At 38.1% G+C, this 72,089-nt stretch overlaps 1 pseudogene; it reads left to right on the forward strand.

Annotated features, from left to right (window-relative positions):
• Positions 1-13,140: 13,140 nt before the first annotated feature.
• On the forward strand, positions 13,141-37,687 carry LOC127674449 (DNA topoisomerase 1-like; annotated as a pseudogene).
• Positions 37,688-72,089: the final 34,402 nt, after the last annotated feature.

The raw sequence follows: 72,089 nt of genomic DNA on the forward strand, positions 1-72,089 counted from the left end.
ATTCCATGGGCATTCTTTTGTGATTGGTTTACCTCATTTAGGACGATATTTTTCAGTTCCAACCATGCCTAAGAAGTTCATGAATTCATTGTTTTTAATTGCTGGGTAGTATTCCATTGTGTAAATATACCACATTTTCTGCATCCATTCCTCCACTGAGGGACAACTGGGTTCTTTCCAACTTCTGGCTATTATAAATAAGGCTGCTATGAACATAGTGGAGCATGTGTCCTTATTGCATTCCAGGAATCTGCTGGGTATATGCCCAGGAGAGGAATAGCAGGGTCTTCAGGAATTGTCATGTCCAGTTTTCTGAGGAACCACCAGACTGATTTCTAGAGTGGTTGTACCATCTTACAACCCCACCAGCAGTGGAGGACTGTTCCTCTTTCTTGACATCCTCACCAACACCTGATGTCTCCTGAGTTTTTAACCTTAGCCATTCTGACTGGTGTGAGGTGAAATCTCAAGGTTGTTTTGATTTGCATTTCCCTAATGATTAATGATGTTGAACATTTCTTAAGGTGCTTCTCAGCCATCCGAAGTTCTTCAGGTGAAAATTCTTTGTTTAGCTCTGTACCCCATTTTTAATAGGGTTATTTGGTTCCCTGGGATCTAACTTCTTGAGTTCTTTGTATATATTGGATCTTAGCCCTCTGTCTGATTTAGGGTTGGTAAAGATCATTTCCCAATCTGTTGGTTGCTGTTTTGTCCTTTTGACAGTGTCCTTTGACTTACAGAAACTTTGTAATTTTATGAGGTCCCATTTGTCAATTCTTGATCTTAGAGCATAAACTATTGGTGTTCTGTTCAGGAAAATTTCCCCTGTGCCCATGTCCTCAAGAGTCTTCCCCAGTTTCTTTTCTATTAGAGTCAGTGTGTCTCGTTTTATGTGGAGGTCCTTGATCCTCTTGGAGTTGAGCTTAGTACAAGGAGATAAGAATGGATCAATTCACATTCTTCTGCATGTTGACCTCCAATTGAACCAGTACCATTTGTTGAAAAGGCTATCTTTTTTTTCCACTGGGTGTTTTCAGCTCCTTTGTCAAAGATCAAGGTGAGACTACACCCTTGTTCATCTCCCTGCCATGGGATCCCTGCTCTTAGGTGCTGGGCAAAGGGAAAAAGGTCGTCATGGGAAGGAAGTATAGATGGATGGTGAGGGACGGATGGTGAGCCTCTCCAGGATGAGGCATAGACATGGGATAGGGGAGGTACACATGAATCAATGATGGTAGCCTTAGATGTGACTCACAACACTAAGAATATGGAACCTGAAGAGTTTACCTCCTGCAGTCAGGGTGGATCCTGATCTTTCAGTCTTTCCTTTCCTCTGGACCACAAAGGTAATGCTCTCTAAGAGACCTCAGCTTCTACATAAGTACCTTGTGGATAATGCCAAGAACACAGCATTCAGTTTCCGCCTGTGTATCCTGTGCAGAGGAGAGGGCTGTTGACTGCCGGAGGCACCCCTTTCCAAAACATTAAAGACTTACCTGCACGTATGGAAAAGACAGGGCTGTGAGCTTATGGGTGCTGGTTCAGTGGATCATTTTTACTGGAATTATGGGGAGCAAGGGAAGAGAGATAACCCACACTTGTGACTTTCGGAGTTGTCTGTTCTGTTGACAAAGCCTTCAGCCACTCAGCATACACTAGTCTTAAAAGCTTGCCTTCATCCATGTGACCCTTTTAAATAACTGAACAAGGCCTGGGAATGTAGTTCACTGGTGTGCGTGTGCATGTGCGTGTTTGTGTGTATATGTGTGTGTGTGTGTGTGTGTGTGTGTGTGTGTGTGTATGTGAGTGTGTGTGTGTGTGTGCCTGTTACTATGAATCCCTGGGTTAAGTCCTCTACCATGAAAAGATTGGGAAAAAGCTAAAATTTCTTAGGTTAAGTGTTCCAAAGATTGTCCTTCTCACCCTCAAATTCTGGTACTGGGATTGCCTGACAACACTATAATGTATTTTTCAATGAGGTGTCTTTCATACCTGACCAAATGCTGGTATGTTTGACCCCTGAGTCAATAAAATATGTTGAAAATTTGAAAAATAGAATATAGAATTTCACAACTATACAAAATATAAGGATATAATATGCATTATAGGAGAGGCTTCACAGACCTGAAAGAACAAAGGCAGCTGCAATATGAGTCAGCTTACCAGAAAGCTACTTTTATTTATTTACTACTTTATTGTTTATTTTTTATTATATATTTTATTTTTTATTATTTTTTTATTTTCTATATTCTTTGTTTACATTCCAAATGATTTCCCCTTTCCCAGTTCCCCCCTCCCAATATGTCCCATAAAACTTCTCTCCATCCATGCTCCAATCACATCTCTCCTTTTTCTCTGCCCTGGTACTCCCCTGCAATGCTAGATCAAGCCTTTCTAGGAACAGGATCCTCTTCTTATTTCTTCATAGAAGTCATTTGTTATGCTAATTGTGCCTTGGGTATTCAGAGCTTCTGGGCTAATTAATATCTACTTATCAGAAATTGCATTCCATGTGTATTCTTTTGTGATTGGGTTACCTCACTTAGTATGATATTTTCCAGATCCAACCATTTGCCTACAAATTTCATGAATTCATTGTTTTTAATTGCTGAGTAGTATTCCAGTGTGTAAATATACCACAATTTCTGTGTCCATTCCTCCATTGAGGGACATCAAGGTTCTTTTCAGCTTCTGGATATTATAAATAAGGGTGCTATGAACATAATGGAGCATGTGTCTTTATTACATGCTGGAGAATCCTCTGGATATATGCCCAGGAGAGGTATAGCAGGGTCCTCAGGAAGTGTCATGTCCAGTTTTCTGAGGAACCACCAGAGTGATTTCCAAAGGGGTTGTACCATCTTACAACCCCACCAGCAGTGGAGGAATGTTCGTCTTTCTCCACATCCTCACCAATACCTGCTGTCTCCTGAGTTTTTAACCTTAGCCATTCTGACTGGTTTGAGGTGATATCTCAGGGTTGTTTTGATTTGCATTTCCCTAATGACTAATGATGTTGAGCATTTCTTAAGGTGCTTCTCGGCCATCCAAAGTTCTTCAGGTGAAAATTCTTTGTTGAGATCTGTACCCCATTTTTTAATAGGGTTATTTGATTCCCTGGGTCTAACTTATTGAGTTCTGTGGATATATTATTCCTGCCAATCCATAAACATAGAAGATTTTTCCATTTTCTGAGGTCTTCTTCGATTTCCTTCTTCAGAGCCCTGAAGTTCTTGTCATATATATCTTTCATTTGTTTGGTTAGAGTCACACCAAGATACCTTATATTTTTTGTGGCTATTGTGAAGGGTGTCATTTCCCTAACTTCTTTCTCAGCCCACTTATCCTTTGAGTATCGGAAGGCAACTGATTTGCTTGAGTTGATTTTATAACCAGCCAATTTGCTGAAGTTGTTTATCAGCTGTAGGAGTTCTCTGGTGGAGGTTTTTGGGTCACTTAAGTAGACTATCATGTCATCTGCAAATAGTGATAATTTGAATTCTTCCTTTCCAATTTGTATCCCCTTGACCTCCTTATGTTGTCTAATTGCTCTAGCTAGAACTTCAAGTACTATATTGAAAAGATATGGAGAGGGAGGACAGCCTTGTCTAGTCCCTGATTTTAGTGAGATTGGTTCAATTTCTCTCCATTTAGTTGATGTTGGCTACCAGTTTGCTATATATTGCTTTAACTATGTTTAGGTATGGGCCCTGAATTTCTGTTCTTTCCAAGACTTTTAGCATGAAAGGATGCTGAATTTTGTCAAATGCTTTTTCAGCATCTAATGAAATGATCATATGTTTTTTTTCTTCTTTGAGTTTGTTTATGTAGTGGATAGCATTGTTGGATTTCCGTATATTGAACCATCCCTGCATCCCTGGGATGAAGCCTACTTGATCAGGGTGGATGATTGTTTTGGTGTGTTCTTGGATTCTGTTGGCAAGAATTTTACTAAGTATTTTTGCATCAATATTCATAAGGGAAATTGGCCTGAAGTTCTCTTTCTTTGTTGGATCTTTGAGTGGTTTTGGTATCAGCGTAATTGTGGCTTCATAGTACGATTTGGGTAGAGTTCCTTCTGTTTCTATTTTGTGGAATAGTTTGAAGAGTATTGGTGTTAGGTCTTCTATGATAGTCTGATAGAATTCTGCACCGAAACCATCTGGTCCCGTGCTTTTTTTGTTTGGGAGACTTTCTATTACCCCTTTTATTTCTTTAGAGGTTATGGGACTGTTTGGATGATCTATTTGATCCTGATTTAATTTTGGTGTTTTATATCTGTCTAGGAAACTGTCCATTTCCTCCAGGTTCTCAGGTTGTGTTGAGTATAGGCTTTTATAGTAGGATCCAATGATTTTTTTGAAAATCCTCCATTTCTGTTGCTATATCTCCCTTTTCCTTTCTAATTTTGTTAATTTGGATACTGTCTCTGTGCTCTTTGGTTAGTCTGGCTAAGGGTTTTACTGTTTATTTTTTACGTATTCACTTTATATCCTGCTCATTGCCTCCCTCACAGTCACCTTCTCCTGCAAGTCTTTCCCCATGCTCCTTCCCCTTCTCCTCTGTACAGTTGAACTGCCCACCCCTGTATCCTCCCACCCTCTATACAGTTTTTATGAGGCTAGGTACTTTGTCTCACACTGAGACCAGTTAAGGCAGCCCATCTGGAAGAACGTATACCACAGAAAGGTCACACATTTGAGATAGCTCCCCCCACATACATACCAGTTGTTCTAGAAACAAATGATGACCAAGCAGCACTTCTGCTGTATATGTGCAGGGAGGGCTAGGTCCAGCCTGTGTAGATTCTTTGGCAAGTGGCTCAGTCTCTGAGAGCCCCAATTATCCAGGTAAGTTAACACTTTTTTTTTGTGGAGTTCCTTTTCCCTTAGATGCTATAATCCTTCCTGCTCTTCAGTCTGAAGCTCCATCTCCTGGGTGTCTGCATCTGTCTGAATTAGCTGCTACATGTAACCTCTCAGAGCACAGCCATGCTCAACCCATATCTGCAAGCATAACAGAGAATCATTGATGGTGACAGGTATTAGTGATTGCCCATGGGATGGATCTCACATTAGGCCAATTATTGGTTGTACATTTTCTCAGGTTCTACTCCATCCTCCATCCCTGCATTTATTGTAGAAAGGAAAAATTTTGGGTCAAGCATTTTGTAAATGGGTGGGTGTCTCTATTTCTCCACCAGTGTTCCACCCTGACTGCAGGAAGTAGACTCTTCAGGTTCCATACTCTTAGTGTTGTGGGTCACATCTAAGGATACTGTCATTGATTCATGGTTACCTCCCTTATTCCATGTCTATCCCTCATTCTGGAGAGGTCTGCTACCTTCTTATACCTGTCAGTTGCAGGTTTTCATTCATTCTCATGGCCATCTTGCCAAACCTGCTCTTTCCCCTCATACTTTATCTTTAGCAAACCAAATTCCCCTCCCCATATTCTCTTCTACCCACTTCCCTCCTTCCATCTGCCTCTTATGATTATTTTATATCTTCTCTTAAGTTGTAGTCAAGCATTATTGCTTGTGCTTTCTATCTGTCTGTCTGTTAAACTTCTTTCAGTTAATTGATTGTAGCATTTATATCCTGTATTTTATGGCTAATATCCATTTATAAGTGAGTACATACCATGTAGGGCCTTTTGAGATTGGGTTAATTCAATAAGAATGATATTCTCCAGATTCTCTATTTACTTGCAAAATTCATGAAGTCATTATCATTGTTTTTAGTAGCTGTATAGTATTCTATTGTATAGATATAACACATTTTCTTTATTCCTTCTTCAGTTCAGGGACATATAGATTGTTTCCAGCTTCTGGTTATTATGAATAAAGTGTCTTTGTGGGATGATTCAATATCTTTCGGCTATATCCTCAGTAGTGGCATAGCTTGGTCTTGAGACAGAAACATTCCAAGTTTTCTGAGATATCACAAAATTGATTATCAAAGTGATAGTACAAGTTTACAACCACACCAGCAATGGTGGAGTGCTACACTTGCTCCACATCCTCACTGCATACTCTAGGTCTTGAGTTTTTGATCTTAGCTATTTTGATGGGTGTAAGATGGAACCTCAGATTTGTTTTGATTTGTATTTCACTGGTGACAAAGGACTTTGAAGATTTTTTAAGTGCTTCTTATTCATTCAAGATTTATCTGTTGAGAATTATTTTTATTTAATTATGTACCAAATTTTTACTGGTTATTATATTTGTTTACATTTCAAATCTTATCCCCCTTCCTGGTTACCCCTAAGCAATACCCCTATCCCATGTCTGCTCTCCCCTGCTTCTATGAGGGAGCTCCCCCACCAATCTACCCACTTCTGCCTCACACTCTAACATTCCCCTAAGCTGGGCTGTTGAGCCTCCACAAGACCAAGGGCCTCTCCTCCCATTGATGCCTGATAAGCCCATCCTCTGCTACATAAGCAGCTGAAGCCATGGCACTCTCAATGTGCACTCTTTGGTTGGTGGTTTAGTTCCTGGGAGCAATGGTGTGTAGAGATGTTTGATAATGCTGTTCTTTCTATGGAGTTGTGAAACCCTTCTACTTCTTTCATCCTTCCCATAACTCCTCCATTGTGGTCTCCAAGATCAGTCCAATTATTGGCTGTGATTATCCACATATTTAATTCATCAAACACTGGAAGAGCCTCTCAGGGGACAGCTACACCAGGCTCCTGCCAGCAAGCACTTCTTGGCATCAACAATAATGTCTGGGTTTGGTGGTTGCATATGGGGTGGGTAGGTGGGTCCATCCCTTAACAGGGGACCATACCTAACCTCTGGATATGGTCTGTACAAGTTCTCTCCCCTTTATTGGGTATTTCAGCTAATGCTATCCCTGTTGGGTCCTGGGAGCCTCTTGCTTTCCTGACATCTGGGGTTTTCTACTGACTACCTCCAGTTCTCTATCTCCCACAGCTACACACCTCCTGACCCTCTGTACTTCTACCCTATCTCTTTTCACAACTGATCCTGTCCCCCTTTAACCCTGCTCCTCCCTTTTCCTTCTAAGTCCCTCTCTTCCTCTACCTCCTGTGATTATTTTCTTCCCCCTTCTAAGTAGGACGGAAACATCCACACTTTGGCCTTTCTTCTTCAAGAGCTTCATATGTACTATGAGTTGCATCACGGGTATTCCGAGCTTTTTGCCTAATATCCACTAATCAGTGATCTGTACCCCATTTTAATGGGGTTATTTTGTTGATTTCTAACTTATTGAGTTCATTATACACATTAGATCTTAGCGCTCTGTCAGATATTTGGTTGGTAATGATCCTTCTCAATCTGTAGGCTGCTGTTTTGTCCTATAGACCATGCTCTTTGCCTTACAGAAAATTTATGAAAAGTTTCATGAGGTCCTACTTATTAATTATTTGTTTTAGAGCCTGAGCCTTTGGTATTCTGCTGAGGAAATTGGCTACTGTACTAATATCTTTAAAGGTCTTTCCCACTTTCTGTTACATGAGATGTGGTATATCTATTTTTATGTTTAGGTTCTTGATCCACTTGGATTTTGGATCTATTTGCATTCTTTGCCATGGAGACATCAAGTTAATTAAGCACCACTTGTTGAGGATGCTTTCATATTTCTATTATATTATTTTGGCTTCTTTATCAAAAATTAGTTGTCCATATTTGAGTTTAAATTCTGACTCTTTGATTTGATTCCATTGATCAACCTGTCTGTTTCTGTACCAGTTACAGGATGTTGTTTTCTCTATTGCTCTGTAGTGCAGTTTGAGTTCAGGGATAATGATCTTTTGAGGTCTATAAACATTGTGTTGTAATTTTGATGGAGATAGGATTGAGTCCATAAATGGTTTTTGGTCAGATGGCCATTTTTACTATTTAGGTACTACCTACCCATGTGCATGAGAGACCTTTTTTTGATATCATCTTCAAGTTCTCTCCTCAAGGACTCAAAGTTCTTGCCATACAGATCTTTCACTTGCTTGGATAGAGTTACACCAAGATATTTTATATCATTTGTGACTATTAGAAAGGGTGTTATTTCCATATTTTTTCTCAGTCCATTTAGCATTTTATAAACTAGGATTACTGATTACTTTGTGTTAATTTTGTATCTAGCTATTTTACTGAAGGTATTTAATGGCCATAGGAATTCTCTGGTAGAATTTTGGGGGTTATCTTATAAATCCTATACCAATCATATTGTCTGCAAATAGTGATACTTTGAATTCCTCTTTTCTGATTTTTATCTTCTTCTTCTCCTTTAATTTTCTTTTTGCTCTGGCTAGAACCTCAAGTACTATACTGACTAGACTGTGAGAAAGTAGGTAGCCTGTCTTTATTCTGATTTTGAAGAAATTGCTTTAAATTTCTTGTTAGGTTTCTAGCTTGATATTTGTGGCAGATTTTCTCTACAATGCTTTTATTATGTTCAGGTATATGATTTGTGTCTTAATTAGTGTTTTACTACTGTGAACAGACACCACGGTCATGCGAACTCTTATAAGGAAAATATTTAATCAGGGCTGGCATACATATACGAGTTTCAGTCCATTATCATCAAGGCAGGAGTATGGAAGTATTCAGGCAGACAAGGTGAAGGAGGAGCTCAGAATTCTACATCTTCATCTTAAGTCCTTTAGGAGAAGACTGGCTCTCATGTGTTTAGGAGAAGGGTCTCATTGCATACCACACTTCATTCAACATGGGAACACCTGCTCCAATAAGACCATTCCTCCTAATAGTGCCAATGCTTGAGCCAACCATTTTCAAATGGCCATGTCTTGTATCCTAAATCTTTCTGAGACTTTTAACATTACAGATATTTGGATTTTGTCAAAGGGTATTCTTCAGAATCTAATGAGATGATCTTGTGATTTTTTTTCTTTCAGTTTATTTTTTATGGTGTATAAGGTTGATGGATAATCATATATTAAACCAACTCTGTATCCCTAGGATGAAGCCTATTTGATAATGAGGGATGATGTTTTTGATGTGTTCCTGAATTCAGTTTACTAGCATTTTATTCAGTATTTTTGCATCAATGTTCATCGGGAAAATTGTTCTGAAGTTCTCTTTCTTTGTTGAGTCTTTGTGTAGTTTAGGTATCATGGTGACTGCAGCCTCAAAGAATGAGCTTGGTCATGTTCCCTCCCTTTCTATTTTGTGAAATAGTTTGAGAAGTATTAACTCTTCTTTGAAGTTCTTGTAGAATTGTCTCTTTAGGGTTGTTTTGATATGCATTTCCCTATGACTAATGATGCTGAACATTTCTTAAGGTGCTTCTCAGTCATCCAAAGTTCTTCAGGTAAAAATTCTTTCTATAGCTCTGTACCCCATTTTGTAATAGGGTTACTTGGCTCTCTAGAGTCTATCTTCTTGAGTTCTTTATATATATTGAATATTAGCCCTCTGTCAGATCTGGGGTTGGTGAAGATCTTTTCCAAATTTGTTGGTTGTCATTTTGTCCTTTTGACAGTGTCCTTTGCCTTACAGAAACTTTGTAATTTTATGAGGTCCCATTTGTCAATTCTTGATCTCAGAGCATAAGCTATAGGTTTTCTGTTCAGAAACTTTTCCCCTGTGCCCATGCACCTCACACCTGTCAGAATGGCTAAGATTAAAAACTCAGGAGACAGCAGGTTCTGGCAAGGATGTGGAGAAAGAGGAACACTCCTCTACTGCTGGTGGGAATGCAAGTTGGTACAACGACTCTGGAAATCAGTCTAGTGGTTCCTCAGAAAACTGGGCATGACACTTCCAGAGGACCCTGCTCTACCACTCCTGGGCATATACCCAGAAGATTCCCTGGCATACAATAAGGACACATGCTCCACTATGTTCATAGCAGACTTATTTATAGTAGCCAGAAGCTGAAAAGAACCCAGATGTCCCTCAATGGAGGAAAGGGTACAGAAAATGTGGTGGATTTACACAATAGAATACTTCTCAGCAATTAAAAACAATGAATTAATGAAATTTTTAGGCATGGTTGGAACTGGAAAATATCATCTTAAGTGAGGTAACCCAATCACAAAAGAACACACATGGAATGCAGTCACTGATAAGTGGATATTAGGCCAGAAGCTCTGAATACTCAAGACACAATTCACATATCAAATCATTCCCAAGAAGGAGGAGAGGGCCCTGGTCCTAGAAAGTCTTGATGCAGCATTGTAGGTGATTACCAGGACAGAGAAGTAGGAGGGGTTTGATTGGAGAACTGGGCAGAGGGAAGCGGACTTATGGGACTTATGTGGAGGGGGGAACCAGGAAAGGGAAAAATCATTTGAAATGTAAACAAAGACTATATAAAAAGAAAAAAAAATCTCTGTATAGAATGTCTGACCCTGTGCTTTTATTGGTCAGGAGAATTTTAGCTACTGTGTTATTTCCTTAGAAGTTATAGTGCTGTGAAAATAATTACCTGATCTTGATTTAATATTGGTAAATGAGATTTGTCTAGAAAATTATCCACTTAAGATTTTCTAGTTTTGGGGAATTTGGGCTTCTGAAGTAAGACCTAATGATTCATTGAATTTTGTCAGTATATGTTGTTATGTCTCCCTTTCAATTTCTGAATTTGTTAATTTAGTTATTGTCTTTCTGATTATTAGTATGGCTATGTGTTTGTCAATCTTGATTTTCTCAGAGGATCAGCTAATAGTTTTCTTTTGGTCTCTATTTGATAGTTTTCTGCCCTCATTTTCATAACTTCCTTCCCTCTACTCCTCTTCAGTGTTTTTCCTTTTTTATTTTTTCTAGAGTTTTCTGATGTACTTTCAAAATACTGATATATGAATTTTATAATTTCCTTGAGATATTTAGCTCAATGAACTTTCATTTCAGAAGTGTTTCAATTGCATGCCATAAATTTGAGTATATTGTACATTTACTGTTATTGGATTCTAGAAACTCTTTAATTTCTTTCCTTATTTCCTCCCTGACCTAGTGATCATTTAGTAGATAGGTCCTTAGTTACCATGAGTGTGCAGGCTTTCTTTTGTTTCTCTTGTGGAATTCCAGATTATTCCTCGGTGGTTTGAGATGATGGTACATGGCATTATTTGAATTTTCTTGTACCTGTTGATGTTTGCTTTGTGAATGACTATACGGTTAATATCAGAGAAAGATCCAGGAGTTTCTGTGACGGTATATTCTTTTATTTTGGCATGAAATAGTCTATAGATATCTAATATATCTATTTTATTCATAATGTCTGTTAGTTTCATTATTTCTGTTTAGATTTTTTTTCCCTATATGACCTGTCAATTAAGGAGAGTCGGATGTTGATTCTTCCACTATTAGTGTGTGGGGATTGATGTGTAATCTAAGCTTTAGCAATGTTTCCTTTACAAATATCAGTGCCTTTGTGTGGGGGGTGGGCATAGCTATTTAAAATTTGAATGTCTTCTTGGAAGATTTTTCTTTAGAGGCGTATAAAGTATCATTCGCTGTCTCTTTTGATTTATTTTGGTAGAAAGCATATCTTATTAAGCATCAGAATGGCTACCATAGCTTGCTTCTTGGATCTGTTTGCTTGGAAAACATTTATTCCAGCTCTGTACTCTGAGGTAATATATATATTTGTTGCTGAAGTATATTTTGTATATTGAGCAGATTTTTTTATTTCAATTTTTTTCTTATTTTCAATCTTATTCTGTTATCCTTTGCCTTTTTATTAGGAAAATTTGTCTAATGATATTGAGAGATATTAATGATCAGTGATTTTTTTCCTCTTATGTTGATGCTAGTAATGTTAATGTGTGTGTGTGTGTGTGTGTGTGTGTGTGTGTGTGTGTTTCCCTTGTTTTTTGTAGTATGTAAATTATTTCCTGTGTTTTCTTGGATGTAGTTCTTTTCCTTGGATTGGGCTTTTCCTTCATTTTCTTCATGGCTGTGTTTGAATTTATATTTGTCTTGAAATATTTTGTTGTTTCCATCTATGGTCATTGAAAATTTTGCTATGTATAGCCTAGGTTTGCATATGTGGTTTTTTAAGGGTTGCAAGATTCAAGTCATTGTAACTTTTAGAGTCTTTGTTGGAAACACTGGGTGTAATTCTGATAGGTTTGCCTTTGTATATTAGCTGACCATTTTTCTTTTCTACTTTTAATATTCTTTCTTTGTTTTGTAGATTTTGTGTTTTTATTATTATGTGGCAGGAGGATTTTCCTTTCTGGTCTAGTACAATTGGTGCTCTATAAACTTTTTATATGTTTATAAGTATCACTTTCTTTAGGTAAGGAATTTTTTCTATGATTTCATTGAAAATATTTTCTGGGACTTGGAGTTGGGACTCCTTATCTTCTATTTCTATTATTCTTTGGTTAGTTCTTTTCATGTTATCTCAAATTTCCTAAATGGTTAGTGTCTGTCAGAAACATTCTAGACTTAATATTTTTTGACTTATTTCTCAATTTCTTCCCTGGTATTTTGTATAATTGAGATTATCTCTTCCATCTACTGTATTCTGTTAGTGAATGCTTACTTACATCTGTTGTTCTTGTCCTGGCCCTTAGATTTTCCATCTCTATGACTCTTTATTGATTTATTGTTTTCTTTATTGCTTCTATTTCTACTTACAGGTTTTGCATAGCTTTATTAATTTCCTACACCTATTTAGTGGTATTTTCCTGGAAGTCTTTAAGGAATTTATTTGATTCATCTTTAAATACTTCTAACTGTTTGATTGTATTTTACTGTATTTCTTTAAAGGATTTATACATTTCCCCTTTAAAGGCCTCTATCGTCTATATAAGATTGGTCTTAAGGTCATTTTCTTGTGCTTTAGATGTCTTAAGATATCCAGGCCTTACTCTAGTAGGGAGTTCTACTAGCTCTGCTCTGGAGTTAACATATTATCCTGACTGTGTTCTCTTGAGGACTTTTAACTGTCTGAATGGCTTTTATCCTTTGCTGTTTCTATTGTAGTAGGTATTGGGAGGGAAGCTAGCCTCAATTGTCCTGGTATGGAAGGCCTCTGATAGTTATACTTGGGTTGCATTGTTCTGTTTCTGTAGGTCTTTACTGTTCAGGATCCTCATGTTTGTATGGTTTTAGTGCTATAGATCCCATGAAGATGGAGAAAGATGTGAAGGGAGAATGGAAGTCCTTCTGGGATAGCTAGATGTTCATGGTAGTTTAGAATGCCCAATGGACTCAGCAAAGATGAAAAATGGGTAAGGGAAGGGAAACTTACATTTATGGTTCAAACTAAACATGCTTCATGAATGTGAGACAAAAGGTGGGGTTGAATTGAGTTCTCCCTTGGATAGGCAAATGGCTTCTCAGAGCTGTCAGAAATATATTAAGGAAGGGGTTAAAATATTTGGGGAGTGGTGATTGATTGCAGGACAAGGGCTCAACCAGGTAAGTTTATTATTTGTGATATAATGGTTGATTCCTGAGGTCAAGGTCAACATGGGACAAAGCTTTATTAGGCCCAGAAGAGGGGGATTGGAATGATGATTTCAGAGCCAAATCCTCTCAGCTAGCTTATTGCCTGTACATACAAAGGCAATCAGATCTCTGAATTCATTTGTATGTTTAAAAAATGTACTTGCTGTCTTTTCTAAGAATCAAGTTGATAAGGTCATAAAATGCTGATTCAGGCATAATCAAAAAGAAAACTATGATGGATGATTGATTTGATATGGAAATAAAAGAGGCTGCTTTTGTCTGCAAGAGCTGAGTTATTTGGAGACCTCTGGAGAGATGTCTCAAGCATAACTGAAGGCTGTCAGCTAGTACCAAAGATTTAATTTGATTTGTTCTTTCACTGCTCCCAAACATCCCTTCCACAGAACCTCTCTCCAAGCTGAGGCTGTTCCTTGGAAATGTACAAGTAGTGAACTTAATGGAAGTATACATGTCATGTAGGTAACTGGGAGACTCTATCAATATTAATGATAGCAATAAAGTACAACTATTTATTTTGTTTTATTTATTTTTTTGTTTGTTTTTTATTTTTATTTTCTATATTCTTTGTTTACATTCCAAAAAAATGTTCTCTTTTCCAGTTCCCCTCCTCTACAAAAGTCCCATAAGCCCTCTTCCCTCCACCCATTCTCTGATCAGCACCCTCCTACTTTTCTGTCCTGGTACTCCCCTACAATGCTGGATCAAACCTTTCCAGGACCAGGGACCTCTCCTTCCTTCTTCTTGGGAGCCATTTTTTATGTGAATTTTGTCTTGGGTACTCAGAGCTCCTGAGCATTCTTCTGAATGCTGACCTCCAGTTGAGCCAGCACCATTTGTAGAAAAGGCTATCTTTTTTCCACTGTGTTGTATTCCATAGCTGCCTGCAGCTATTACAAACTGGGTTGCTGTAATAGAAGCTGAGGGATAGATGGGGAAGGGGCGAAAAGAAAGAAGGGCCAGGACAATGTTTCACTGATCGAGGCCAAAACTTTAATGTCAGTTAGACCTTTTAACAGTTTGGGCAAATCCTTCCTCCCAGACTCCAGGTTGAGTTCTGGTGGAAGTTGTCTAGCTTCTCCTGGAAGTTGTTGTCTCAACTGCTCCAGCAGCTGGGTGGGTCACCTGCTCAATTCAGGAATTCCTAGACCTGGAGGAACAATGAGCTTAACCTTCACTGAGCTTCTCCACCCTAGGATAAAAATTCCTGCTTTAACCTACTTCCCTATTATGTCCTAATGGCAGATTCCTGCCTGAAGCCAGGAATTGTCCTTGGGTAATGTCAAGTTCCTACCATGTGGACTCCCCAATATGGCTCTGTACACCACTGGATGATTTTGGCTCCTTTGTCAAAGATCAAGTGACCATAGGTATGTGGGTTCATGTCTGGGTCTTCAATCCTATTCCATTGATCCATTTGCCTGTCACTGTACCAATACAATGCAGTTTTTATCACTATTGCTCTGTAGTAATGTCTGAGGTCTGGGATACTGATTCCCACAGAATTTCTTTTACTGTTGAGAATAGTTTTAGCTATCCTGGGTTTTTTGTTATTCCAGATGAATTTGAAAATTGCTCTTTCTAACTCTATGATGAACTGAGTTGGAATTTTGATGGGGATTGAATTGAATCTATAGATTGCTTTTGGCAAGATGGTCATTTTTATTATATTACTCCTGCCAATCCACAAGCATGTAAGATTTTTCCATTTTCTGAGGTCTTCTTTGATTTCCTTCTTCAGAGACCTGAAGTTCTTGTCATGCAGATCTTTCACTTGTTTGTTTAGAGTCACACCAAGATACTTTATGCTGTTTGTGGCTATTGTGAAGGGTGTCAATTTCCTAATTTCGTTCTCAGCCTACTTATTCTTTGGGTATAGGAAGGCTACTGATTTGCTTGAGTTGACTTTTTTGTTTTGTTTTGTCTTGGTTTTTTTTTTTTTTTTTTATTTTTTAAGATAGAGTTTCTCTTTATAGGCCTGAACTCACTCTGTAAAACAGGCTGGCCTCAAACTCAGAAAGCAGCCTCCCTCTCTTTCCAAAGGGCTGGAATTAGCTGCATGTACTACAAAAAAAAAAAAAAACAAAAAGTCTTAACCACATATTTTGTTTCATTTTGTTTTGCTTTTTCGTTTTGCTTACTTTAAGAAAAGGTCTACTTTAAACAGCTCAGACTTTCCTTGAAATTTTGTATGCTATTCAGAATAACATTAACTTTCTTCCTAAGCTTCCAAAATGCTGGGCTGCTGGGCAGAATGCCAGTCCCAGATATGTAATTTTTTTTTATTTATCAAAGAATACAGGGCAGCTGTTTTTTCATTACATTATCAGAGCCACAATAAAAGGCAGATGATACAATATAAAATCTGAATAGTGCAGAAATTAACAGTATTTGTGTTTTAAGAAATTTGCCTTAGTTTATAATAGCTGCCAATGATGGTGCTGAAGAGAGACACTGAAATGTAATAACATTGTGACAAAGTATTTTCTATGTTGATATGCTTATTCCTAAGACAATTTTCAAAGAAAGTAGTTTGAGAATTTTTCATTTGCTGTTCTATTAAAATGACAGTTGAAGCTTTTAGTCTTTTATTACTAAGGAATATTAAATTGGTTAATGTCTATATAATCGTCACATAGACCAGCCATTCAATACCTCGCTAAAATGCCCTTTTTTTATTTTTGATGGTTTTATTTAGTACTTAAAAAATAGTCAGTAATGTTGTCTGCCATGCAGACAGGGAGGTAAACAAACAACAAATATTTAAGCCTGGTAAACCACTAGATCTCTATCAAAACTATTCTGTCAGTGTAGTGAAAATGTAATTGTAGATAATATTTTTTTCTGTAGTATTTCTTTACATTCCAAATGATTTCCCCTTTCCAAGTTCCACCCTCTCCATGAGTCCCACTTCCATCTGCCTGTTCTCCAATTAACCCCCTCCTACTACTCTGTCCTGGTATTCCCCTACAATGCTGCATCAAGCCTTTCCAGGAACAGGGTCTTTTCCTTCCTTTTTGGGAATGATTTGATATGTGAATTGTGTCTTGGGTATTTAGAGCTTCTGGGCTAATATCCACTTATCAGTGACTGCATTCCATGTGGGTTCTTTTGTGAATGGTTTACCTCACTTAGGATGATATTTTCCAGATCCAACCATTTGCCTACGAATTTCATGAATTCATTGTTTTTAATTGCTGAGTAGTATTCCATTGCGTAAATATACCAGATTTTCTGTATCCTTTCCTCCATTGAGGGACATCTGGGTTTTTTCTAGCTTCTGGCTATTATAAATAAGGCTTCTCTGAACTTAGTGGAGCTTGTGTCCTTATTTCATGCCAGGGAAACCTCTGGGTATATGCCCGGGAGTTGTATAACAAGGTCTTCCAGAAGTGTCATGCTCAGTTTTCTGAGGAACCACCAGACTGATTTCAAGAGTGGTTGTACCAGCTTGCAATCTCACCAGCAGTGTAGGAGTGTTCCACTTTCTCCACATCCTTGCCAAAACCTGCTGTCTCGTGAGTTTTTAATCTTAGCCATCCTGACTGGTATGAGGTGAAATCTCAGAATTGTTTTGATTTATACCCTTCACAATTTCCACAAAAAATATAAAATATCTTAGTGTGACTCTAAACAAACAAGAGAAACAAGAGAAAGATCTGTATGACAAAAACTTCAGTTCTCTGAAAAAGGAAATCAAAGAAGACCTGAGAAATGGAAAAATCTTTCATGCTCATGGATTGGCAGGATTAATATAGTAAAAATGGCCATCTTGCCCAAAGCAATCTACAGATTCAATGTAATCCACATCAAAATCCCAACTCAGTTCTCAGAGTTAGAAAGAGCAATTCTCAAATTTATCTGGGATAAAAACAAACCAAACCCAGATAGCTAAAATATTCTCAACAGCAAAAGAACTTCTGTGGGAATTAGTATCCCAGACCTCAAGCAGTACTACAGAGCAATAGTGTGAAAAACTGCATTGCATTGGTACAGAGACAGGCAGGTAGATCAATGGAAAAGAATTGAAGGCCCTGAAATGAACCCACACACCTATGGTGACTTGATCTTTGACAAAGGGGCTGAAAACATCAAGTGGAAAAAATGATAGCCTTTTCAACAAATGGTGCTTGTTCAACTGGAGGTCAGCATGCAGAAGAATGCAAATCAATACATTCTCCTGTCCTTGTACTAAGCTCAACTCCAAATGGATCAAGTATCCCCACATAAAACCAGACACACTGAACCTAATCAAAAAGAACCTGAGGAAGACCCTTGAGGACATGGGCACAGGGGAAAAGTTCCTGAACAGAACACCAGTAGCTTATGCCCTAAGATCAAGAATTGACAAATGGGACCTCATAAAATTACAAAGATTCTGTAAGGCAAAGGACACTATAGAAAGGACAAAATGGCAACCAACAAATTGGGAAGGGATCTTCACTAACCCTATATCTGACAGAGAGCTAATATCAATGTATCCAAAGAATTCAAGAAGTTAGACTCCAGAAAGCCAAATAACCCTGTTAAAAATGGGGTACAGAACTTAACAAAGAAATTTTCACCTGAAGAATTTCAAATGGCTGAGAAGTATCTTAAAAAATGTTGAACATCATTAGTCAGCTATTGTATTATGGCAAGCCCTGGATATTATACCACATGCAAATATGAGAAAATGCAGTTAAGTACAACATTTATTTTTTTCAATTTTTTTTTATTTTTTTAAGCTTGGTGTCTGAATTTGTTTTTTGTAAATATTTTGTTAATTTACATTTCAAATGTTATCCCAGTTCTTGAATTCTCATCCAAAAACACCTTTCCCAACCCATCCACACCCTTTTCCTTTTCCTGGCATTCCCCTATATGGGGGTATCTAATCTTATGAGGATATAAATGGCCTTTAAACAAAAATGAATAAATATCTTAATGAAATACTGAAAAATACAATGAAAAGGGCCAAGGCCTTTAAAGATGAAACAAAAACACAAACAATCCAATATCATCATCAAAAAAAAAAAAAAAGAAACTTAAAAAAATACAGGAAGATACAATTAAACGGGTAAAGGAAATAAATACAACTATCAAGACCTAAACAGAAAACACAAATTGAGGAAATCCTAGAGATGGAAAACCCAAGGAAGACAACAGGAACAACAGATACAAGTATTTCCAACAGAATACAAAATCTGGAGGAGAGAATTTCTAGTGTGGAAGAAACAATAGAAGAAATTGATATGTCAGTCAAAAAATGTTAAATCTTGGGTGAGGGGCCACCCCAGAAGCCCCGGGAAGGTGTGTGCAGCAACTCAAATGGAATTTTGGCATTGAATGATGAACAAATGTTGGACCAAATGTTTAGATCATTGGAACTGATGCCTCTAGAATCAACAATATAACACTGCAGACTGATCCAAGCATTTTACAGCAAACACAGCAACAGGGCAGCCTGTTTGCACAGCCAGTCACAGGAGAGTCTGGTACAACCTCCCAGAAAAGTACTCTTCAGACTTCAGAAGCACTGTCACCACCAGTGTTGTTATCCAGCCTATCTCAGGCCTGTCTTTACAGCCCACAGTGACATCTGCTAATCTGACCATTGGCCCACTGTCTGAATAGGAGTCTGTGCTGACCACCAACAGCAGCAGGACACAGGACCTCACTCAAGTTCTGACTTCACAAGGTCTTGTGTCCACCTCAACTGGCCTGCAGGAGATCACCCTGATCATCAACAACTCCAGTCTTAGCCAGGTCCTAGCCCGGGCCACCAGCCCCAAGGCCTCTTCATCCTCAGGCTCTCCACAGGAGATAACAGAGAGCATCTCTGAACTTAATCCTTCGAGTGGGAGCCTGCCTTCAACCTCACCAACGTTACCATCAGCCATTTCAGCCCAGAACCTGGTCATGACTTCATCAGGGGTGGGTGATGATGCCAATGTCACGTTGATCCTGGAAGATACTCAGGGCATGATGTCTGGAGGGCTAGATATGGTTACACTGAACATTACCTCTCATTGTCAGCAATTCCCAGCATTGCTCACACATCCCTCTCTCTCAGGCCAAGGTGGAACAGGCTCACCACAAGTCATACTAGTGAACCACACCCCACAGTCCCCATCTGCTGCTGAGGAAGAATTAGATTATGAGGTGACAGATGTCTCTGCCCAGTTGACCCCTAACAGCCAGTTTGAGGAGGGCCTTTCCCACCAGTGCCTGGACTGCGACCATGACCATGCCTTCTCCTCAGCCACCTTGATCATGCACCACAGGAAGGAGGTGCATGGGAAGGAGGCCATTCACAGCTGCCTGGTGTTGGGGTTTTGTCTAAGCTCCACCCCACACCTACCTGGCAATAGCCAGGTATGCCCCGTCCCAGAGATCTGGCCCACTATAAGAGGGGTTACTTGCCCCTCCTCTCTTTCTTTGCTCTCCCGCTCTCCCACACTTTCTCACCTCTCTGCCTCTGGGGCTCTTCCCCCCTCCACGTGGTCATGGCCGGCCTCCACTCTCTCTCTATTCTCTCTCTCTCTCCCTCTCTCTCTACCTTTCTCTACCACTAACTCCCATCCCTTACTCTGAATAAACTCTATTCTATACCATGTCTGTGTGTGTGTGGTCCCTCAGGGACAGAGGTGCCCAGGCAAGGACCCACCTGGACACCTTCCCCCACGCTGCCTAGCCACACTCACCTAACCCCCTATACTCCCCCCTTTTAAGCCCTTTCATCTTGGTGCTGAAAGTCCTTTCACTTGGTGCATCAGCTGGAACGAGAAACACCATGGGATATTAAGCCTCTTTCACCAATGGGTAAGTCTTACACCCCCCACTGGTCAGAGCAATAGTCTCTGCACTTCCTGCGTTTACCTGCAGGACCGCTGCTATTCCATCCCTCCTTCCCAGTGGAACTCAGCGGCAGCAACTGCAATGCCCCGGGCAGCAAGTGCCACTGGGCGCGGCTATCTAATTCACCCCTGCGACTTATTGCTAGGATACAAAACAAGCTAAACCACAGCCTCACAGAGGTCGTGTGTGCGCACATCCCTGCTGGACAGCAGTGTTTATTCTACTAGTTCCCCTTGTTTTCCATGGTGGCTTGGCGGCCCGCAGGGCTCATGGCCTGCTGGCCATGGTTGCGGTCTCTCCCGGGTGCCTCAGTCACCCCTGCCGCCCACGCCAGACCCCCTCCCTCACCAGAACTGCTGCTGAAGCTGTTGCTGCTGCTGCTTTCACGGCAGCTCCGCCCCTCCCACGCTGTTGCTAAGATACGAAACAAGCTACTTCCCAGCCACTGCAGGCTACCTAACTTCCAACTTCTGCTGCTGACAGGAAGTTCCACCCTATGCCTGCTTGATCACTAACTTTCCCCACTACAGCTTTTCTCGCTGACAGTCTGTACCATCAGAACCGCCGCAGGTTCTGGTAGCACAACTGTTACCCATGGCACGGTCTCTCCAGGCTCTCAGAATCGGCGATGCTGCCTCCCCGCTGCAGCAAGCCTGCACTCCTTTCCCGTTGCTGTGCCCCACCCACCACCACCATACTGTCCCGCTCTGCTGGCTACAGCGCAGATTTCTAGGGCCTTTACCAGCAAAAGCCTAGCCACAGCCCACACCCAGCTCCACACTGGCTGCTGAGATGCTCCACCAATTCTACTACCTGATTCTCTCACAGCTCTACCGCTTCTCCCTACCACCCTGTCTTCCCTCTTCTTCACTGCGCGGTCTCCCTCCCACCACTCTCAATGCCCTCTACTGTTAATACAGCAATCCATGACTGGTCTTGCAGCCATGCACAGGCAGAAGAAGCAAGGTTGGGGGACCGGGTCCCATAGCCAAGCAGTCTACACTGGCTTCCACAAGTATGTGTGCTACATGTCAGGTTCTTCCCTCTACCAGATTAGAAATTTAAATAAACATTAACCATAATAGTAAATAACCCTTTAGCTTTCAAATGAAGTCTGGCCAACCTCTTTTGGAACGAAGGGTTTCCTCTCATGCCTAGCCCACACTCCTGCTTAGGACTTCTAGACCCACCCTTGGGGGTGTATCCTAATCCGGAAGTGATCCTGAGTCTCCCATTGGCTTTTACAGCCGTCCACGAAAATCTTGGTCCAGGCGGGACACTTCCTCTGGCTTTTAAAGCTCCGGCTTTTCTAGCCCCAGCTACCAAAGGTCCTCACGATGGTCTGGGCTTTTTGGCTTAGCTGCCTTTCAGTTGTTCCTGCACTCTTCGGGACGCTGAGTTTGCAGTTAACAAATCCCTCCCCTACCCAGTGGGTGCTACTTTCCTTCGACTGTATACTTTTAAAATTAACAGTCTGGTAAATGATAAAGAATCTGAACCTCACCTATTCTGTGTTCCCACACCCTTAACTCATTTGCTCCTATAGCCTGCGTGCTCAAGTTGATGTTAACAAGCCTAAATCTGCCTAGACAAACTCATTTTCTGTCACCACAATTTAATCCATTGCTGCCAGCTTTCTTACTCTGATCCTAGCATCTTTACTAACCAAGGCAATATACTTTCCTCTACCTATGCAACCTGTCAAAGCTACTTAAGATTTCCATTCCTAGTCTCTCTTTAACTATTGCTCTCCTATCTTGCACTCAATCTTGTCAGAAGTTTGTTATTATATTTAAGACAGACAGAATTCCCAAAAGCCTGACAGCTTCTCCCAGGAGGTCTCAGAAGAAAGATGGACAGGATGCTGCCTGAAAGAGTGCAGTAGACAAACCGGATACCTTGAGTTAAATGACTTAGCTAAACAAAGGTAAGCCATTTCTCATGTCCTGGGTATCCGTTCCACAGAGAAAAAGCTGTGCATCTTCTGTGCTTGAAATCCAGACTGACAGCCAAAGCCGCCATGGAGACCAGAGACCACAAAGAACTGCTTGCTACTGGAATCTGTCATTCTTTAATAATATAACTGCTAAGTTATTGTTTATTCCTCAGACTTCTGACTACATTGACAGCTAGACAGTTATCTCCTTACCTAAACTCTGTTTCCATTAAATGCTTCATATTTCCTCTTCTTGCTCTGTCACTGTCCCAACCTTCAATTCTATTCCTTCTGATCCACAAAGGCTCATCTTAAGGACTGTTCATGTGGTTAACTCATGTTGTTATGTCTTTAATAAACTTGATAGCTACAGGAAACCTACCCAGATCTACTGCTCATGGACCAAGTAGGCTCCATCCAGATAAGTACATTTGCCCAAGTTCCCACTTTACTACCTTTCCAAAGGGTGGGATACCTTTGGGTTTCAATTGTACATCTTAAGAAAATTTTCCTTTCTCCCAAATGTACTTAGTCTTATTCCCTACCAATACTAATATGTTCCAACATCTTGGTAAGTCCAGGTCCTTGCCATATCCAGGACAGCTCCAGAGAAGCAACTTTCAGATGCTCCAATCTCCTCTCAGCTTCTCCAAATGCAGACAGCTTCTACTGGACCTGTTCTCCTGACCTATCCTCAAATGGCTCTACAAACTCTGGACAGCAAAGAAGCAGCCAGTCCTCCTGAGACTGGACAATCACCCCCCATACCCCTTTCTCTAGGTTCCCGAGAGACACGCCACCCCATTGTCAGCATGAAGCAGCCAGATCTCAACAACGACCCTATTCCTGCTTCGCCGTATTCACCATCACTTCTTTTCTTTTTTCTTTTATTAATTAGCCAAACATTGGAGAATGTTGGGGTTTTGTCTAAGCTCCACCCCACACCTACATGGCATTAGCCAGGTATGCCCCGCCCCAAAGATCTGGCCCACTATAAGAGGGGCTACTTGCCCCTCCTCTCTCTCTTTGCTCTCCCACAACCCCACACTCTCTCACCTCTCTGCCCCTGGGGCTCTTCCCCCATCCACGTGGTCATGGCTGGCCTCCACTCTCTCTCTATTCTCTCTCTCTCTCTCTCTCTCTCTCTCTCTGTCTGTCTGCCTGTCTGTCTCTCTCTCTCTCTTCCTCTCTCTCTACCTCTCTCTCTACCTCTCTCTACCACTAACTCCCATCCCCTACTCTGAATAAACTCTATTCTATACCATGTCTGTGTATGTGTGGTCCCTCAGGGGCAGAGGTGCCCAGGCAAGGGCCCGCCTGGACACCTTCCCCCCACACCACCTAGCCACACTCACCTTACCCCCTATACTCCCCCCTTTTAAGCCCTTTCATCTTGGTGCTGAAAGTCCTTTCACCTGGTCTTCAGGAAGGTCTCCAAGTGTGCCACACATACGTACCTCAAGAGGCACATGCTGACATACTATGCTGGACCCTCCTCTGCTCTCAGAAGACCAGAGTATTCAAATGTGACACCTGTGGAAAGGCATTTGCCAAACCAAGCCAGCTAGAGTGACACAGCAACACAGCCACACAGCCTCATTCACACAGGGGAGCAGCCTTGCCACTGCACTCTCTATGAGAAAACCTTCAACCAGAAGAACTTGTAACAAAAGTGCACATGTAGAAGCACACGGGAAAGCAGCCCTACAGGTGTGACTACTTTGTCATGGGCTTCACCCAGAAAAGCAACATGAAACTGCACATGAAGTGAGCACACAGCTTTGTGGGGACCTTGCGGTCAGCCACTGTGGTCTAGGAACAGGATGGGGAAAAACTAAGGATCCTCCACTTGGAGGAAGTGGTTCATGAGGTGGTGGGTGAATGGCAAACCCTGACCAATGTGCTCTGGTGCCATGGGAAGAGGCCAGAGCATCATCTTTTGAGTCCTGTGGGGGACGAGAATACTCAGACACTATTCTGAAACATCCTCCATGGAGTTCTACAGGGAACTCGAGCACAAATAGGCTCTGTTCTGAGACTTCAGGGTATCTACAATAATTTTTTAGCTAAAATTATTTGAAGAATCATCATTCAAAGACTCACAGGAAAGCAAGTAGGAAATGTACAAATGCAAAATTCAGTGTTTTCATTGTGTACAAATCACAGAACTGGGCACTACTGTGGTATGTCCTTAGCAGATGAACTGGATCTGAATATCAATTTTGTGTTGCTGCCAGCAGCTACTGCAAACTGGTTCCTGGAAGATTAGCTGAGGGATGTATAGGGAAGCAGCTAAAAGGGAATTGAGTCAAGATGACATTTTGCTGATCAAGACTGAGCTTTAATGAATGTTAGTCAATATATTAGCTTGGGAAACTCCCCCCTAGATTTTGGTGAGGTCTGGGATCTTGCTGGCTCCACTCTCAGTAGGTTGCCTGCTGAGATCAGAGAGCTGCAAGTCTAGCAGATCTGGGATGCTTCTAGGTGAGGCTGCTGTGGCTTCCAAGTGAGAGCAGAGGGCTGTATTGTTCTATAAAGAACAAGGGCCAGGAATTTCACAGGCTGAGAACTGATGGTCAGAGCAGAGGCTAAAAGCCCAGCTCAAACGCAGGAGTGGGGAGGGGGACAATTTTGGTGAGAGTTGTGTTAGCAAAAGACATATTAACATGGGCAGAAAACACATGTATGGTAGTGCATGAAGTTCAGAAGCAGTGCCATTACACAAGGATGTTTTTTCTACTTTTTACTCTGCATTTTGCTAATTAGTAACAATCAGTTCTTTTTAGCCCTCTCTTTTTTATTAGATATATTCTTTATTTACATTTCAAATGATTTCCCCTTCCTTGGTTCCCTCCCCTGAACTACCATAAGCCATCTTCCCTCCCTCTGTATCCCAATCAACCCCCTCCGACTTCCCTGTCCTGGTATGCTCCTACACTGCAGCATCAAGCCTTTCCAAGACCAGGGGCCTCTCTTCCCTTTGGCGTCCAACAAGGTCATCCTCTGCTGCCTATGTGTCTGGAGCCATGGGTAACTCCACGTGTACTAGCTGGTTGATGGTTTTGTCCCTGGGAGCTCTGGGAGTATTGGGTCTAATTGAGGTAACACACATGGTATGCACTCACTCATAAGTATATATTATCCCAGAAGTTTGGAATACCCAAGACATAATTCACACATTAAATGATGCCTAGGAAGAAGGAAGAACAAAGTATGAATACTCTGATCCTTTTTAGAAGGGGGAACAAAATACCCAAAGAAGGAGGTATAGCCCGCTCCTAAGTTAATGTAACTGATGCCTTGAGAGATGCCTGGGCCAACTCTCTCCACCACACAACCTGACCCCTAGTTAGAAGAACACACAGGACAGAGCAGTGCCATGGAAGGAGGACCTGACCTGCAGACAAGGACCAGCTGCACACATAGATACATCTGTGCAGTCAATGCAGAAGCACAAGCCATACTCTGTGAGCAGGAAGTAAGAGTTTTCTAAGGGACAGTAGCTGTTCCTGTCCACTCAGTAAATGTATCCATATTTTAAGGCTAAGGGCACTTTGCCCTGTGACTGTTGTCCTCATGCACATGGAAGAGTGTTTGTTTTAGGGGATGGTTCCATGTCACCAAACCATGCTACACGAGACACAGACTCATCCCAAACCAAATCCTTCTGCACTGAGCAGTGTGTGTGCTCCAGCATTCCAAAGACAAATGGTTCCCACGTCATATCACATCAGTTCCCTTGAAGCTATTTATATGTATTATATGTAAATACCTGTGTACATAGATAGACACATGGGCCTCCATGTGACTGAGTATCTGTTGTAAATAGAAGTAGGAGTTCTCCTTACAGAGCACATTTGTGGCCACTCCCTGGTGCACCTCAGACCTCTGTCCTGTTCACTGTTTATAAATGGATACCTTTTTCACTATAACATAAAGTTGGGCACTATTTTATTTTCTAAAAAAGAAAATAGTTGCCTTTATTTTCTCTCATTGCCTCTTTGGTTCTAGAAGAGAACAGTTTTATTATAAATATTATGTGGACTTCCTCACTAGAGTCCTTAAGAGAGACATTCCACTGTTATTTTAAAAGGACATCTTTTGATTTTGTTCACTTTTGTCATCTGTATATAAGTGATATTGACAGTGACATAAAAACTTTTGTTATGTAGAAATATTTAAGTCAGAGAACTGTTAAATATTACTTCTTTTCCAAACTAATTTGTGCATTGTGTACATTTTGGGGATGAAAAAAGCCTTACTTGACTTCTTGTTATAGTGTACTTAGAAACCCAAGGTCCCTTGAAAGTCAGTGTGCACAACAGCTGTGGTAGTGTTTTCAGAAGAATTGTAATTGTGTGTGAGTTTTAATGTTTCTGTAATTCATGCACATTTTCTTTTATAATTTTCTGTGGAAATATTTTAGAAGTATTAATTATTTTGTGTGGACAGGTATCCCCCAAATTGAAAATATTGCCTTTAAATTTTTTGTGCTATTTGGGTTAGTTATTTTTCTTTCAGCATTAAGTGTTATCTCAGGTCATCTGTAAAGAGGTCTGCTACTTCCAGGTTTTGTACTGAATGCAGGATGCTGACTGTGGCATTCAGTTATCGATGTAAGGAAGACCTGACAAGGGAAATCTGAAGCCTGTTTCTATTTTGGTTAAATAGAAGAAATCTACCAGTAAACCATTTTGTGTCATTTCTCAATTTATTAGCCAACAAATATGACATGTGTATATTTTGATTTGCTTCCGTACCAACATTTATTGAGAATATAAGAAAAATGGTTTCTAGCCTCATGTGTAACTGGGGTTTTGAGGATAGAGAACTCTATTTTTAGAACTCTATATAACATAAGCTGTTTTGAAATAACTAAATGCAAAATGATATTAGGAAAAAATGTTAAATCTAAAAACAATCCTGAGTACAATACAGGAAATCTGGGATACCATGTAAAGACCCAATCGAAGAATATTAGAAATAAAAGACAATGAAGAGTCCCAGATCCAAGGACAGGAAAATTCTTTCAACAAAATTATAAAAGAAAACTTTCTGCATCTGAAGAATGAGATTTCTGTAAACATACAAGAAGCTTAATTGATGCCCCAACATAAGAAAATGCTAGGGTATTGATGCAGGAGGGAGAGATCCTTCATAGAATTGTATGGGGGTTTGCAGAGGGGAAACTGGGAAAGAGGATAACATTTGAAATGTAAATAAATAGCCAGTTAAAAAAAGAAGCTTACAGAGCACCAATTTGACAGGATGAGAAAAAGAAAATCTTCCTGCCACATAATAATCAAAACACAAAATACAGAATAAAGAAAGAATATTTAAAGCAGCAAGGGAAAAAGGCCAGGTAACATACAAAGGCAGACCTATCAGAATTATACATAATTTCTCAACAGACTATAAGTACTAAAAGGGCCTGGACAGATATCTTGCAATTGCTAAAAACCCCATAGCCTAGAATATTATACTCAGTAAAACTCTTAATCACCATAAATGAAGAAAACAAGATATTTCAAGACAAATCTAAGTGTATATAACTCTTCTGTTGCTGTGCCAAAACAGCATAAACAGGACAACTTATAGAATGAAACATTTATTGAAGGCTTACAGTTTCAGAGGATGATTCAATTGACTGTGGTAGTTTGCATGGGGATGGGTCCCTTAGGTTCATATATTTTAATGCTTTGTCCCCAGTTAGTGGACCTATTTGGGAAGGGTTAGTAGGTGTGGATTTGTTGGAAAAGATGTGTCACTATGGGAGAACTTTGAGGTTTCACAATGTCTTGCTAGTCCTAGTTTTGCTCTTTCTCTTGGCCTGAAATTTGCAGATCATATATGAGCTCTCAGCTATTTCTCCAGCATCAGTCCCAGCTGACTGTTTGCTGCTAAATTTTTAAACACAATATTCATGGAGTAACCATCTGAAACAGTGAGAAAGCACCAAATAAAATATTCCTTCTATAAACTGCCTTGGTATTGTTTTTTCATCATAGAAAGAGTAATCCTAAGACCATGGCTATTTTGGTGGTGAGCATGGCAGAAGAAAGGAAGGGAGCCATAAAAATTGATCAGTAGCTGAGAAATTAGATAGAGAGGTATTGTAGTCAGGATTTCTATTCCTGCACAAAACAACATGACCAAGAATCAAGTTGGGGAGGAAAGGGTTTATTCAGCTTACACTTCCACATTGCTGTTCATCACCAAAGGAAGTCAGGACTGCAACTCAAGCAGGTCAGGAAGCAGGAGCTGATGCAGAGGCCAGGGAGGGATGTTTCTTACTGGCTTGCTTCCCCTGGCTTGCTCAGCTTGCTCTCTTGTAGAAACTAAGACTACCAGCCCAGAGATGGTACCACCCACAAGGGGACTTCCCTCCTCAATCACTAATTGAGAAAATGACCCACAGCTGGATCTCATGGAGGCATTTCCTCAACTGAAGCTTCTTTCTATGTGATATCTCCAGTCATGTCAAGTTGACACACAAAAACAGCCAGTTAAAGAGGTAACTGTAACCTTCATGGAATTTTGAAACTTCCAAGCATCCTACAATAAGATTGCAAATCCTAAAGATTTCCAAGCACTTCCACTAAATTTGAAACAATCCTTCAAATATATTGACTTTTGGGCACCACTCTCGATAGAGCCACCACAAAAACATGTGCCTAACAGTTCTCTTGTATCATTAAAAGTAATATGGTTAATATACTAAGGCACAAATCGTATCACAAATGACTCCCATGAAGAAGTATGGAGAAGGTCCTGATCCTGGAAAGGATTGATCTAGCATTGGAGGGGAATATAAGGACAGAGAAAAAAAGGAGGGAGGTGATTGGAGAATGGATGGAGAGAAGAAGGTTTATGGGACATATGGGGAGGGGGGATCCGGGAAAGGGGAAATCATTTGGAATGTAAACAAAGAATATAGAAAATAAAAATATTAAAAAAAGTAATACGGTTAAATTATATTAAGGCCAGTCTCATTCCTAATCACTACTTGGAGATGAGCAGTGATCAAAGGAAAGGATTACAAATAAATTTATTGAAAGGGGCCGAAGAGATGGATCAGTACTTAAGAGGACTTGAACCTTTTTCAGAGGAGCAAGATTCTATTCCCAGCATATACATGAAAGCTCACAACTCTCTGTCACTGCATTTATAGGGTATCCAATGTCCTTTTCTGATCTCTTTCAGGTACCAGTTATAAATGTTATGCACACAAGCATACATACAAGAAAATATCCATATATATTAAATCAAATTAAAATTAAAAATTTGTTGAAAATGAACATTATTTAAAAAAACAATCAAAAGGTTATATAATGTACACTTTTTATGCTTTTGCAAGTAAACTATCAAGTTATGTCCTAATTTATATACTTATTTATGATAGAACCCCTTAATGTTTACGGTTTTATTATTTTAAAGGTCAATAATAAGTTTGTGTTTAACCTGGAAGTCCACTCTAAAAAATTCAGATTGCCTTTGTTCAATTTTAATTTCTTTTGCTAACTTAACAAAAATCAACCTACGGGAGGAAAGGTTTATCTTAGCTTATACTTCCAGGTTATATCCCATCATTCTGGGAAAGTAAAGGTGAGGTTTTCAAGAAGCTTGATACAGTAGATCTTCAGCAACATACTGAATACAATAAAATAAGTACTTATTATAATACAATTTTTATTATTTTCTTTTTTTAATTTCTGGAACTCTAATATCTTCATCATCCATTTACTAAGGAAAATGAACTAATTCAAAGCTGCTTATAAAAAATCTGTGTGAAAACTGAAGTGAAGTTGAAGAATTTTGTCATTTCATCTCACTTAAAATATGTAACCACCCATGGCCACATGTGAACTGGAGACCTGGAAGAGAATTCTGGGGATAAACAGGAAGGCGATGAAAGAGAATTGAGTCAAGACGACAGTTTGCCGATCAAGACTGACTTTACTATTATTTAGCCAATATATATATATATAGTTTTTAGAAAATAACCCTGCCCCCGAAACAAGAAGAAGGTCAAGAACTTCCTGGCTCCACTTCTCAGCAGGTCACCTGCTGGGAAGGTACTTCAAGTCTTGCAGGTCTCAGCTGGTCTCCAGGTGAGACTGCCCTGAGGCAGCCTTGGTTGTCAAGGTGAGAACAGCCCCACTGTTCTCAGCGGAACAAAGGCCAGGGATAACACCAGTGGAGGAAGGCTGGGTACTGCCAGCCAGGGATGTCGCAGCTTGAACTGGGTGGGTAACACCTGAGGATAGGTGGGGGCTGAGAAGTCCAGCTCAATGCTGTGGGGGAAGGGACAAAAATAAGGTCCTTTGTTAATTACTATCAGCAGAATACCCTTAGTCCTTCCATCCTAATAGACTATTCATATATTTTTGCATTTGTTAATATACATAATAGACATCTTATATTTTTATCCTTTATCTTTTTCCTAGTAAATTATAAGATTTTTATGTCAAAGATCTTTGTAGTTTTATGCTATAAACTAGCATTTCTAAAATGATTTGTTTTGTTTTATTATGTATATATTAATATACTGTTGACACATGTACAACCTGTGTGTCTAGTGCATATAAATTTCAAAAGTAGGCATCAAATCACCTGAAACTGAAATTAAGGATGGTTAGGAGCTACCATGTGGGTAACAGGAATTAAGCCTGGGTTCTGTGTAAGAGCCACAAATTCTCTAAATTTCTGTGCCATCTCTCTAGCTCCTAAACTAGCATGTAAAGCTATATTTAATGCATTCTAAGTGCACGATATATATGCCTTAGCAAGCTCCTAATAGTATATGAAGACTTTAATTTGTCTTGATCTAGAGTGTTTACATATATACTATACATAGTGGTTTCAAATTTCAGTTTCTCTGGCAACATAAAGGTTAGCTATAAGGTTATATACTCATCATTGAATGAGATGTACAGTAATCTATTAACTTTTTGGTACTGGTGTTCCAGTATAGACTCCCACACTTAAGGAACGTGCTTTACTATTAAATTCTATCACCATTCCTTTAAACCCTTAAACCCTTCAGTATCCTCAGAGTTTCACTGGCCCTGGATCTATTTTCCTTATGTTTTCTTTAGACATGTGTTTATGTTTTATGAATTTTGCAGTTTTTACCTGAAAATCACTTTATCTTTATCTTTTCTGTAACTTTAAACATTAAGATGCTAAGTTGGTTTACTATGACAGTATTTTCCAGTAACATTTCTTTCTCCAGAAAAGAAATTTTGTCTAAAATGTTCAATTTATGTAAAAAATTCATTACAGTTTCCTTTGTCTATATTGAGGTTTATTTATACTTTTGCATTTTACTCTTTATACGTTTTTGTATGTTTCTTCATTTTGATAGGTACTGTGGATTTTATTTATCTTTTAAAAAATAACCAACTTTTGCCTTATTGATCATTTCCTTTGTACATTTATTTTAGTTTAATGGGTGTTTGGTATTATGTTACTATACTTATTGTTGCATCTGCTTATTGACAAATTTAATTTGTATGTTTTCTAGAATGTTTGCTTCTATCTTATGGATACTGACTTCAAATTTCAGTTTCACTGCCTTCATAAAGGTTATCTGTTAAGAATATGCTCTCATCATTGGAAAGGCTGCACTATAATCTATTTAGTTTATATTTTGTGATACCTTAGTTTGAATCTAAAATCTCACACACATAAGGCAGACTTTACATTATTAACCTCTACATTATACCCTTGTTTGGCTTACTCTGTTATTATTTTATTCTGGCTATTTTGCATGTTTAATCATCTTTAAATTTTACTATTTTTATTTTATTTTTATTTGCCTATGGTTTCTAGTTAGAACTTTATATGTAATTAATTCACTTTATTTAATTATGCTTTCTTTTGCAAGAATATTTCATAAATATATAGGTGTCGTGTAATTTGAATTGAATATTTTAGTTAATATGAATTTTCTGAACTATAATTTGAATGTTAAATACCTCGAAACATGGGTAGTGTGGAATTAAATAGCATAGGAATTTAGTAGTTCCATAATATAAAATTATGCTAATTTTTAATATGTTTTTTAGCTATTGGCACTTTATTATCTGAGAAATATTATTTCCTTCTCATTTATTTTTATTGTTTCAATTTATATTATTGTATTTATTTATATTCCTGCCATTTCCCCTATTTCAGACCCCTTCCCAGTGTTCCTCACCCCATTCCTCTTCCCCCTTGCCTCTGAGATGGTTCTTCCTCACCCACCCCTCCCCCAACAAGCCTACTTCCTCCCAAAGGGCCTCAGATATCTTGAGGATTAAGCACATCTTCTCCCACTAAAGGCTGACCAGGCAGACCTCTTCTATATTTGTCTCAGCACTCTCTGACCAGTCCTGTGAATGTTCCAGGTTGGTGGCTCACTGTCTTGGAGCTCCTTGGGGTCTGGGTAAGTTGAGACTGCTGTCTTCCTATGAGGTCTCTCTTCCCTTCAGCTTCTTCATTCCTAATTCATCCCTAGGGGTCTGTGACTTCAGTTTAACGGTCTGGTATATGTATCTGCATGGTTCCTCCATCTTCCAGTCTTCACCCAATGCTGTTTATCTCCATTCATTCTCTTGGATCTCTGGGATTCTCTCAGTCTCCCACCCCTATACCTGATTGAGTTTCCCTTATGCCTTCTCCTACCTACTTCCAACCATTTCCCTCCTTTCCTTAGCCTTCTGAGATTATTTTCTACCCCCTTCTAAGTGGAATGGAAACATCCTCCCTTGTGCCTTTCTACTTGTTATACTTCTTGCAGTCTATAGGTTGTATCCTAGGTATTCTTTATCTTTTGACTATTGTTCATGAATTAGTGAGTATATACTTTTGGGTCTGAGTTACCTCTCTCAGGATGATATTTTCTAGTTCTATTCATTTGCCTGCAAAATTCATGATGTCCTCTTTTTTCCAAGCTGAATAGTATCCATTGTGTAAATGAACCACCGTTTCTGTATCCATGCTTCAGTTGAGGGACATCTGGGTTCTTTCCAGCTTCTGGCTGTTACAAATAAGGCTGCTATGAACTTGGTAGAGCATGTGTCCTTGTGGTATGAAGGGAGATCTTTTGGGTATATGCCCAAGAGTGGTATAGCTGGGTCTTCAGGTAGAACCAGTTTGAGTTTTCTGAGGAACTAACTGCCAGATTAATTTCCAGAGTAGTGGTACGAGTTTACAGACCCACCAGCAATGGAGGAAGGAATGTTCCTCTTTTTCAATACCCTAGCCAACATGCGATACTATTCCTTGATTTTGGATCTGAGCCATTCTGATTGGTGCGAAGTGAACTCTCAGCATAATTTTGATTTGTATTTCTCTGATCACAAAGGACTTTGAACATTTCTTTAAGTGCTTCTTGGTCATTCAAGATTCTTCTGTTGTGAATTCTCTATTTGCCTCAATATCCCATTTTTAACTGGGTTATTAGATTCTGGGAAAAGGTTAACTTCTCAATTTATTTATATATTTTGGATTGTAAATTACAAATCAGACATTAGCCTTCTGTCTGATGTAGGGATAGGGCAGATTTTTTCCCAATCTATAGGTTGCTGATGTGTCCTATAGATGGTATCTGTTCCATTAGAGAAGTTTTTCAGTTTCATGAGGTCGCATTTATCAATTGTTGATCTTAGGGCCAGAGCTGTTGGGACTCTGTTCAGGAAATTTCCACCTGTGCCAATGAGGTTGAGGCTTTTTCCCACTTTCTTTCCTTTTTTTTTTTTTATTTAAATCTTTCTTCTTTTTATTGAATATATTCTTCATTTACATTTCAAATGTTATACTCTTTCCCAGTTTCCCGCATCCCAGAAAATCCCAAACCCATCCTTCTTCCCCCTGCCTCCAAGAAGATGTCCCTCCACTCAACCAACTCCCAACTACCCCCCACCCCCAATTTCCCCTATGCTGGGGCATCTATTGGGCCTTCATAGGACCAAGGACTTCTCCTCCCACTAATGCCCAACAAGGCCCACAAATGGAGCTGGAACCATGTGTATCCCTTGGTTGATGACTTAGACCCTGGGAGCCCTGGGGGTTCTGCTTGGCCTACATTCTCCTTCTACCCACGAGGCTGCAAATCTCTTCAGTTCCTCTACTCCACCCTCCAACTCATCCATTGGGGACACTGTGCTCAGTCCAATGGTTGACTGTTAGCATCTGCCTCTGTATCTGCAAGGCCACTTAGGAGACAGTCATATCAGGCTCCTTTCAGTATGCATTTCTTCTCATCCACAATGATATCCAGTTTGGTGACTGTTTATAGGATAAATCCCCACGTAGGACAGTCTCTGGATGGCCTTTCCTTCAGTTTCTGCTCCACACTTTTTCTCCTTAATTGTGCCTGTGAGTATTTTGTTCCCTTTTTCAGAAAAATCGAAGCACCCACACATTAATCTTCCTTCTTCTTGAGCTTCTTATGTTCTGCGAAGTGTATCTTGTTTGTTCTTGACTTTTGTACTAATATCCACTTATCACTGAGTACATACCATTTGTGTTCTTTTGTGATTTAGTTACCTAACTCAGGATGATACTTTCTAGTTCCATCTACTTGCCTAAGAATTTCTTGAATTCATTGTTTTTAATAGCTGAGTAGTACTACATTATGTAAATATATCACATTTTCTGTATCCTTTCCTCTGTTGAAGGACATCTGGGTTCTTTCCAGCTTTGGGCTATTATAAAAAAGGCTTCTATGAACATACTGGAGCATGTGTCCTTACTACATATTGGAGCATCTTCTGGGTATATGCCCAGGAGTGGTATAGCTGGGTCCTCAGGTAGTACTATATCTAATTTTCTGAGAAACCAGCAAACTTATTTCCAGTATGGTTATACCAACTTGTAATCCCACCAGCAATGGAGGAGTGTTTGTCTTTCTCCATATCCTTGCCAGCATCTGCTGTCCCCTGAGTTTTTGACCTTGGCCATTATGACTGGTGTGAGGATGAATCTCTGGGTTGTTTTGATTTGCATTTCCCTGATAACTAAGGATGTTGAGCATTTCTTTAGGTGCTTCTCAGCCATTCCATTTTCCTCAGTTGAAATTTCTCTGTTTAGCTCTTTACGCCATTTTTAATAGGGTTATTTGACTCTCTGGTTTTTTACTACTTGAGTTCTTTGTACACCTTGGATAATACCCCTCTATCAGAGGTAGGATTGGTAAAGTCCTTTTTCTAATCTGTTGGTTGCTGTTTTGTCCTATTGATAGTGTCCTTTGCCTAACAGAAGCTTTGCAATTTTATGAGGTCCCATTTGTCAATTATTGTTCTTAGAGCATAAGCTATTGGTGTTCTGTTAAGGAAATTTCCCCCTGTGCCTACGTGTTCAAGGCTCTTCCCTACTTTCTCCTCTATAAGCTTCACTGTATCTGCTTTTTTGTGGAGGTCTTTTATCCACTTGCACCTCAGCTTTGTACAAGGAGATAAGAATGGGTTGATTTGGGGAAATACAAACTCAGGCTGTTATTCAACTGCTGGGGTCTGCCTGCCTATCAGTCTGTCAGCAGTGTAGCTGCTTCCTCCTAAGCTGTCCCAGGAGTCTCAGGCAGGTGGCTGCTGTCACCATCTGTTCGTGCCTCTCAGGAGCTCTGTCTGCCTTTCTCCCCCGCGCTGCCTCTGATCCCTCAGTGTTCGCATGCAAGCTGACATAATCGGGGACCATCTCCATAAGGACTTCCAGATCAAAGCAGATTTCTGATTGAATGGATGGCACACTGAAAAAGCCCAAGAATGAAGATAAAGCTAAAAGTTGCTGAGCCAGATAATAAGAAAAAGAAGCCAAAAAAGGAAGAGGAACAGAAGTGGAAATGGTGGCAAGGAGAAGGCATCAAATGGAAATGCCTAAGAACATAAAGGGCCTGTTTTCACTCCACCTTATGAGGCTCTGCCAGAGGGTGTCAAGTTGTACTATGATGGTAAAGTTAAGAAGCTGAGTCCCAAAGCAGAAGAAGTAGCTACATTCTTTGCAAAAATGCTTGACCATGAATAGACTGCTAAGGAAATATTGAGGAAAAATTTCTTTAAAGAGTGGAGAAAGAAAATGACTAATGACAAAAAAAAAATACAATTGCCAACCAAAGCAAATGTGACTTTACACAGATGAGCCAGTATTTCAAAATGCAATCAGAAGCTCGGAAACAGATGAGCAAGGATGAAAAATTGAAAATCAAAGAATAAAATGAAAAATTATTGAATGAATATGACTTTTCTGTAATGCATAATCTTTGAGAGCTGATTGCCAACTTCAAGAGAGAGCCTCCAGGGCTTCTCTCAGGCTGAGGTAACCACCCTAAGATGTGTATGCTGAAGAGAAGGATGATTCCTGAGTACATGATCATCAACTGTAGCAAAGATGAAAGGTTCCTTCTCCTCTTCCTGGACATAAACGGAAGGAAGTCCAATATGATAAAGCAGTTACTTGGCTGGTCTCCTGGACAGAGAATATCAAAGGTTCTATCAAACACATCATGCTGAATCCCAGTTTATGAATCAAGGGTGAGAAAGACTGGCAGAAGTATGAGACTGCTTGGCATCTGAAGAACTGTGTGGACAAGATCAGAAATCAGTATTGCAAAGACTGGAAGAGCAAAGAGATGAAAGTTTGGCAGAGAACTGTAGCACTGTATTTCATTACTAAGCTTGCTCTAAGAGTGAGCAATGAAAAGGAAGAAGGAGAGCTGGCAGGCAATGTGGGTTGCTGTTCACTTAGAGTGGATCACACCAATCTAGACCAAGAATTGGATGGTCAGCAGTATGTGGTGGAATTTGACTTTCTCTGGAAGGACTCAATCAGATACTATATCAAAGTCTCAGTTGAGAAACGAGTTTTTAAAAACTTACAACTATTTATGGAGAACAAGCAGCCTGAGGATGATCTTTTTGATCGACTTAAAGTGGTATTGTAAATAAGCACTTTCAGGATCTCATGGAGGGCTTGATTGCCAGGGTGTTCCGTACCTACAATGCCTCTGTCACCCTACAGCAGCAGCTCAAAGAGCTCACAACCCCTGATGAGAATGTACCAGGGAAGATTCTATCTTATAACTGTGCCAATTGAGCTGTTGCAATTTTTCATAACCACCAGAGGGTGCCACCAAAGACCTTTGGGAAGTCAATGATGAACTTGCAGTCTAAGATTGTTGCCAAGAAAGACCAGCTAGCAGATACTTGAAGGGACCTGAAAAGTGCTAAGGCTGATGTCAAATTCATGAAGGATACAAAGACCAAGAAGGTAGTAGAATCAAAAAAGAAGGCTGTGCAGAGACTAGAAAAGCAGCTGATGAAGCTGGAGATTCAAGCTACAGATTGATCAGAGAACAAACAAATTACCTTGGGGACCTCCACACTCAATTATCTGGACCCTAGGATCACAGTGGTTTGTTGCAAAAAAGGAGGGTCCCAATTGAGAAGATTTACAACAAAACCCAGAGGGAGAAGTTTGCTTGGGTCATTGATATGACTCATGAGGCCTACAAGTTTTGACCAGTCTCAGCAGGGGTTCTGTGAAAGGGAACAGTGTGGTTGGGAGAAGATGGAGATAAACTGAGCCTCACTTGCCCTCACACCGAAGGAGAGGCCACAAGTCCTAACAAAGCAACATCTTCACAAAAAGATAGACCTGGAGATACTATATGGGAAAGTTGAGCCAGTTGTCCTATGGACAACTTAAAAATATTTAAAAATATTTCAGATATCAAAATTCTAGCTGTATGGTTTGTTTTGAATTTTGTATTTATTTTCAAGAGAGCAAGTGGACGGAAAATTTTCAGCATCCTGCCAGGCAAATTCAGTTTTGCTGCAATGTTTGGAGCAAACATACATTTCTCAGCTACTGTGTGTGAAGTCTGATTATATTGGTGCATTTTTTACAGTTAGGGTTTTGCAATAGCTTCTATATTTTAATAGAAACAAATTCCTAAACTCCCTCCTCTGCCCTATTTCAGGAACTTAAAATTAAGTAGAACAAATCAAACACCAAGCACAACTATTACAGCTGTCATTCTATCATTATGGGAATCAGTTTTCATTAAACTTGAAGCAGTTGTGACATCGGTAGTGTTTTGGTTCAGATACCTATTCACAGAAAAGCATGATGGGAAAATATTTCCTTACCTGAGTGTTCCTTTTTAAATGTGAATTTTTATTTCATTTTAATTATTTTTAAATATTTAAGCCTTCTTCTTGATCTTAAAAATCATGCAGCTTGGAGTTGGGGAGGGATGAAGGGTGAGTGAGCCTGAGGATAATGAAATAATCAGTGACAGAAACCATTTTTCTATCATTCTTTGTTCTGACCATTCTTTGTACCCTTTAAGAGATTCATCTTTTTCTTTGGAAACCCCAGTCTTTCCTGTGAAAGATTTTATTGTATAAAAATTTCCACAGGTCAATAAATTTAGTGGAAAATGTGATTTGGTCCAAGAAAAACAATAACAAAACAAAACAAAAATGAAAAAAAAAAAGTCAAGATTTTAGGGCTTTTTTTCTTTTGTAATTGTGTAAAAAATAGGGAAAAAACATAAAAAGGGAAGACTTTTTTTGCTATAATAATTAGTTTTAAAGGCATTGTTAATTTAGTGTATGTGCAGAGTCCATTCCCACATCTTTCCTCAAGTATCTTCTATTTTTATCATGAATTCCCTTTTAATCAACTGTAGGTTATTTAAAACAAACTTCTACAACTTAACGAAAAAAAAAAAAAAGAATGGGAAGAATGGGCTGATTTGCATATTTCTACATGCTGACCTCCAGTTGATCCAACAGCATTTGTTAAAATGCTGTCTTTTTTGCCACTGGATGTGTGGATTCATTTCTGGGTCTTCAATTCTATTCAGTTGATCTTCCAGCCTGTCTCTGTGCCACTACCATGCAGTTTTTATCACTATTGCTCTATAGTACTGCTTCAGGTCAGGAATGGTGATTCCACCAGAAGTTCTTTCTTTTTGGAGAATAGTTTTTGCAATCCTGTGTTTTATGTTTCATGCCAAATAAATTTGCAGATTGCTCTTTCTAGCTCTATGCATAATTGATTTGGAATTTTGATAGGCATTGCATTGAATCTGTAGATTGAGTTTGGAAAGATGGCCCTTTTTACTATATTGACCTTGCCAGTCTATGAACATGAGAAATCTTTTCATCTTTTGAGATCTTTGATTTCTTTCTTCAGAGGCTTGAAGTTCTTGTCATACAGATTTTTCACTTGCTTGGTTAGAGTCACATCAAGATATATGTAATATTTTTTGTGACTATTGTGAAGGGTGTCATCTCCCTAATTTCTTTCTCATCTTGTTTATCTTTTGAGTAGACGAAGGCTACTGATTTGTTTAAGTTTATATCCAGTCACTTTGCTGAAGTTGTTTATAGGCTTTAGGAATTCTCTGATGGAATATTTGGCATCACTTAAGTATATGATCATGTCATCTGCAAATAGTCATATTTTGACTTCTTCCTTTCTAATTTGTATACCGTTGACTTCCTTTTGTTGTCTAATTGCTCTAGCTAGAACTTCAAGTACTATATTGAATAAATATGGAGAGGGCAGCCTTGTCTAGTGCCTGATTTTATGTGAGATTGCTTCAAGTTTCTTTCCATTTGGTTTGATGTTGGTTACCGGTTTGCTGTATATTGCTTTTCCTATGTTTAAGTATGGGCCTTGAATTCCTCTTCTTTCCAAGACTAACATGAAAGGATGCTGAATTTTGTCAAATGCTTTTTCAGCATCTAATGAAATGACCATGTGGTCTTTTTTCTTTGAGTTTGTTTATGTAGTGGATTACATTGATGGATTTCTGTATAGTGAACCATCCCTGCATCCCTGGGATGAAGCCTACTTGATCATGGTGGGTGATCGTTTTGATGTGTTCTTGGATTTGGTTGGCAAGTATTTTATTGAGTATTTTTGCATCGATATTTTTAAGGTTAGCTATCTCCCTGCACCACCTGGATATGGTAAACTGTGGAAGATGATGCTCCTCAGCCAGAGACAGAAACAGGATGATTCCTGTCTGAGCATTCTGAATGGGTTTCTCTGAGCAGCAGTGTTGGTCCTACCTGTGCTCTCAGGTCTCTCAGCACTCCTGAAGGGGTTTTGGTAGTTGATATTTGGCAAGTCTTCCAGGCCCCCAGCAGCAGCTCTGGGACTCCATAGGTGGGAGGGTTTCTTACCTACTGCTCTGAGTGAAGCAGGTTCTCTAGGATGGATCAGAAAATGGTGTCTTCACTGTAGAAGAGCAGCCAAGGACCCTACGTTGTATTCTATTAGATTCAGCAAATCTGATTTTATGTGGAGGTCCTTGATCCACTTGGATTTGAGCTTTATGCCATGTGATAAATATGTTGTGGTTTTATTTCTGAGTCTTCAATTATATTTCATTGATTGACCTGTTTCTGTACCAATACCATGCATGTTTTCATTATTGCTTTGTAGTATAGCTTGAGGTCAGAGATGGTGATTCCCCCAGAAGTATTTTTATTGTTGAGAATTGTTTTGGCTCTCATGGGTTTTTTGTTTTGCCATATGAAGATGGAAATTGCTCTTTCCATGTCTGTAAAAGATTGAGTTGTACTTTACTGCAATTTGATTTGTATCTGTATATTGCTTTTGATACAATGGATATTTTTCACTATGTTAATCCTACCAATCCATGAGGATGTGAGATCTTTCCTTCTTCAAGGATCTTCTTTGATTTCTTTTGGCAGGATATTGAAGTTCTAGTCATACAGATGTTTCAGTTGCTTAGTTAGAGTTACATCAAAATATTTTATATTTTTGTGACTATTGTGAAGGGTATCATTTCCCTAATTTCTTTCTCAGCCTGTTTAACTTTTGTGTAAAAGAAAGCTAATGATTTTTTTAAATTAATTTTATATCTTACCATTTTATTGAAGTGGTTTTTCAGCTGTAGGAGTTCTGTTGGAATTTCGGTGGTCGCTTATGTATACTACCATATCTGCAAATAGTGATATGTTATTCTTTCCCAATTTGTATCCCCTTGATCTCCTTTTGCTGTCTAATTTCTCTAGCTAGAAGTTCAAGTACTATATTGAATAGAGTGGGCAATCTTGCCTTTTCCCAGATTTTAGTGGGATTGCTTCCAGTTTCTCTCAATTTAATTTGATATTGGCTATTGGCTTGCTATATATTTCTTGCATTATGATTAGGTATAGACCACGAATTCCTGATATCTCCAAGGCTTTTGACATGCAGGGGTATTGTATATTATTGAAGACATTTTCAGCTTCTAATGAGATTATCATGTGGCTTTTTCCTTGAGTTGGTTTAAAATATAATGTATTACACCTATGGATTTTTATATATTGAATCATTACTTAATCCCTTGGATGAAACCTAATTGTGGTAAAGTATGTTTTTGATGTATTCTAGGATTTGATTTTCAAAAATTTTATTGAGTATATTTGCATTTTGATTCATAAGTTGGATTGGTCTAAATTCCCCTTTCTTTCTTGAGTCTTTGTGTGGTTTAGGTATCAGAGTAACTGTGGTTTCAAATACTGAATTGAGTATTGTTCTTACTATTTCTATTTTGTGGAATAGTTTGAGAAATGTTGGTATTAGCTGTTCTTTAAAAGTCTTGTGGAATTCTGCACCAAAACCATCTGGCCTTGGTCCTTATTTGTTTGTGAGATTTTTTTGTTTGTTTGTTTTTTGTTTTTTTTTTTTTGTTTTTTTTTTTTTGTTTTTTTTTGGGTTTTTTTGGGTTTTTTTGGTTTTTTTTTTTTTGTTTGTTTTGTTTTGTTTTGTATTTGCTTTTTTCAATACAGGGTTTCTCTGTATAGTCCTGGCTGTCCTGGAACTCACTCTGTAGACCAGGCTGGCCTCGAACTCAGAAATTCGCCTGCCTCTGCCTCCCAGAGTGCTGGGATTACCGGCGTGCCCCACCACCACCCGGCTTGTTTGTGAGATTTTTGATGATGATTATTATTTCATTCGGGGTTAAAGGACAGTTTAGAAAGTTTGCCTGATCTTGATTTTATGTTTGTATTTGGTATCTATTCAAAAAATTATCCATTTCATCTAATGATCAACCATTTTGGTTGAGTATAGACTTTTGTAGTAGGTTATGATGATTTTTTTTAAAAATTTTCTCAGTTTCTGTTCTTATGTCTCTCTTTTTTTTCATTTCTAATTTTGTAAATTTGAATACTGTCTCTGTGCTCTTTAGTTAGTTAGAATAAAGTTTTATCTATCTTGTTGATTTTCTCAAAGAACATGCTTTTTGTTTTGTTGATTCTTTTTCTAGTTCTTTTTCTAGTTCATAACTGGTTGATTTCAGCCCTGAGTTTGACTATTTCTTGCTGTCTACTCCTTTTGGGTGTGTTTGCTTCTTTCTGTTTCAAAGCTTTCAGATGTATGGGATCCCTTGTATGGGATCTCTCCAATTTCTTTACTTTCCATGAGTACTTGAGTTTTCTGTTATATTTGTTGTTATTGAAATCTAGACTTATTCTGTGCTGATTTGATAGAATGTATTGGATTGCTTCAATCTTCTTGTATTTGCTAAGGCATGTTTAAAGTCTGATTTTGTAGTCAATTTTGGAGAAGGTTCCATGAGGGAATGAGAAGTTATCATGTGTTGTTTTGAAGTGAAATATTCTGTAAATACCTGCTATATCCATTTGGTTCATAACTTCTGATAGTTTCACTGTTTAGTTTCTGTTTCAACAATCTGTCCATTGGTAAGAGTCAGGTTTTGAAGTCTTGTACTTCTGTTGCGTGAGGGTCAGTGTGTGTTTTGAGTTCAGTAACATTTCTTTTATGAATGTGGGTTCCCTTGCATTTGGAGCATAGATATTCAGAATCGAGATTTCCACTGGGTGAATTTTTTGTTTGATCAATATTAAGTGTTATTCCCCATCTTGTTTGATAAGGTTTGGTTGAAATTCTATTTTATTCGGTATTAGAATGGCAAACCCAGCTTTTTTTGGACCCATTTGCTTGGAAATTGTTTTCCAGCCTTTTACTCTGACACGGTGTCTGTGTTTGTCACAGAGGTATCTTTCTTGTATACAGCAAAATTCTGGATACTGTTTTCATATTCAATCTGTTAACCTGTGTCTTTTTATTGTGGAATTGTGTCCATTGATTTTGAGAGATATTAGAGACAGATGATTGTTGGTTTCTGTTATTTTTTTTGCTGGAAGTGGCATTATATGTGTATGATTTTCTTCTTTTGGATTTGTTATGAAATGTTTAATTTATTATGTTTTCTTGGGTATAGTTACCCTCCTTGAATTGCAGATTTTGTTCCAGTGTAGAGAGCTGTATTGGGGTGCTATACCACCTGGCAGGAACTTGAGATTCCTGAATTAACCAGGTGACCCACACAGCTGACTGAGCAGTGGAGCCAATGCCCAGTGAACAGCCAGACCAGTTCCCCAGAACATACCCTGGAATTTGGGGGAAGAGTCTTGCCTTGCCTATATATATTTGGAAACCTCCATTAAACTTTGAGTCTTGAGCAGGAAATCATGTCTTGACTCCATGTTTCTCCCTTCACCCTGTTCCCATCCAAAGTTTTCTTTCCATGTAACCCGGTAAACTGTTCAAATATAGTCACAGGTGACATTCCAGTATCTTCTCTAGGGATGTATTAGTAGAAAGATATTGTTTTAATTTGTTTTTTTCATGGATTATCTTGGTTTCTCCATCTATGCTGATTTAGAATTGTGCTGGATATACTATCCTGGGCTGGAATTTATGTTCTCTTAATTTCTGGATGACATTTATACAGGATATTCTGGCTCTTGTAGTCTCTGTTGAGAAGGCTGGTGTAATTCTCATAGGTCTGACTTTATGTTACTTGGCCTTTTTTCCCTTATAGCTTTTAATATTCTTTCTTTGTTCTGTGCATCTAGTGTTTTGATTATTATGTGAGGAGTGGATTTTCTTTTCTAGTACAATATATTCCATGTTCTGTAGGCTTCTTGTATATTTATGGCCATCTTTTTCTTTAGGTTAGGGAAATTTTCCTCTGTGAATTTGTTAATGACGTTTTCTGGCCCTTTGAATTGGGATTTTTTACCCTTTTTGTATTCCCATTATTCATAGGGTTGATCTTATCATTTTGTCTTGAATTTCATGTATGTTTTTGGTTAGGAGCTTTTTACATTTTTTATTTTCTTTGACTGGTGTGTCAATATCTTCTACTGCATCTTCTCTGCTTAAGTCTCTCTTTTATCTTTTGTATTCTGCAGGTGAAACTTGCTTCTGTAGCTCCTGATCTCTTTCCTAAGTTGTCCATCGCCAGAGTTGCATGTCTTTGTGCTTTCTTTATTGTTTCTATTTCCATTTTTTGGACCATTTTGTTCAATTCATTCACCAGCTTGATTGTGTTTTCCTGTATTTCTTTAAGGCATTTATTTGTTTCCTCTTTAAGGAACCTGTTTACCTGTGTTTTCCTATAAACCTTTTAGGAAGTTCTTTATGTCCTCCTTAAAGACTTCTATCATCTTCATGAGATGGAATTTTAAGTAATTATCTTTCTTTTCTGGTATGTTGGGGTTACCAGGCCTTGCTGTATTGGGAGAACTGTGTTTTTGTGCTGCCAGATTACATTGGGATCTATTGCTTATGATCCTACATTTGTCTCTGGCTATCTGGCTATTTCTGGTCTTAACTGTCCTGGGTGTCTCTGACTTGAGCTGGCCTCCCTGGAGGCAGGTAGAGCAGATGTCTCTATAGGCACACAGTGCTATATCTGGTAAGGGTGTGCCTCTTGTGTTCCTCATTATTGTGGACCTCCTAGGAGGCAGGTAGGCTGTGATCCTGCTTACTTTGAGGCTCCTGTGAGACAAACAGGCTGTGGAGTGTGGGAGAGTATTGGGGCCCCTGATCTGGCTCGGATGGAGACTATGACCAGTAGGAAGGTGGTACTCGGCAGGGTCGGTGGAACCTGTGTCAGCTTGGCTCTGTGTCTTTGGTTACTGAGCACCTCCTGGGTGACAAACAGGCTTTACTGTGTGGGCTGGTATCAGAATACTGATCTGTGTCTTTGTTTACCGTGGACCTCCTGGGAGCCATACAGGCTGTAGTATATACACAGGTATTGGGCCAGGATAGAAAACATGCTGGAAGAAAGGTGGCGATCATGGGGTGAAGGTGGAGGAGGTCAGTCCCTTTTCTCCTGAGCACTGTGATTGTCCCGGTCGGTATGGGTATATAGTTGACATTCTTACTTGCATCCTTAGTTACTGTGGAAATACTAGGATCCACACAGGCTTTGGTATGCAGGCCAGTATTAGGGTGATTGCACTTTTATTGGACGTTATACAAATATAAACTTATATAATTTAAAAATATTTGTGTGTATGATATTGTGTATGTGTGTGTTTGCATGTGTGAAGACAAGTAGTGGATGTCGGTCAATCACTCAGTACTTTATTTTTAAGGCAGCATCAGCCAATGAATCCCGATCTAGCCAATCATCATGGCTAGAGAGCCAAAGAACTACAAGAATAAGCTTTTCTGGGTCCTTGCAACTTATAGATAGTCTGTCCATTATACTCTGCCATTCCTGGCATTTACTTGGATGCTGGAGCACTGAAATCACTTCCTCTGCCTAATAAATCAATTCATTATTTTATAATGTAGTATCAGACAAGATCTTGGGTCACAACAGATGACAGCTTGATCCTTTGTCAAAATATCAGAGTAATCACTACTAGCCTAATTGCCAATAGAGCCTTCATTCCCCTTTAAAATCTCTCAAGCTATCCCTCAGCAATTTGGATTATATTCAGCACTGTTTGTTTTTCAAGATTCTATTAAAATAGCTTGTTAATTTCTACTTGCAGTATTCACCATCTTCTCTAGTACAAAATTCCAAAGTCTTCCTTCCATATTCCTCCAAAAAGCATCATGGTCAGGTTCATCAACATGATAGCCTGATCTCTGGTACCAAAATCTTTATTGATTATTTTTCTGTTGCAGCATCAAAATACCATGTACAAGGAAACATAGCAAAGAAAGAATTTATTTGGATTTGTGGTTCTAGAGGAAGAAGTTATAGTGGTAGAAGAGGTAATGCAGCAAATGGCAAGAATAGAAAGTTGACAAGGCTTATACTTTCAATTATATACAGGAAGCAGAAAGAATAAAATAACTGGAGTAGTATGAGGCTATGGCATCTCAAAACCCTCCCCAAACCATGGATTTTTTTTTCTGCCAAGGTTGAATTATTTTCTCAAACCTTGCCACCCATTAGGGATCAGGTTTCCAAATATATGAGCTTGTAGGGGATATTTTTCATTAAAACTATCACACATTGGAGTTGGAGAAGAGTGCCAGGTAGGGTAGATATGATCATATTTTATTATGGATAGGTACAAAATTTAAAAAATTAAGTAACATTATAAACAAAAAGAAAATCACTTCTCTGGGCCAGGGAAATGATGGAATTAATAAGAGTCTTTGTTTCATAAATCAGAAGATCTGAATTCAAATCCCCAGAATGCATATTTCAATAATCCATTTATAATCAGACACACGCTGTAGCCCTAGTTCTGTGAATCCTCTTGGGCTTGTTGTCTGCTTGTTCAACACCATTTTAAAAGAAACTGTTTCAAGGGGATAATGTAGAGAATGATGCATCAGAGCGTCTGATATCTTACTCTGGTTTCTGCATATGCATTCATATACAGACACACATAAACACACACACACATATGTATACATATGTACACACACACACACACACCAACATATCAGTATACATACATATATGCATACCTACTCACAAGTGTGGATTAAAAAACAAAAATAGGCACATACAGAAGAAAATCATTTCTAGTTAATTTTTAGTTTTTATTCACAAACCTTCATTGTATAGAAGAAATATGCCAAATCTGGATGCAATGTTGACATAAGTTACTTTTATTTGAAGATGTGCAAAGTGGCACCCATATATGGAGATTATAAGGCACAGTTAATTTTGTCATATCAGTTGCTATTGTAGTTTGGATTCTTTTTGTTTTAATAGTGGAATTTAGTGTTCTCAAAGGTGACAGGATTTTCATCACTCTTACTAATATTTGTGGTAATCAACATTGGAGGTTAATTGTCTATGATCAATGGTTTTGGTCTATGTGATGAAGCAATATGTCCTGGTATGGACTATATGGTAATATTACTTAATTTAAAACATGGCAGGGCATTGTAAAAGAGAAAGCAGAAGATACTGGAGGAACAATTCTCCTTGATAGTATTTCTCAAATGACTGGAAGAAGACACACTAAACCATGCCTCATAAAGTTTTCACCCCTTAAAATATCAAAGATTTTCCAAGATTCACAATAAAGTCTTTGGGAAACATTCCCTGTCTAAAGTTTAGCATTCTTTAATTAAAAAATAAAAAAAGTTAGTGTTTTGAGAAAGGCATACATGCACACACACACACACACACACACACAGACACACACACAAGACTTATAAGTGGTGGATACTAAAAAGCACCAGCAGTAATGTGGCAATACCTTCTTATTGAGTATGAAGCTTTCTCTGCAATATTTCTTCTTTACTGTAGATATAAGCAGAAACAGAGATGCAGAAGATAATCATTTATGGTACTGCTTTTTATTCTTTTCTAAAATGTTTGTAGCTATATACACTTTATATATGTATGCAGACTATCAAGAATGTAAGATTCAAAATCATTTTTTTTCCACTCTGGAGCCTTATGTGTTCTGTTGCAGTAATTTTTTATCTTTTTTTCTTTTGACTTTTATTTACTTTTTTTATTTTCTATATTCTTTGTTTACATTCCAAATGATTTTCCCTTGCCCAGTTCCCACCTCCCCATAAATCCTATAAGCCATCTTACCTCTGCCTGTTCCCTAATCAACCCCCTCCTAATTCTCCATCCTGGTAATCCCCTACAATGCTGCATCAAGCCTTTCCAGGACCAGGGCCCTCTCCTTCCTTCGACTTGGGAATAATTTGATATGTGAGTTGTATCTTGGGTATTCAGAGCTTCTGGGCCACTAACCACTTATCAGTGACTGCATTCCTTGTGTGTTCTTTTGTGAATGAGTTACCTCTCTTAGGATGATATTTTCCAGTTCTAAACATTTGCCTATGAATTTCATGAATACATTGTTTTTAATAGCTGAGTAGTATTCCATTATGTAAAATATACCACATTTTCTGTATCCATTCCTCCACTGAGGGATATTTGGGTTCATTCCAGCTTCTGGCTATTATAAATAAGGGGTGGGTGGGAGGACAGGGGGAGAGAAGGGGGCTTACAGGACTTTTGGGGAGTGGGGGGCTAGAAAAGGGGAAATCATTTGAAATGTAAATAAAAAATATATCAAATAAAAAAAATAAATAAGGCTGCTACAAACATAGTGGAGCATGTGTCCTTTTTGCATGCTGGGGAATCCTCTGCGTATATGCCCAGGAGTGGTATAGCAGGATCCTCCGGAAGTGTCATGTCTAGTTTTCTGAGGAACCCCCAGACTGCTTTCCAGAGTGGTTGTACCATCTTACAATCCCACCAGCAGTGATAGAGTGTTGCTCTTTCTCCACATCCTTGCCAACACCTGCTGCCTCCTGAATTTTTAACCTTAGCTATTCTGACTGGTGTGAGGTGAAATCTCAGGGTTGTTTTGATTTGCATTTCCCTAGTGGCTAATGATGTTGAGCATTTCTTAAAGTACTTCTCGGCCATCCAAATTTTGTCAGGTGAAAATTGTTTGTTTAGGTCTGTACCCCATTTTTAATAGGGTTATTTGGTTCCCTGGGGTCTAACTTCTTGAGTTAATTGTATATATTGGATATTAGCCCTCTATCAGATGTAGGGTTGGTGAAGAACTTTTTCCAATTTGTTGGTTGCCGTTTTGTCGTTTGGACAGTGTCCTTTGCCTTACAGAAACTTTGTAATTGTATGAGATCCCATTTGTCAATTCTTGATCTTAGAGCATAAGCTATTGGTGTTCTGTTCAGGAAATTTTCCCCTGTTTCTATGTCATCAAGGGTTTTCCCCTGTTTCTTTTCTATTAGTTTCAGTGTGTCCGGTTTTATGTGGAGGTCCCTGATCCACTTGGAGTTGAGCTTAGTACAAGGAGATAAGAATGGATCAATTCACTTTCTCCTGCATACTGACCTCCAGTTGAACCAGCACCATTTGTTGAAAAGGCTATCTTTTTTCCACTGTATGTTTTCTGCTCCTTTGTTGAAGATCAAGTGACCATAGGTGTGTGGACTCATTTCTGAGTCTTCAATTGTATTCCATTGGTCCACTTGCCTGTCCCTGTGCCAATAACATGCAGTTTTTAACACTATTGCTCTGTAGTATTGCTTGGGGTCTGGGATACTAATTCCCCCAGAAGTTCTTTTACTGTTGAGAATAGTTTTAACTATCCTAAGTTTTTGTTATTCCAGATAAATTTGAGAATTACTTTTTCTAACTCTGTGGAGGACTGAGTTGGGATTTTGATGGGGATTACATTGAATCTGTATATTGCTTTTGGCAAGATGGCCATTTTAACTATATAAATCCTGCCAATCCACGAGCATGGCAGATTTTTCCATTTTCTAAGGTCTTCTTCGCTTTCCTTCTTCAGAGACCTGAAGCTCTTGTCATATAGGTCTTTCACTTGTTTGATTAGAGTCACCCCAAGATACTTTATATTGTTTGTGGCTATTGTGAAGGGTGTCATTTCCCTAAATTCTTTCTCAGCCTGCTTTTCCTTTGAGTATAGGAAGGCAACTAATTTGCTTGAGTTGATTTTATAACCAGCCACTTTGCTGAAGTTGTTTATCAGCTTTATGAGTTCTCTGGGTTTTTTGGGGTCAATTAAATAGACTATCATGTCATCTGCAAATAATGATAATTTTAATTCCTCCTTTCCAATTTGTATCCCTTTGACCTCTTTATGTTGTTTAATTGCTCTAGCTAGAACTTCAAGTACTATATTGAAAAAATATGGAGAGAGAGGGCAGCCTTGGCTAGTCCCTGGTTTTAGTGGGATTGCTTCAATTTTCTCTCCATTTAGTTTGATGTTGGCTACTGGTTTGCTGTATATTGCTTTAACTATGTTTAGGTATGGGCCTTGAATTCCTTTTCTTTCCAAGACTTTTAGCATGAAAGGATGCTGAATTTTGTCAAATGCTTTTTCAGCATCTAATGAAATGATCATATGGATTTTTTTCTTTGAGTTTGTTTATGTAGTGGATTTCATTGATGGATTTCCATATATTGTATCATCTCTTCATCCCTGGGATGAAGCCCACTTGATCATGATGGATGATCATTTTGATGTGTTCTTGGATTCTGTTGGCAAGCATTTTATTGAGTATTTTTGCATTGATATTGATAAGGGAAATTGGCCTGAAGTTCTCTTTTTTGTTGGATCTTTGTGTGGTTTTGGTATCAGTGTAATTGTGGCTTCAAAGAACGAGTTGGGTAGTGTTCCTTCTGTATCTATTTTTTGGAACAGTTTGAAGAGTATTGGTGTTAGGTCTTCTTTGAAGGTCTGATAGAATTCTGCACTGAAACCATCTGGTCCTGTGCTTTTTTTGGTTGGGAGACTTTCGACGATCCCTTTTATTTCTTTAGGGTTTATGGGTCTGTTTAGATGATTTATTTGATCCTGATTTAATATTGGTGTTTGGTATCTGTCTAGGAAATTGTCCGTTTCCTCCAGATTCTCTAGTTGTGTTGAGTATAGGCTTTGGTAGTAAGAAAGATCTGATGGTTTTTTGAATTTCCTCATTTTCTGTTGTTATATCTCCCTTTTCATTTCTAATTTTGTTAATCCGGATATTGTCTCTGTGCCCTTTGGTTAGTCTGGCTAAGGGTTTATCTATCTTGTTGATTTTCTCAAAGAACCAGGTCCTGGTTTAGTTGATTCTTTGTATGGTTCTTTTAGTTTCTAATTGATTGATTTCAGCCCTGAGTTTGATGATTTCCTGCCTCTACTCCTCCTGTGTGAATTCGCTTCTTTTTGCTTCAGGGCTTTCAGGCGTGTCATTAAGGTGCTAGTGTATGGTTTCTCCATTTTCTTTTTGGAGGCACTCAGGGCTATGAGTTTTCTTCTTAGCACTGCTTTCATTGTGTCCCATAGATTTGCCTATCTTGTATCTTCATTTTCAGTAAATTCTAAAAAGTCTTTGATTTTTTTCTTTACTTCTTGCTTGACCAAGGTATCATTGAGTAGAGTATTGTTCAGTTTACATGTTTATGTCGGCTTTCTGTTGTTTTTGTTTCTATTTAAGATGACATTTACTCCATAGTGATCTGATAGGAGGCATGGGATTATTTTGATTTTCTTATATTTGTTGAGGTCTGTCTTGTAACCAATTATATGGTCGATGTTAGAGAAGATACCATGAGGTGCCAAGAAAAAGGTATATTCTGTTGCCTTAGGGTGAAATGTTCTGTATATATCTGTTAACTCTAATTGGTCCAAAGCTTCAATTAGTTTCACTGTGTCCCTGTTTAGTTTCTGTTTTCCTGATCGCTCCATTGAGGAAACTGCAGTGTTGAAGTCACCCATGATTATTGAGATAGGAGCAATGTGTGTTTTGAGCTTTAGTAAAGTTTCTTTAATTAATGAGGGTGAGGGTGCCTTTTCATTTGGAGCATAGATGTTCAGGATTGAGAGTTCTTCTTGTTGTATTTTTCCTTTGACCAGCCAGAAGTGTCCCTCAGAGTCTCTTTTGATGACTTTGGGCTGAAAATCAATTTTATCTGATATTAGAAGGGCTACTCCAGCTTGTTTCCTGAGACCATTTGCTTGTAAAATTGTCTTCCAGCCTTTTACTCTAAGGTAGTGTTTGTCTTTGACCCTGAGGTGTGTTTCCTGTATGCAGCAAAATGTAGGGTCCTGTTTAAGTATTCAGTCGGTTAGTCTATGTCTTTTTATTGGGGAATTGAGCCCATTGATGTTAAGAGATATTAAGGAATAGTTCTTATTACTTCCTGTCATGTAAGTTTAGAATGTCTTTAATTTATTTCCTAATTTCGTTCCCGACTTAGTGGTTTCTAAGTTGATAATTTCTCCATTTTTATGAGTCTGTTAGCTTTCTGCTCTTTCTGTTGTTGTTGACTTCTACCTTTAATACATTGTGGTCTGATAAGGGGTTATGCCAAACTTCTTGTATCTGTTGAGGCTGATTTAGTAACTGACTTTATGGTTAATTTTGGAGAAGTATACTTGAAGTGCTGAAAAGAAGAAATAGTCTTTTATGTTTGAGGGAAAATTTCTTTAGTTATTTGATTTATAACCTTATTAGTTTCTGTATTTTGTGTAAGTTCTGCCCCAGAGTTACCTGGCAATAGCACTTGACCCCTCCACTATCTTTTGCTCTTGCCTTCTTGTTCCTACTCTGTCCTCTGTCCTCTCATCCCTCCCCCCCATGTCTCTCTCCATTCCCCTCCCCCTCCCTCTCCACATGCTCATGGCTGGCCTCTATTCCTCTTCTCTCTCTCTCTCTCTCTCTCTCTCTCTCTCTCTCTCTCTCTCTCTCTCTGTCTGTCTCTCTGTCTCTGTCTCTGTCTCTGTCTCTCTCTCTCTCTCTCTCTCTCTCTCTCCTTCCCTCTACCTTTCTCTATCTCTACTACCCTCTCAACTCCTCTCCACATGCTCTGAATAAACTCTATTCTTTACTATTGTGTGGTTGGTCCCTCTTGTAAAGGGATGCTTCACCATGGGCCCATGGAGGCACCCCTTTTCCTCACACGTGAGTACATTTCCACCAAATATATTCCTTGCTTCTTTATCCTTTTGTAAACACAACAGTTTCTTAATTTCCCTGTTTTGTTTCTGTCTTGATGACTTGTCCTTTGGTTAAAGTGAGCTATTGATGTATCCCATTATTAATATGGGTTTTCATGTGCATTCTATATGCAGCAGAATGATGGGTCCCGTTTTAGCTTCAATTCTGTTAGTCTGTATCTTTTGGGGGGAATTGAGTCCACTGATGGTGAGATATATTAATGGCCAATGATTGTTAATTCCTGTTTTTTTTTTTTTTTTATTTTATCAGTGTTAATGTGTATGTGTGTTTGCATGTGTATTTTGTGTTTGTTTATGCTTCACTTATGTAGTTTGCACTGTTGTGGAATTATTTATTTTGTGTGTATTCGTATATGTAGTTTACCTGCTGGATTCAGAGTTTTCCTTCAACTATTTTCTGTAGGGTTGGATATGTGGAGAGATATATGTTTAAATTTGGTTATGTCTTGTTTTCTTTATTTATGGTGATTGAGAGTTTTGCTAGATATAGTAATTTAGGTTGGCATCTCTCTTTCCCTTGTTGTTGTTGTTGTTGTTGTTGCTCTTCTTCTTCTTCTTCTTCTTCTTCTTCTTCTTCTTCTTCTTCTTCTTCTTCTTCTTCTTCTTCTTCTTCTTCTTCTTCTTTCTCCTCCTTCACCTTCCTCCTCCTCCTCCTTTCTCCTCCTTCTCCTTTCTCCTCCTGCCTCTTCCTTCCTCATCCTCATTCCTCTGCCTCCTCCTCCTTCTTCATCTGTGCTAAGGTCACCCTGGTCAGAGAGGGAGATAGAAAGGAAAGGCTGATAATAAAACTTTGAGTTTTCTTTTATCTTAAAATACATTTTCTTTACTCATATCTTTGCATATATCAACTGATTTGTTACATATTTTATTTTGAAGAATTTAAAAATAACATTCTGGCTTACATTATCTGTACTGAGATCTTTCTTGCTTTTTTGTCTAAATTGGTGTGTGTGTGTGTGTGTGTGTGTGTGTGTGTGTGTATAGGGTAGTTTAATTTGTCTCTGATAATATCACTTCTAATTTGTTTGAAGTTTCATGATATTTCAACTATATTATTTCAACTATAATATTTTCTAGAAATTAACTTACATTTCTCTTTAACTGTATTGGGTTTAGTGTTTTATTTTCCAGTAAGTAGTTTTCTGATATTGTTCTTTAAGTGACTAATAATATAGGAGTTTTACATTGTACTTAACCATTATTAGAAAACTGTATACATTTTTGTTTGTTTTTGTTTTTTATTTTCTCTAGAAATATCTTTCTTTTAGTTGGTAGAAGTAATGGACAAAATCTAAAGATTCTCATATATCATGAATTCTGTGCACTTGTCATCTAGTCACTTATCCTTGCTTAGCTATTTCTTCTAAATTAAAGCATTCTATCCTAGAAGGTTTATTAAAATTTGACAGGTAAATTACAAACAAACAAGTAAAGTAACAACAACAAAGCAATTCTTAGGAAGCTCGTGAAACTTAAATTTACCATTACCTGCTACCAAATTTTATGAACAACAACTATTGACAGAAGAGTATTTTCCCAACTGAGCTACATGTAAGCTCTTCAGAAATCTATAGATGCTTCTTTCCAAAGGAATTACACACCGTGTTAAGTGACCCATTGCTTTTTAGCCCTCCTTGTCTTTTTGTAAATAACTGTTAATTATTAGTGCCATGATTAACCCAGTAAACTCAGGGGTTCACTAAATAAGACTTGAATGGAATTATTTCAGGAGGGAGTTGTGGATGTCTTTCTTTATTGAATAGACATTTGTTGGTATTTCCTTAAAGGGGTGAATAAAAGGTGTGCACAAATATATATATATATATCATTATGAAAAGTTCTTGAACATTTAATATAAAATTCTATTTTATTACCTTGTAAACATAGATATAAAATTATCTGGTAAACATTGTATTTATTCCACTAGGCCTCATCGGATCAATATTCACTTATGTATTTCTTCATGAATTTAATTTTATTTTGTGCAACTAGGTTTTACACTGTAGCCCTACTTGTCCTATAATTTATCATATAGCATATCATGTCCTTGAACATACGGTGATACTCTTGCCATAGGCTCCAAAGTGGCCAAATTACAGGTACCAATCATGATGTATATATGTATATACATCTCTCTCTCTCTCTCTCTCTCTCTCTATATATATATATATATATATATATATATATATATATATATATATATATATATAAACATATTTATTTCTTTATTTACGTAAAGTTTCAACAATTCTGCATCAGCTTCTATGGCAAGTGTGAGTTTTTAAAGGTACACTTTTCTCCAAATAAATGAATAAAGAGAAGTCAAAGAAATCTGAAATGGGTATAGCAGTTTTTATGCCACAGTTTGTTTTTAAATGTTTGTTTGAAAGCATGTTTACAGAAATGTATGATTCCCTAAATTACTGAGATAGATGCCTACTGAACAACCACAACAGATATAGATGTTAATCTTAGAGGTACAGGGAATCTAATATTCACAACAATTTGAATAAATTTGGTCATGAACTCTTGATTAGAGAGCATATAAAATGAATAAACAAAAAATCAAATGTGATTACAAAATTGACTTCATCATTGTTACATCTTGGCTCATATTTCTGACTTTCAAAAATTGTGATAGGATAAATAGGTATTATTTATTATTCTTATATCTGTATTAAGTATCAACCCAGCAATGGAATACAAATACTCAGAATTTTTCACATTTCTGTATCTCCTATGTTCATTCATACTTAACTCTCCACTGCTGGATCATGTTACTCCATTCTCTTTCTCTCTAGTATTTGAATCCTGGGTTTTCCCATGGATTCTCAGTGGATCATTAACTTTATAATTTTGTCACATAAAACATGGTGTAGTTGTACTTTTGAGGCAAAGGTAGGTGGAGCACTGTGAATTCAAGCTTACCCACTTTACATGTGAAGTAATAGGCTACGCAGTAACATATACTGAAACCTTGTCTCAAAAATAAGCAAACTAAATAATTCTGTCACTCAGAATGTCTGTGCATTATACTGTGTAAAAGTTCTATTTTCCTTTATTGCCTTTTAATATTACTAATTGCATTGTACATTTGCATTTGAATAACATGTTTAAATCGTAACTGATATGAGCTATTTGTTTAAGGGAAAAGCTAATGGACAAACACATAAAAATTCCTCACATAAACAATTGTTCATGTGATACTAAAACTTGAATTATAGTTTAAGTGAGTCTTTGGGGGTTTGAAATATATTAAGGCAATGTGAAAAATATTTAAAATACTCTGATTTATGAGTTGCTTGGTAACACTGTAACTTTTACTGAATTGCTACTATGGATTTTTGGAATTTTTTATCTTGACTATTTTTGTGATTGTTTCAAATATGCATTTGCTTTCCAAAAATTAAAAGAAATATTGTATTTGTGAGAGCAGAATTTTATACATTGTTTTGACCCCTTCCCTAAAAGGTCACAATTCAGGGAAAACAAAGGATATTTAAATGGAATTAATGGGAGGATCATTAATAAAAGTAAAAAAATAATGTGCTATTGCTATAATTGATGCTATCTTATCTTGAATTTTTTTAATCTTCTGTATTTTAATTCAGAAGTGTTAATGCCATGGTGCTGCAGTAAATAATGAGAAGGATTATACAATGTTGGTTTACATTTTTAACATAAATTACACAAAACTGTATCCAGTAGGCCCAGTATATATCTTCTCAGGATATCAAAACATACTGTTTACACTACTTAGATATTACATTTTTTTAAACCAGAGCCATTGATTCATTTTAAGAAATATAGTACATTTGATAAATGCAAAAGTATTCAGTACCTAAAGATTAATGCTGATTCATGTGAAGGCTAGTAGATAATGTCCATTTCACTTTCTCTAATGCACATCTTAACCTTGTGCATAGCTAGGAAATAATGCCTCTTTACTTTTCAGTGAGAGATAAAAATATCATTAGGGTTATAACCTAGAAAGCCTTAAGGTTTTATGTAGCCATTATGCTTCATTGTTTAAACTCTGCATTTATTCATGATTAGCTTTCCTTGATAGTATTATTGGAAGAGCTTAGGAGTTTATATGGAAAACAGAAAAAAATATGATAGATGTAAAAACAGTAGGAAATGATGAATGTTGTTTTATGCTTTATAGACTAGAAGTGTCGGAACAAGAATCTAAAAGAATAGAGTTTCATTTACTCTGAATGCTTTTCCAAAGAATAAACTACTTAAAATGCACCTTTTTAATGTACTCCATTTGTCTTTTGTATAATTTTCAACACAACCATTTGCAAGACTCAAAAGATCAGAGCCAGTTTAAATATTATAACTCTTCATAGAATTCATGATAAAGAGTTATAGGTGTCCTTAAAGACATCTCAGAAGATTGTAATGGAAGTTAGTTGAAAATAAAGGTTACAAATGATTGAACTAAGATAGTTATTGATAAATAAAATGATAGTAGTAAGAGCAGGTAATATTTATTTAGAGGTTTGCTTGTGATACCTGTATAGTTGAGCAGTTTATATAAAAAAGCTAATTTAACATTTGTAAACATTTTCTTAAAACATAAATAGGCATACAGTGAAGTTGAAAAATCTTGTTAAAGATCATATAGCAAATTTATGGTAGGAAAAGCAGTTTTCTTTTCTTCTGGATTAACTTAGTTCAAATTTTTACAATACTTGATATACTGATCCTGAAGTATGTCATTGATTTGGAAAATATTAAAAACTAAAGCCTTTTTTTCAGGATGTACATTTTATTTAACACTATATTACTTGTGGCACCCTAACCATGACTATTATAAAATGGAGGTGACTTTGTGATCTATATACTTATGCATTTACTGACTACATTCTGTTACATGATACTAGTGAATCGATTTTGAGAAAATATTGCAAAGTATATTTAAGAAAGTAAAATGCCTTATTCTAGTTATGTTACAAATGAAGCTGATTAAATTTGAGGTGATTAATGTCAAATTTATCTCTAGATTAAAATAAATACATTTTAGCACAAATTCAGCTTAAATTAATAATTAATGCTAAAATTTGTAAAAATAAATGAACATGTTATATTCTTTTCTATAACCCCCTTATATTTTTAGGTTTCTATAGTTTATCATGTCATAAGAGTGGAGCAATTTTTGTTGTTTGTTTGTTTGTTGGAGTATTTAAACTTATATACTTATCATGGTAATCCTGTAAAGGTATTTTAATCCAGCAACATGGCTGTTCTTATTGTACCCAAGGACCTGTAAGATCCATCTGGAATGCAGACATGTTCTTACTACATACATCTAATCTTTCTGAGATCCTTTACTACACACCTTTAATCCCAAACAATAATTATGTATAGTTGAGGGGCAGACAAACAGATGAATTAGAGAAAGATTTAACAGAACATGTCAGAGATAAGATACACCCAGCTCTTAGAAGTAAAACTATTTAAAAGTAGCACAAGGAGAGGCACTCCATTTTTGTCACTGGGTTGGAAGTTGAATCATTTGGGAGTCAGTTCAACCAGTTGAGCTGAGTGGAGTTGAATTGGGTTCAGTCATTTGAGAGTCAGTGCAATGAATGACATGCAATTGATTTGACTTCCTTCATAAGTTCTTGAAGTTCAGTACAGGGCAATAGATACAGTTAAAACCAGAGAACAAGAAGGATCAAGAAGATTAGAACAAATAGCCAGAGTTAGTTTGAGGCCAAGAAGCTGAAAGAAGTCATATTGAATCAGTCAGCTTGGAAAGAAGTATTTAAGCCCATACAGCCGAGTTGAATCAGACAGAGTTCAAAAAGATGTGGAAAGGGTAAGCTTATTTAGTAAGTCTACAAGACTATAAAAGTAAATATATTTTACTTTTACAATATCTTTTAAGAATTCATTTAATTGGTTCTCTGGGGGCGTAAACCGCCAGGGGGTCTGCCTGTGTCCAGGACCTGGGCAGATAGGCAGTTCATCTTTGTGCCAGCCTGTCGTGGGGCCTGTGCCCTACTTGGGGATCAGCAAAGGGAGTGACTCCCCACTGCCATCTTCCCTGCCTGTCAGAGCAGAAAGGCAGCACCAGGTACTGAGATATACCAAGTTTAAGGTCTCTGGGGGCACAAACCGCTGGGGGTCTGCATGATCCCAGGACCTGGGCAGATTGGCAGTTCATCTGTAATCCAACCACCCATGGTTCAAGTGCCCTACATGTGGAGATCAGCACAGGGAGTGACTCTCTGCTACCAGCTTCACTCCCTGATAGAGCAGAAGGGCAGCACCAGGTACTGAGATATCCTGAGTATAAGATATCAAAAGCCAGACACTCTGAAGCTAATAGAAAAGAAACTGGGGAAGACCCTTGAGGACATCGGTACAGGGAGAAAGTTCCTGAACAGAACACCAATAGCATATGCTCTAAGATCAAGAACTGACAAATGGGACCTCATAAAATTACAAAGTTTCTGTATGGCAAAGGACACCATCAAGAGGACAAATCGACAACCAACAAATTGGGAAAAGGTCTTCACTAATCCTACATCAGATAGAGGGCTAATATCCAATATATATAAAGAACTCAAGAAGTTAGACTCCAGAAAACCAAACAACCCAATTAAAAAATGGGGTACAGAGTTAAACAAAGAATTCTCACCTGAAGAACTTCGGATGGCGGAGAAACACCTTAAACAATGCTCAACTTCATTAGTCATTAGGGAAATGCAAATCAAAACAACCCTGAGATTTCATCTTACACCAGTCAGAATGGCTAAGATTAAAAATTCAGGAGACAGCAGGTGTTGGAGAGGGTGTGGAGAAAGAGGAACACTCCTCCACTGCTGGTGGGGTTGCAAATTGGTACAACCACTCTGGAAAGCAGTCTGGCTGTTCCTCCGAAAACTGGGCACCTCACTTCCAGAAGATCCTGCTATACCACTCCTGGGCATATACCCAGAAGACTCCCCACCATGTAATAAGGATACATGCTCTACTATGTTCATAGCAGCCCTATTTATAATTGCCAGATGCTGGAAAGAACCCAGGTATCCCTCAACAGAGGAGTGGATGCAAAAATGTGGTATATCTATCTACACAATGGAGTACTATTCAGCCATTAGAAACAATGAATTCATGAAATTCTTAGGCAAATGAATGGAGCTGGAGAACATCATACTAAGTGAGGTAACCCAGACTCAAAAGATGAATCATGGTATGCACTCACTAATAAGTGGATATTAACCTAGAAAACCGGAATACCCAAAACATAATCCACACATCAAATGAGGAACAAGAAGAATGGAGGAGTGGCCCCTTGTTCTGAAAAGACTCAGTGAAGCAGTATAGAACAAAATCAGAACAGGGAAGTGGGAAGGGTTGGATGGGAAAACAGGGGGAGGGAAGGGGACTGATGGGACTTTTGGAGCGTGGGGGTCCAGAAAAGGGGAAATCATTTGAAATGTAAATAAATATATGAATAAATTAAAAAAGATCTCGGGGGCACAAAATGCCAGGGGTATGCCTGCACCCAGGAACTGGTCAGATCAGTTGTTTGTCTGTGTGCCAGCTAGTCATGGGTCCTGTGCCCTACGGAGTGATCAGCATTTGGAGGGATTCCCCGCCACCAACTTCACTACATGACAGAGCAGTCGGTGAAAACCAGGTTCACTGAGACAACCCAAGTATAAGATTGCTTGGGGAAAGAAAGAGGAAAGCTTCAATGGCACACAAGAGGAAGGTAGCACATCAACAGTCTGTGCCAGGGGAAACCCAGTCATCCAGTATCGTGGAAATAGCCTTACAAGCTTACAGGAGGTTGAAGCACCAGCCAGTGACAACAAGACCAACTAACACCAGTGAGAACTAGATGGCTAAAGGCAAACATAGGAACATTACTCAAAGTAACCAAGGTAATATGGCAGCATCAAGTCCCCAACAACAGCAAGACCTGGATACCCCAACACACCAGAAAAACAAGATTTGGTTTTAAAATTACTGGTCATGATGCTGTCAGAGGAACACAAGGAGGACATAAATAAATCTCTTAAAGAAATACAGGAGAAAATGGATCAAAAATTAGGAGCCATTACAAGGGAAACACAAAAATCATTGAAAGAAATTCAGGAGAATATGGGTCAAATGATAGAAGCCAATAAAGAGGAAATGCAAAAATCACTTAAAGGAACGCAGGAGAACTTTGGTCAACAGGCAGAAATCATGAAAGAGGAAACACAAAAATCTCTTAAAGAATTACAGGAAAACACAAACAAGCAAGTGAAGGAGTTAAGCAAAACCATCCAGGATCTGAAATCAGAAGTAGAAACAACTAAGAAAACTCAAAGGGAGACAACTTTGGAGATAGAAAGCTTTGGGAAGAAATCAGTGGACATAGATGCAAATATCAACAACAGAATACAAGAGATAGAAGAAAGAATCTCAGATGCTGAAGATACCATAGAAACCATGGACTCAACAGTTAAAGAAAATGCAAAATGCAAAAAGCTTGTAACCCAAAATATCCAGGAAATCGAGGATACAATGAGAAGACCAAACCTAAGGATTATAGGCATAGATGAGTGTGAAGATTTACAACTTAAAGGGCCAGCAAATACCTTCAATAAAATTATGGAAGAAAACTTCCCTAACCTAAAGAGAGAGATGCCCATGAATATACAAGAAGCCTATAGAACTCCAAACAGACTGGACCAGAACAGAAATACCTCCAGTAACATAATAATCAAAACCCTAAATGTACTAAACAAAAAAGACTACTAAAGGCAGTAAGAGAAAAAGTCCAAGTAATATATAAAGGAAGACCTATCAGAATTACACCAGACTTATCTCCAGAGACCATGAAAGCTAGAAGATCCTGGGCAGATCACATGCAGACTCTACAAGAACACAAATGCCAGCCAAGACTACTATACCCAGCAAAACTCTCAATCAACATAGATGGAGAAACCAAGATATTTCATGAAAAAATCAAATTTATACAATATCTTTCCACAAACCCAGCCATACAAAGGATAATAGGGGGAAAACACCAATACAAGGAGGAAAAGTATACCCTGGAAAAGGCAGACTAATAACCTTCTTTCATCAAACCCAAAAGAAGATAACCACTCAAATATATAATTAACATCAAAAGTGATAGGAATCATAATCACTATTCCTTAATATCTCTTAACATCAATGGATTCAATTCACCAATGAAAATACATAGACTAACAGACTGGATAAGGAAAGAGGACCCTACATTTTGCTGTATACAGGAAACACATCTCAGTGTCAAAGAAAAAACTACCTTAGAGTAAAAGACTGGAAGACAATTCCACAAGCAAATGGTCTCAGGAAACAAGTCAGAGTTGTCATTCTAATGTCAGATAAAATCGACATTCAACCTAAAGTCATCAAAGGAGACACGGAAGGACTCTTCTTGCTGGTAAAAGAAAAAATCCACAAAGAAGAACTCTCAATTCTAAACATCTATGTTCCAAATGCAAGAGCACCCTCATTCACAAAAGAAACTTTGTTAAAGCTCAAAGCATACATTGCACCTAACACAATAATTGTGGATGACTTCAACAACGCACTCTCCTCCATGGATTGATCAGGAAAACAGAAACTAAACAGAGACACAGTGAAACTAATTGAAGCTTCAGACCAATTGGATTTAACAGATATACATACATACATATACATATATGTATATATATATATATATATACATACATACATATATATATATACATACATATATATATATACATACATATATATATACATATATATATGTGTGTGTGTGTGTGTGTGTGTGTGTGTGTGTGTGTGTAGGTATAGGTATAGGTATAGGTATAACATTTCATCCCAAAGCAAAGGAATATACCTTTTACTCAGCACCTCATGGTACCTTCTCCAAAATCAATCATATAATAGGTCACAAGACAGACCTCAACAAATATAAGATCGAAATAATCCCATGCCTCCTATCAGATCACTATGGATTAAAAGTGGTCTTCAATAGCAACAAAAACAACAGAAAACCCACATACACATGGAAACTGAAGAACACTCAATGATACCTTGGTCAAGGAAGAAATAAAGAAAGAAATCAAAGACTTTTTGAATTTAATGAAAATGAAGGCACAATATACTCAAATCTATGGGACACAATGAAAACAGTGCTAAGAGGAAAACTCAAAGCCCTGAGTGCCTCCAAAAAGAAACTGGAGAGAGCATACACAAGAAGCTTAACAGCACAACTGGAAGCTCTGGAACAAAAAGAAGCTAATTCACCCAAGAGGAGAAGAAGACAGGAAATCATCAAACTCAGGGCTGAAATCAATCAAGTAGAAACAAAGAGAACCATACAAAGAATCAACAAAAGCAGGAGTTGGTTCTTGGAAAAAATCAACAAGATAGATAAATCATTAGCCAGACTAACCAAAGGGCATAGAGACAGTATCCAGATTAACAAAATTAGAAAGGAAAAGAGGATATAACAACAGAAACTGAGGAAATTCAAAAAATTATCATATCCTACTACAAACGTCTGTACTCAACACAACTGTAGAATCTGGACAATTTCTTAGACAGATACCAAAAACCAAAATTAAATCAGGATCAAATAGATCATCTAAACAGTCCCATAACCCCTAAAGAAATAGAAGGTTTCATAGAAAGCACAGTACCAGAGGGTTTTAGTGCAGAATTATATCAGAGCTTCAAAGAAGACTTAACACCAATATTCTTCAAAATATTCTACAAAATAGAAACAGAAGGAACACTACCCAACTCATTCTACAAAGCCACAATTACACTGATAACAAACCTCACAAAGATCCAACAAAGAAAGAGAACTTCAGGCCAATTCCCCTTATGAATATCCATGCAAAAATACTCAATAAAATTCTTGCACATTGAATCCAAGAACACATCAAAACGATCATCCACCATGATCAATTAGGCTTCATCCCAGGGATGCAGGGATGGTTCAATATAAAGAAATGCAAATCAAAACAACCCTGAGATTTCACCTCATACCAGTAAGAATGACTAAGGTTAAAAACTCAGGAGATAGCAGATATTGCCAAGGCTGTGGAGAAATAGGAACACTCCTTCACTGCTGGTGGGATTGTAAGATGGTACAACCACTCTGGAAATCAGTTTGGTGGTTCCTAAGAAAACTGGACATGACACTTCTGGAAGACCCTGCTATACCTCTCCTGGGCATATACCCAGAGGATTCCCCAGCATGCAATAAGGACACATGCTCCACTATGTTCATAGCAGCTTTATTTATAATAGCCAGAAGCTGGAAAGAACCCAGATATCCCTCAATAGAGGAATAGATACAGAAAATGTGGTATATATACACAATGGAGTACTATTCCGAAATTAAAAACAATGAATTCATGAATTTTTTAGGCAAATGGATCGAACTGGAAAATATCATCCTAGTGAGGTAATGCAATCACAAAAGAATACACATGAAATGCAATCACTGATAAGTGGATATTAATTATCCCTGAAGCTCTGAATACTGAAGATACAATTAGCATAACAAATGATTCCCATGAAAAAGGAAGAAGAGGGCCCTAATCCTGGAAAGGCTTGATCCAGCATTGTAGGGGAGTACCAGGACAGAGAAAAGATAGGGGGAAAGATAGGAGAATGGATGGAGAGAAGAGGACTTATGGGACATATGGGGGGGGTAACTGGGAAAGGGGAAAGCTTTTAGAATGTAAACAAAGAATATAGAAAATAAATTTTAACAAAGGAAAAAATATATATTCTATATTAAAAAAAAGAAATCCATCAACTACATAAACAAACTCAAAGAAAAAACCATATGATCATTTAATTAGATGCTGAAAAAGCATTTAACAAAATTCAGCATCCTTTCATGCTAAAAGTCTTGGAAAGAACATGAATTCAAGGCCCATATCTAAACACAGTAAAAGTAATAAACAGAAACCAGTAGACAACATCAAACTAAATGGAGAGAAACTTGAAGCAATCCCACTAAGATCAGGGACTAGACAAGGGTGTGCCCTCTCTATATATCTTTTCAATATAGTACTTGAAGTTCTAGCTAGAGCAATTAGACAATCTAAGGAGGTCAAAGGGATACAAATTGGAAAGGAAGAAATCAAACTATCACTATTTGCAGATGATATGATAGTATACTTAAGTGACCCAAAAAACTCTACCAGAGAACTCCTACAGCTGATAAACAACTTCAGCAAAGTGGCAGGTTATAAAATCAACTCAAGCAAATCAGTAGCCTTCCTATACTCAAAGGATAAGCAGGCTGAGAAAGAAGTTAGGGAAATGACACCCTTCACAATAGCCACAAACAGCATAAAGTATCTTGGGGTGACTCTAACCAAACAAGTGAAAGTCCTATATGACAAGAACTTCAGATCTCTGAAGAAGGAAATTGAAGACCTCAGAAAATGGAAAAATCTTCCATGCTCATGGATTGGCAGGATTAATATAGTTAAAATGGCCATCTTGCCAAAAGCAATCTACAGATTTAAGGCAATCCCCATCAAAATCCCAACTCAGTTCTTCATAGTGTTAGAAAGAGCAATTCTCAAATTCATCTGGAATAACAAAAAACCCAGGATAGCTAAAACTATTCTCAACAGTAAAAGAACTGCTGGGGGAATCAGTATCCCAGACCTCAAACATTACTACAGAGCAATAGTGTAAAAAACTGCATGGTATTGGTACAGTGACAGGCAAGTGGATCAATGGAATGGGATTGAAGATCCAGAAATGAACACACAAACCTATGGTCACTTGATCTTTGACAAAGAAGCTGAAAACATCCAGTGGAAAAAAGACAGTCTTTTCTACAAATGGTGCTGGTTCAACTGGAGGTCAGCATGCAGGAGAATGCAAATTGATCCATTCTTATCTCCTGGTACTAAGCTCAACTCCAAGTATATCAAGGACCTCCACATAAAACCAGACACACTGAAACTAATAGAAAAGAAACTGGGGAAGACCCTTGAGGACACGGGCACAGGGTTAAAGTTCCTGAACAGATAACCAATAGCTTATGCTCTAAGATCAAGAATTGATAAATGGGACCTCATAAAATTACAAAGTTTCTGTAAAGCAAAGGACACTGTCAAAAGGACAAAATGGCAACCAACAAATTGGGAAAACATCTTCACCAACCGTACATCCGAAAGATGGCTATTATCCAATATATACAAAGAACTCAAGAAATTAGACCCAGGGAACCAAATAACCCTATTAAAAATGGGGTACAGAGGTAAACAAAGAATTTTTCCTGAAGAATTTCAGGTGGCTGATAAGCACCTTAAGAAATGTTCAACATCATTAATCTTAGGGAAATGCAAATCAAAACAACCCTGAGATTTCACCTCACACCAGTCAGAATGGCTAAGATTAAAAACTCAGGAGACAGCAGGTGTTGAGGTGGATGTGGAGAAAGAGGAACACTCCTTCACTGCTGGTGGGATTGCAAGATGGTACAACCACTTTGGAAATCAGTATGGTGGTTCCTCAGAAAACTGGACATGACACTTCTAGAGGACCCTGCTATACCTCTCCTGGGTATATACCCAGAGGATTCCCCAGCATGCAATAAGGACACATGCTCCACTATGTTCATAGCAGCCTTATTTATAATAGCCAGAAGCTGGAAACAACCCAGATGTCCCAGGAATGGATATAGAAAATGTGGTTTATTTACACAATAGAATACTACTCAGCAATTAAAAACAATGAATTCATGAAATTCTTAGGCAAATGGTTGGAGCTGGAAATTATCATCCTAAGTGAGGTAACCCAATCACAAAAGAATACATATGGAATGCAATCACTGATAAGTGGATATTAATTAGCCCAGAAACTCAGAATTCTCAAGACATAGTTAGCATATCAAATGATTCCCAAGAAGAGGGAATGAGAGCGCCCTGGTTCTGAAAAGAGTTGATCCAGCATTGTAGGGGAGTACCAGGACAGTGAAATGGGAGGGGATAATTGGGAAATGGGCAGAGAGAAGAGGGCTTATGAGACAGATGGGGTGGTGGGTGGGGAACTGGGACAGGGGAAAACATTTGGAATGTAACCAAAGAATGTAGAAAAAAAAAGAAATGTGAATAAAGGAAATATCCAATACAAAGAAAAAAAATGCATTTAATTTATTTAACATGTTTTAATAGGTAAAACAGAAATAATATTAGGCCCTCTTCATATGTACTCTTTATATGTGATAAAATACAATTTTTATGAACATCTATATTTTATATAATTTCATTGCTCTTAAATACACTGTGAGATATTAGTATATAAGTTTCTTAGAGTATAAAAACACTCATTCAGTTTTTTAACAAAATATATGCTATGTAGAATGAAGTATTATAGACAGATAGAGGTCCTAGATTAGAGAAGATTAAATAGCGTGGACTATTTGAATATTCTCAGCTTAATATTTGATATTTATTAGCTAAATATTTCTACAAAGGTTTTACTGTGAATCAGGAAAAATATGTAGAGAATTTGAACCTAAAACTATATTTTTACTAGAGTAAAAATTGCTGGTGAATTAAAATTCCAGTTAGACAGTTAGTGTAAGGAATTGATTTCAAGATAAAAGCATATTCCTAGAAATCATGCTGAAGCTGATAATTGATTATGCTCATGGATTTTTTTTGTTTCTGAAATTTTTCTAAATTTGAGATGCCTGTGATCACATTAATAAATATACATGTAGTGTGTACATTATTATTCTATATATTTTTAAAAGTCTGAGTGGGCTTAATAACCTGATACATTGTTATTGTTGAGAGTGACATTTGTAGTCAATAAAATATAATATCCTTTTATTTTCTTTCTTTTCTTTTAATTTAAATATATCCTTTCACCCTATAATATGTTCTGATTATAGTTTTTCCTCTCTATATTGCTCCTAGTTCCCTTGTCCCCATATACACCCCTTTTTGTTCTCTCATTAGAAAAGATATGGATACTAAGATATAACTAAACATGACAAAACAAGATAAGATTTAAAATAAAAAGCCAATTTTTATCAAAGCTGTATTAGGGTCAATACTTTTTCAGGGGATGATGCCTCATATTCAAGTAGTATGCACAGGAAAGAGTGTTTATTCTGCAGAAATCCAGGATTCCAGGGTTCACCATTCATTAGGATGGAAGAGAGAGATATAAGCTTTGCTGGGTCAATTTAAGGCCTGTTCGGGTAGGAGTGGGTGACTTTTACCTTTATTTCCCTTGATGGTGTGGATCTTTCCTCATAGATATGAGTGTATTTGTGATTATTTAAGGCTCTGGGAAATTTGGGGTACTTTACAGAATTTTGCCAATTAGCCATACTTGGCTCAGGTTACATGGTGGGGCAGCTAATGGCAGCTTTTGATTGACTGACAAAGTATGGTTTTTACTAGAATTAACTTGTTTTCTACTTCCTCTATTCTGGGAAACAGAAACTCAGACTTAGTCTCCTGAATTGCCAGTTTGCAGCCTATCATGGAATCAGCCTGGATTCAGCTAACTCATTTCTCTCAACTGGACACTGCAACCCAATAGGAGGAAAAGAATCCCAAGAAGAGGCACAAGATTTAGAACCTAATTCTTTCTCACTATTAACAGTCTCATAAAAATACTAAGCGTAAAACATACTATATATATACAAAGGACCTTGTGTAGAAGCAGTGCTTGCTGACTTGGTCTCTGTGAGCTCATGCTCTTAGCTTAGTTAGTTTACTAAGAGGGCCTTCTTCACATGGGGTCCTCCATCCCCCTGGCTGTTTCATTCTTTCCATCACCTCTTATTTCATGGATCTCCATGAGCTCTGAGGAAAGGGATTTTACGAAGACATGCTTCTTAGAGCTATGAGTTCCAAGGACCTTTTCTGTGAATGATGTGTTGTGGTGGGCCTCTGTATCTCTTTCACTTGCTATAAGAAGAATCTTCCCTGACGATGATAAATAAAATCACTAATCTCACTAATCTATGAATATAGAAGAACTAGGAATCATTTTATTAGTATTTTAGGACTAGTACTCTTATAAGGAAGGGCTCATTATTTGCTGAAGACTTAAGACTCAAATTGTACATAAAAGCAGAGAAGATTTTATTCTTCAGAAATTACTAGCATGTGGGTGTCAACCATTCATCAAAATTATGACACCAAATGAAGGCATACATTCCACAAGGAAACTAGGGAAATTTTTAGCAAAGAGTAAATAATCTAAAGCTTAATTGGTGGGAGCTAGGGAAGTTACATGAGTCAGTTTCTGAATGGCTGCTATGTTAGTTTCTTTTTTCTTTCTTTCTTTCTTTCTTTTTATTGATATATTTTTTATTTACATTTCAAATGATTTCCTCTTTTCTGGGTCCCCACTCACCGCAAGTCCCATAAGCCCTCTTCCTTCCCCCTGTTCCTCCATCCTCCCCTTCCCACTTCCCTGTTCTGGAATTCCCCTATACTCTTGCACTGAGTCTTTCCAGAACCCGGGGCCACTCCTCCATTCTTTTTGGACATCATTTAATTTGTGGATTATGTCCTGGGTATTCAAACTTTCTAGGCTAATATCCACTTATCAGTGAGTGAATACCATGATTGATCTTTTGAGACTGGGTTACCTCACTTAGTATGATGTTCTCCAGTTCCATCCATTTGTCTAAGAATTTCATGAATTCATTGTTTCTAATGGCTGAATAGTACTCCATTGTGTAAATATACCACATTTTTTGTATCCATTCCTCCACTGAAGGACACCTAGGTTCTTTCCAGCTTCTGGTTACTACAAATAGGGCTGCTATGAACATAGTGGAGCATGTGTCCTTATTGCATGCTGAAGAATCCTCTGGATATATGCCCAGGAGTGGTATAACAGGGCCCTCAGGAAGTGAGGTGCCCAGTTTTCTGAGGAACCTCCAGACTGATTTCCAAAGTGGTTGTACCATCTTGCAATCCCACCAACAGTGGAGGAGTGCTCCTTTTTCTCTACATCCTTGCCAACACCTGATGTCTCCTGAATTTTTGACCTTAGCCATTCTGACTGGTGTGAGATGAAATCTCAGGGTTGTTTTGATTTGCATTTCCCTAATGATTAATGATGTTGTACATTTCTTAAGGTGTTTCTCAGTTCTCCGAAGTTCTTCATGTGAAAATTCTTTGTTTAGCTCTGTACCCCACTTTTTAATGGGGTTATTTGTTTCTCTGGGTTCTACTTTCTTGAGTTCTTTGTATATATTAGATATTAGCCCTCTGTTGGATTTAGGGTTCGTGAAGATCCTTTCCCAGTCTGTTGGTTGATGTTTTGTCCATTTGACAGTGTCTTTTGTCTTACAGAAACTTTGTAGTTTTATAAGGTCCCATTTGTCAATTCTTGATCTTAGAGCATAAACTCTAAGACTCTCCAGGGTCTTCCCCAGTTACTTTTTGATTAGTTTCAGTGTGTCAGGTTTTATGTGGAGGTCCTTGATCCATTTGGAGTTGAGCTTAGTACAAGGAGATAAGAATGGATCGATTCGCATTCTTCGGCATGCTGACCTCCAATTGAACCAGCACCATTTGTTGAAAAGACTATCTTTTTTCCACTGGATGTTTTCAGCTCCTTTGTCGAAGATCAAGTGACCATAGGTGTGTTAGTTCATTTCTGGGTCTTCAATCCTATTCCATTAATCCGCTTGCCTGATATTGTACCAATACCATGCAGTTTTTTTTTTTTTTTTAATCACTATTGCTCTGTAGTAAAGTTTAAAGTCTGGGATACTGAATTCCCCTGAAGTTCTTTTACTGTTGAGAATAGTTTTAGCTATCCTGGGTTTTTTGTTATTCCAGATGAATTTGAGAATTGCTCTTTCTAGCTCTATGAAGAACTGGGTTGGGATTTTTATGTAGATAGCATTGAATCTGTAGATTGCCTTTGGCAAGATGGCCATTTTAACTTTATTAATCCTGCCAATCCTCAATCCTGGAAAATTTTTCCATTTTCTGAGATTTCTTTGATTTCCTTCTTCAGAGATCTGAAGTTCTTGTCATATAGGTCTTTCACTTGTTTGGTTAGAGTCACCCCAAGATACTTTATGCTGTTTGTAGCTATTGTGAAGGGAGTTATTTCCCTAATTTCTTTATCAGTCTGCTTATACTTTGAATATGTAAAGGCTACTGATTTGCTTGCATTGATTTTGTAGCCAGCCACATTGCTGAAGTTGTTTATCAGCTGTAGGAGTTCTCTAGTAGAGTTTTTAGGGTCACTTAAGTATACGATCATATCATCTGCAAATAGTGATAGTTTGACTTCTTCATTTCCAATTTGTATCCCATTGACTTCCTTATGTTGTCTAATTGCTCTAGCTAGGACTTCAAGAACTATATTGAAAAGATATGGAGAGAGGGGGCAGCTTTGTTTAGTCCCTGATTTTAGTGGGATTGTTTCAAGTTTCTCTCCATTTCGTTTGATGTTGGCTACAGGTTTGTTGTATATTGCTTTTACTATGTTTTGTTAGTTTCAATATATTTGGTGAGGCCTTGAGGAAATTCCAGTTCCAGCCTCATTATCTCCTTCAGCCAGATATCCCAAGAACTGATTCAGCTCTGAGGTTATCCACCCTTTCTCAGAGTCAGCAATGCTTAACAGCACATTGTCAGTAGCTCCTTCCAAGAAGCCCAATCTTTTTCCCTGGGAAACTGAAACATTTTCATTCTTGGGTTTTTTTATTTCTTAGGGGACCTCTTACTGTTTGTTTTGACCATGGATCTGTGGGTTAACTTTTCTCAGTTCCTGGTTATCTATGTAGTGTTGAAATAATGTTCCATCTTATGGAGTAGGCCTTCAGTGAATTCATAAATTAGTTTCCCACTCTGACTAATTCTATGGCACCCTTATTCTAGCATATCTTGCTGGCAAAAGAGATCATAGGTCAAAGATTGTGTGGCTCACTTGCTGTTTTTGTTTATCTTTTGGTAGTTTGTAAAGTACATTGCAACACCAAATATACTAGAATGTAGAGGAGACTGGAATGATTGATATAAAAAACATAAGCTTTACCTCTTTATGGTCAATGGTCTGTGAGAGTGTTTTCCTCAGCAATGAGCTACCTACCTATGTCAGTCTG

Source organism: Apodemus sylvaticus, chromosome X (genome assembly GCF_947179515.1).
Source record: "Apodemus sylvaticus chromosome X, mApoSyl1.1, whole genome shotgun sequence".
Taxonomy (NCBI): domain Eukaryota; kingdom Metazoa; phylum Chordata; class Mammalia; order Rodentia; family Muridae; genus Apodemus; species Apodemus sylvaticus.